This window comes from Oncorhynchus clarkii, chromosome 7, assembly GCF_045791955.1.
Source record: "Oncorhynchus clarkii lewisi isolate Uvic-CL-2024 chromosome 7, UVic_Ocla_1.0, whole genome shotgun sequence".
NCBI classification, from domain to species: Eukaryota; Metazoa; Chordata; class Actinopteri; order Salmoniformes; family Salmonidae; genus Oncorhynchus; species Oncorhynchus clarkii.
Window position 1 is genome coordinate 21,311,077 of NC_092153.1, and position 56,660 is coordinate 21,367,736.

Here is a 56,660-nt window from a genome sequence, read left to right on the forward strand (position 1 = left end):
ACGCTGTTCCTGTCTCTTGCTGACGCTGTTCCTGTCTGTCCGTTATTTATTACTCCCTGTTTCTGATTCATCTCTCCAGCGTCATCATATGTGACACCTATGGTCTGGAACCCCCTTTACTCTGGTACTCCTTTTATAATTTGTGTGGTGAGCACAAATAATTCTCGCTCTACGATAGCCTGGTCTCAAACATACGGTAACAAGTGTGAACCTCACATAGCAGAACAATGAGAGCAAATCCCAACGCTTCTGGAAGATTGCATGTACAGTACACATTGAGCCCATTGCCACAAGTCACAGATATGGTTCTGTATAAGCTTTCTTGAGCCTGGGTAGATTTCCAGTCAGTAATGGTTTTGGACCCCATTAAGATCCAAGGGTTAAGCTGAAGGCCTAACGTCTTAGTGCTAGGGTCAATATTTCTTGACAAATGGTTGGAAGAGTGCTGGAAATGCAAAGGTCAGGGGTCGCAACCTTTTTGACCTCTCAACCAGTGGCCCTTAATACGTTTTACCTCTGGATCGTCAACAGAATGGCCAAACACATGTCAAGGATAATTCAAGGTCAAATGGACCTGACCTGATAATCTACTTTGAAAGAGTACAACTCCAGTCATTTACTGTGTTTAACCAGGCCTATATCTTCTGAGGATCTTCTGGACTTTATTGGACCTTTTAAATAGTGAACAAACTGTGAGCCAAGGGCCAGAAAAGATCTGCAAATATGGCCAAATCAACAGGCCCCTAGTTACTGGTTCAACAAACATGCAAGAAAAGATCTTAAACATGGTCTACTTTGAACTTGACATAACGTTTACTTCGCCTCCGAATTGATTGAAAATCCCATTGAATGCAATTCTTTGGGACAAAGGCACACATCACAGAATTAAGGCCTAACAAAAGGCTTTAGACGATATTTTAACATTGTAAATTGACCTTGTCGACCTGTTCACCTACCCCCACCTCTCTCTCTCTATTCTGTACCTCCCACCCTCTCCCCTTACCCACAAGGTCGTCCCCAATTGGGGTCCAGAGCCAATGGGGACAGACAACCTTTATGTGTTCTTTAACGGTCCACTAAATGGGTTTTGAGGTCAAGCGATTAGTCTCTCAGGTCAACCCTGGCACCTGCATGGTAACACCGATTACACAATAAGGGCAGTCTGCAAGGAGGCTGCATTTGGTAAGCGTAAATGGCTGTAGGAGATGAATTGATAGATTTGAGAAACAATCCTCGTTCTTAAAAGCTCCATTCAGCACTTCGATAAAAGGTTTTTGTTGTAGAACCTTCCGTAAAAGGAGAGAGAGGCTATCAGATTCTTGAGGTCAGCCACCATGGCTGAAGAGAAGTGAAGTTATTTCTAAAGCCTCCCTGTCCATGGTCTCTGTTTCGTCCCTGTGAGAGATGGCGTTTAACAGCCGAGATTACAGTAGAGTGGCGGAGGAAGAATACGCATCCTTTTATTCTCGCTCGTCTCCGCTTCAATTGCATACAACTGCCTCCCCTCTCACCATGCCGAGCCCTTCATGCATGAGCTTGTCCGCTTTTCAATAGCCTTTGTGTTAGTCAGGATTCAAACAAGATAGGTTGCCTGCCTTTGACTCCTCTGCTCTCTCTCTCCTAGGAGAAATATTTCACCTGTCACACAAAGAAGAATGTTTTGGGATCACTTGCTACTGTAAAAATCCACTTTGGGATTTAAATTGAATCGAATGATTTTCAAAAAGTCTCATCCAAAAGGCTGAGGTTGGCTTTCATCAGGCGCTGTGTATTTGCTGACGTGGTGATTTGCATAGTCTTTCAGGGAGCTCAGGGAGAGTGAAATCCTGTTGTAAACCCATCGGCAACTTTAAACAGCGCCACGGTACACACAAAGCTGCCTTGAGAAGTGCATTCGTTTCCCTAATGTGTGGTGGGATTAGAATTGATTCGATTTAAAACCTTATCATCGTTATTTAGAAAGATGATAGCGCGTCAATCATCTAGAAGCAAACATAATCAGTGCGATATCAACCACCCAAACAATAACGGACATTACATCATCACTGTGAGACATCTCTCAACAGGATACAACTCAAGGCATGACCAAGATCTAGTACCTCCTTGACTATGATTGATGAAACTGTATATCTACCGAGTCCATTCCCAAGCCTCCTGTACTGGGGATCCTTTCTCCTCTGCAGTCTTATGGCAGAGGCCTGGGACAGAGGGGACTGTTTGCTCTCTGGGTCCTGGGACCTAATTAATAATGTTTGTTCAGCCCATTGTGAAGAGGGATAGTAAGGTCACTAACTCGAACAGCAAAAGGAGTTTTAAAAGCCTTGGAAATGCATAAATTATGTAAATATGTCTATTGCCTTTAATACGTATTGTTCCCCTCATTCAGAGGAATCTGTGAGAAACGAAGCACCCAGATCTCTATTGACTCCGCCAAAGGGTTTTGGATGAAAACCATGAATGCCACATATAAATGTTCATATAGGCTATATGGTACCGCATATTATATGTTAATTAATGTGTTCATGGACTCAATTCTTGACATTATTCTTTGAGCATAAAACTTAGATGCATGCAGATATCATGTTTATCTCCAACCACTACATACAGCTGTCTATAGTCATTTTGATATTCATGGCTGTTTTGGATTTATGCGTAATGGAGAATAAAGCCAAAGCGGCCATGTTTGTCCCTTCCTTGATCAGTGTTGTATTGTATTGTTCCTGCTGGCTGGTAGTTTGGCAGGCCAGGCAGATATGGCAATAGATTCATGGTTATATGAGTACCAGACTGCTGCAGAGAAGCCAGGGCCCAGGGCCCACCACACTCTGAAGTGAGGCCTCAGCCCCCATACCGTCCCATCCCACTACACACACAACCCCAGTACAAAAGAGCACCAGGCCATCTTGTGGTTCACTACAATCGCTCAAGAGAGAGGATTTTGGATCAGTAAGTACCAAAAACGAAAGAGGGGATTGAAAGGGGGCGAGGGAGCGAGGAGCTGAAGGGTGTCCTGTGAGTTGTGATCTTTGTTCAGTTCCGAGGGGCTTATGTTCCTGGGCTTCTCTCCTAACAATCAGAGAGGGAGCGGTCTTCTACAAGCAGGGCCTCTCTCGTCTCTCTGTCCACTCTAAGTTTCACCTCATTCTGGGAAGAATGGCCGCCATTGTAGATATATCACCTCTTATAGATCCTGTACCAACCTATGAGCTTGTAATGGACTAATCTGGGCCTCCTCTCCCTTGGGAGTGAGGGAATTCCTAGAGGTTTAATTAAATGACTAGTTAATTGATTCCTGTATTGATGTTCTTGTTAGGAGGTGAAAAGCGAATACACAATGACGTGGCAACAGTCAGTTACAGACTTGGCTGGGGATTCCTGGTCTAAAAATGGAACAGAGAGGATGGTTGTCCCAATAGAACAAAGCACTAGGAAAGTAAACAATCAAAATATTTGCATTGATGGTAATTAGCTAAAACCGAATGTCAGTGATTTGGATGTTATTCTAAAAGTAGTTCTAACAAAATTACAGGGAATCATTTTCATTTCAGACCGGTTAGACACTTTCTTGGACAAAGATCACCTTTGTTCCACACCTTTCCCTGAATTGAACCCAAGTGTATTTGTAACTGCTAATGGCTATGCTATGCATGGGGCTACTACAGTAGGTTTAAGTTTCATTGGAAAGTTGTTATTATTTTATTTTTTTACAGAGTGAGGCTAGATCAAGCTTCAAAGCCAGTGTTCAATTACCAAGAAAGCAGAGAAAGTCTTTACAGTGTTTTCTGTTATGACTAACAGCTTTCGTATTGCCATTTTTTTTTTCTTCACCATTTCGGATTAGTTCTGCCTTCTTTATTAAGCACATTCTCAAAGTTGTGTGAAAATCAACACTTCAGGGAATCCATTTTTTCTCAGGGTGCATTTCTTCCCTAATTATATCAGGGCTCTCCAAACCTGTTCCTGAAGAGCTACCCTCCTGTAGGTTTACTCTCCAAAACTGTTCCTGGAGAGCTACCCTCCTGTAGGTTTACTCCCCAAACCTGTTCCTGATGAGCTACCCTCCTGTACGTTTACTCTCCAAACCTGTTCCTGAAGAGCTACCCCCCTGTAGGTTTACTCTCCAAACTTGTTCCTGGAGAGCTACCCTCCTGTAGGTTTACTCTCCAAACCTGTTCCTGGAGAGCTACCCTCCTGTAGGTTTACTCTCCAACCTGTTCTTGGAGAGCTACCCTAATGTAGGTTTACTCTCCAAACCTGTTCCTGGAGAGCTACCCTCCTGTACGTTTACTCTCCAAACCTGTTCCTGGAGAGCTACCCTCCTGTAGGTTTACTCTCCAACCTGTTCCTGGAGAGCTACCCTCCTGTAGGTTTTTTCTACAACCACAGTTGTAACTAACCTGTTCAGCTTATGAACTAGCTAATTATTAGAATCAGGTGCGTTAGATTAGGGTTGTAGTGAAAACCATACAGGGTGGTAGCACTCCAGGAATATGGTTGGAGAGCCCTGGTTTAAATCACAGTCCGGCATGTTTTAACTATCGCCTTTTAGTTTATGATTTTTGATTGGATTTCATAGAAAGGGACCCATCAGTGATGAGGGCCTTCTGCCCAGTGATGCCAATTTAGCAATTTTGTTGCTAGATTTAGCAACTTTTCAGAGTACCCTGACAACTTTTTTTTCAAACAGCACCTAGCAACAAATGTAGCTACTTTTAAAAATGTATTTGGAACTTTTAGCAACTTTTGAAAAGTGACTCAAATGCTAAAATGCACACATTTTCCCTCTAAATGACACAAAAATAATTTTCTCTGTCACACACTCGTGCCTGGCTACAAAAGTGCATTGTCAGCAGCAGGCGCTCAGCTCGTGCACAGGCAGCAGCAGGCCAGCTGCCATTTCAGCAAACTGCAAATCATTGTTGGCTGACTGCAGCAGCAGTAGTATGCGTTCGACGAGACAAACCCAATGAATATAGTTGGTCACAAATGTTTGATCTTGAACAGAACAGACAACATCAATCAACGTGTCTCAATCAAAATTGTACAGCCAGAAGTACAGAAAAGAGTGGGAGTCTGTACCTGAATTTAAAGGCTGGTTGAAGCCAGTAATTGGGGATGATTGACGGGCATACTGTGCGTACTGCAAATCAGATATTCTTGCAAAAATGTATGACATCAAAAAACATTGTGCTACAGCAAAGCATGTAAATACATCAAAACCGTACAAGCCCACAACGCAGTCTACATCACCACAGTTGGTTAAGAAAGTGGAGAACTGCAAAAGTGCAGAAGCTACTATGGCAATGGCCACTGCAGAGCATTGTTCGCTGCTAGCATGCGACCATTTAGGTATGGCTTGCAAAGCTGCCTTTTCAGATTCTGTGTCAGCAACAAACTTCCAAATGCACCGCACCAAGTGCACAGAAATGATTAGGGGAGTACTGGCTCCTTGTTTTCTCAAAAGGGTAACATCAGATGTGGGGGATGAGAAGTTCTGTCTCCTTTTGGATGAGTCCACTGATGTCAGTGTCTCGAAATACCTGGGTGTGGTGATTCGGTATTTCAGTGCTAAAAAAAAGAACCGTTGTGTCCATATTTCTTGGGCTGGTTGAATTGGAGGGAGGCGATGCCAGATCAATAGCAAAGGCGGTAGTTGAGTTTCTTGAGAAGTGTAAGCTTAAAAAAGAGAATGTTCAGGGTATTGGCACTGATAATGCATCCTTGATGACTGGGGTGCACAACGGGGTGCACAAGATTTTAAAGGAAGAATGTGCATTGCCCAATTTGGTACACATCCGCTGTGTGTGCCAGTCTTTACAATTGGCTGTCTGTGCAGCATCCAAATAAACCATGCCTAGGAGTGTTGAGTACTTAAACAGGGAAACCTACAACTGGTTTTCCATTTCCCCAAAATGGCAAGAGGCGTACAAAGCAGTGTATGCCACAATTAATTGTGGCCAGAAACCCCTGCAGATCACCAAAAGTGTGTGCCACATGTTGGCTATCGATTGAGCCTGCGGTAACTCATATATTGAGCAAGTGGGAAGACTGAAACTCCACTTGGAGTTGACCAAGGCCAGTGAGCATGGCTACATGGCGGATGTGCTCCACGCCATGCAATACCAACTATGTCTACCTGACATTCTTGAAATCAATCCTGTCCGACGTACAAGTTGCAGTGAAGTTAAGATGGCGCCGGAGGAGATGGCTGCCGTTTTACGGTTTCCTAACCAATTGTGCTAATTTTTTTCCCCCGCGATATTTGTAAATGATTTTGTACACAATGTTTCTGCAACCGTATTTTACGGCAGAAAAGAGCTTCTGGATATCAGGACAGTAATCACTCACCTCGGATTAGACAAAGATGTTTTCAACAACAAGCAGGACTCACACAATATTCTCCAAACACCCCACAGGGCAGATATCCCAATTATTCGCAGAACGAAAAGCCGGATGCCTCATCCGGACCAGCAGAAGGCGAGTAGGAAAGCTGCCATTACCGTCAATATTACCCGCCAATGTGCAATCATTGGACAATAAACTAGACGAGGTACGATCACGAATATCCTACCAACGGGACATCAAAAACTGTATTATCCTATGTTTCATGGAATTGTGGCTGAATGACGACATGGGTATTCAGCTAGCGGGATATACGCTGCACCGGTAGGATAGAACAACACAATCTGGTGAGACGAGGGGGGGCGGTCTGTGCATATTTGTAAACAACAGCTGGTGCACGAAATCTAAGGAAATCTCTAGATTTTGCTCACCTGAAATAGAGTATATTGTGATAAATTGCAGACCACACTACTTGCCTAGAGAGTTCTCAGCTATACTTTTCGTGGCTGTTTATTTACCACAAACAGCACTAAGACACTAAGACTGCACTCAGTCAGAAATAAGCAAACAGGAAACCGCTCACCCAGAGGCGGTGCTCCTAATGTCCGGAGACTTTAATGCACGGAAACTTAAATCATTTCTACCAAATCTCTATCAACATGTTAAATGTGCATCCAGAGGGAAAACAATTATAGATCACCTGTACTTCACACACAGAGACATGTACAAAACTTTCCCTCGCTCTCCATTTGGTAAATCTGACCACAACTCTATCCTCCTGATTCCTGCGTGCAAGCAAAAATTAAAGCAGGAAGCACCAGTGACTCGGTCTATAAAAAAGTGGTCAGATGAAGCAGATGCTAAACTACAGGACTGTTTTGCTATCACAGACTGGAACATGTTCCGGGATTCTTCTGATAACATTGAGGAATACACGACATCAGTCACTGGCTTTATCAATAAGTGCATTGAGGACGTCGTCCCCACAGTGACTGTACGTACATACCCCAACCAGAAGCCATGGATTACAGGCAACAATCACACTGAGCTAAAGGGTAGAGCTGCCGCTTTCAAGGTGCGGGACTATAACCCGGAAGCTTACAAGAAATCCCGTTATGCCCTGCGACGAACCATCAAACAGGCAAAGCGTCAATACAGGGCTAAGATTGAATTATACTACACCAGCTCCGACACTCGTCGGATGTGGCAGGGCTTACAAACTATTACAGACTACAAAGTGAAGCACAGCCGCGAGCTGCCCAGTGACACGAGCCTATCAGGTGTGCTAAATCACTTCTATGCTCGCTTCGAGGCAAGCAACACTGAGGCATGCATGAGAGCATCAGCTGTTCCGGACGACTGTGTGATCACGCTCTCCTGAGCCGACGTGAGTAAGACCTTTAAACAGGTCAACATACACAAGGCTGTGGAGCCAGACGGATTTCCAAGATGTGTGCTCCGGGCATGTGCTGACCAACTGGCAGGTGTCTTCAATGACATTTTCAAAATGTCCCTGATTGAGTCTGTAATACCAACATGTTTCGAGCAGACCACCATTGTCCCTGTGCCCAAGAACACAAAGGCAACCTGCCTAAATGACTACAGACCCGTAGCATTCACGTCCGTAGCCATGAAGTGCTATGAAAGGCTGGTAATGTCTCAGATCAACACCATTATCCCAGAAACCAACTCCAATTTGCATACCGCCCAAACAGATCCACAGATAATGCAATCTCTATTGCACTCCACACTGCCCTTTCCCACCTGGACAAAAGGAACACCTATGTGAGAATGCTATTAATTGACTACAGCTCAGCGTTCAACACCATAGTACCCTCAAAGTTCATCACTAATCTAAGGACCCTGGGACTAAACACCTCCCTCTGCAACTGGATCCTGGACTTCCTGATGGGCCGCCCCCAGGTGGTGAGGGTAGGTAGCAACACATCTGACATGCTGATCCTCAACACTGGAGCTCCCCAGGGGTGCGTGCTCAGTCCCCTCCTGTACTCCCTGTTCACCCACGACTGCATGGCCAGGCACGACTCCAACACCATCATTAAGTTTGCAGATGACACAACAGTGGTAGGCCTGATCATTGACAAAGACGAGACAGCCTATAGAGAGGAGGTCAGAAACCTGGCCGGATGGTGCCAAAATAACAACCTATCCCTCAACGTAACCAAGACTAAGGAGATGATCTTGGACTACAGTAAAAGGAGCACCGAGCACGCCCCCATTCTCATCGACGGGGCTGTAGTGGAGCAGGTTGAGAGCTTCAAGTTCCTTGGTGTCCACATCAACAACAAACTAGAATGGTCCAAACACACCAAGACAGTCGTGAAGAGGGCACGACAATGCCTATTCCCCATCAGGAAACTAAAAGGATTTGGCATGGGTCCTCAGATCCTCAAATGGTTCTACAGCTGCAACATCGAGAGCATCCTGACCGGTTGCATCACTGCCTGGTACGGCAATTGCTCAGCCTCCGACAGCAAGGCACTTCAGAGGGTATTGCGCATGGCAAAGCTGCCTGCCATCCAGGACCTCTACACCAGGTGGTGCCAGAGGAAGGCCCTAAAAATTGTCAAAGACCCCAGCCACCCCAGTCATAGACTGTTCTCTCTACTACCGCATGGCAAGCGGTACCGGAGTGCCAAGTCTAGGACAAAAAGGCTTCTCAGCAGTTTTTACCCCCAAGCCATAAGACTCCTGAACAGGTAACCAAATGGTTACCCGGACTATTTGCATTGTGTGCCCCCACCAAACCCCTCTTTTACGCTGCTGCTACTCTCTGTTAATCTTATATGCATAGTCACTTTAACTATACGTTCATGTACATACTACCTCAATTGGCCCGACCAACCAGTGCTCCCGCACATTAGCTAACCGGGCTATCTGCATTGTGTCTCTTTTTACGTTACTGTTACTCTCTGTTCATCATATATGCATAGTCACTTTAACCACATCTACATGTACATACTACCTCAATAAGCCTGATTAACCGGCGTCTGTATATAGCCTTGCTACTCTTATTTTCAAACGTATTTTTACTGCTGTTTTATTTATTTACTTACCCCCCCCCCCCCGTAAATAAGCATTTCACTGTAAGGTCTACGCCTGTTTTATTCAGCGCACGTGACAAATAAACTTTGATTTGATTTGAAGTACTTTGAGGGAGAGCAAACAGATCCTGTCAAGCGTTTGGACAATCTGGTACACCGCTTAACATCAATTTGCAACAGAGTAGTCAACCCTATGACAAAAATTGATGTCCTGAAGGATGCCATTGATGGACATCTCAGTCCATCACCATACCTTGGGTACCTTTTTGAGAGCACGGTGTACCAACTCAGTCTTGCGCCAGAGGACAAAAAATTCATTCGGAGACAGTGCATCAACTACATTGTTGCTTTAAGCAAGGAGCTGCAAGCAAGGCTCCCTTGCCACACTCAAATGCGGAGGTTGAACGGCTGTTCAGCCAAATGAGTGTGGTCAAGTCAAAGTTAAGAACTAGAATGTCACTGCACACTCTCAGCTCCATACTCCTGGTGCGGTTTGGACTGAGCATAAACTACCAAGTGAAGTTCTGCAGCAGTTTGGCACCACAGCAGCGTACAGCTTTAAAGCCACTCCATCCTCCTCTGCTGGTTCCAGCTCCGTGACAATGCAGTTGGACAGTGAAGATGAAGCGGATTTCCTTGCCAATCTATGATTCATCGTATTTACAGTACGTTTGCAAGGAGTGGACTTTCTGTAACTGGCGGAGACACACAGCTGATGGTGGCAGTGTGTACTGCAGTGTGTGCGAGAACAGTGGCAATATCTGGAGGAAACCATTGAGCAGCTAGCCAGCCAAGCAGCACAACAACCCGGAGAGAGCTGGAGAGAGATGCCTAGTGCAGACATCATTATTTGAGTTAAGTTGCTTAAATAATAAGATAGCATATATACCTTTTTATTAGCCTGTACCTATAATTGTTGATCAGTTAGGTAGCATGTTAACTAACTACCAATACACTGCTTAAAACTATAATTGTTCAGAATGTGTAGGTGTACTAGTTAAAAAGAAAGTAAATCAAATGTAATTGTTCAATAATGTGTAATTGTTCAATAATTCAATGTGTTGTGTTTAAAAATAAAAATGTGATCATATAAAATGTGTTGTGTTTATATGTCAAATCATATTTTTCGCCGAGATGGCCAGAGTAACGTTATTGTGTGTTCTACGTAATGACGCAGTTTTACGTTATTACGTAATTACGTCATCACGCAATGACATCACAACGCCATTTAGAAACTTTTAGCAACAAATCGACCTGCCTCTAGCAACTTCCCCTGAAAATGAGTTGGCAACACTGCTTCCGCCTCCTTGGGAAACCACAAATGGAATTCAGAACTCAGGGGAATTTGACTCATTCTTTGATAGAAAACATGAGTAACTACAGTATCACTGTTATTTCCCAGCCATTCTTGACTCTTTTTACTTGAATGAAATTGACTCATTATGTAGTAATCTGATGAAAATTGCACCATTAGGGCTGCAAATTTACGGTAACCCTCCCCACCCACCTTGATGACCTTGGCTTTTCCAACCATCAAAAGTAAAACATTTCCTTAAGAGCTCCAACCCCAAGGTCATTTCACTAAGAGCTCCCACCCCAAGGTCATTTCACTAAGAGCTCCCACCCCAAGGTCATTTCACTAAGAGCTCTCACCCCAAGGTCATTTCACTAAGATCTCCCACCCCAAGGTCATTTCACTAAGAGCTCCCACTCCAAGGTCATTTCACTAAGAGCTCCCACTCCAAGGTCATTTCACTAAGACGTCCCACTCCAAGGTCATTTCACTAAGAGCTCCCACTCCAAGGTCATTTCACTAAGACGTCCCACTCCAAGGTCATTTCACTAAGACCTCCCACCCCAAGGTCATTTCACTAAGACCTCCCACCCCAAGGTCATTTCACTAAGACGTCCCACTCCAAGGTCATTTCACTAAAATACTGGATTGGTCATTTTACTTGAGTTTTATTTCACCATTTAAAAAATAAATAATTTGAGGAGTGTATGGAACCCCTCTTTTTGCTGGGACCACCACTTTTAAACTCACAGTGACTTTAATGTGTCAAGTCACGTCGATGTTCGCACACAAAATGTGTAAATGAACAGCTTAGAAAAATCTATTCCTTTTGCCCATAAGGTCAGAAGATCCACTCATTCAGCCACTGAGAAGATAAGCCTGTCAATCGTAAATATGAGGGATGAAACAAATTCTGTTTACGCTCTGCAGTGTACCAAATCAATGGAAAGACAGTGTTTACGCTCTGCAGTGTACCACATCAATGGAAAGACAGTTTTAAAAAAATATGTATTTTTTTTACCTTTATTTAACTAGGCAAGTCAGTTAAGAACAAATTTTTACCTTGTCAGGCTCGGGGGTTTGAACTTGCAACCTTTCGGTTACTAGTCCAACGCTCTCACCACTAGGCTACCCTGCCTGCTGTTTACACTCTGCAGTGTACCAAATCATTGGAAAGACTGGATCAAAGACATTTTTGACTTCCTGCACTAAGCTAAGGCCTGTATTATTGCATGGTCACCTGTGTAATAAAGGTAATGCATCCCAAATGGCACTCTATTCACAATAGTGCACTAGTTTTGACCAGGGCTTATTGGGCTCTGGGCAAAATTAGTGCACTGTATAGGGAATAGGGTGAGGGCCTTCCCTTCCCTTCTTCTGCCCTTCTATGAGCTGAGCTGTGCTGGGCATGCCATGCATGTGAACCCCAATGATCAATATGGTCTTGTTAACACCCCAGGGCTTATAAATGGGGCGGCAAGTTCAAACCCCCGAGCTGACAAGGTACAAATCTGTAATTCTGCCCCTGAACAGGCAGTTAACCCACTGTTCCTAGGCTGTCATTGAAAATAAGAATTTGTTCTTAACTGTTCTTAACTGACTTGCCTAGTTAAATAAAGGTCAAATAAAATAAAAAATAAATGGGAACTGGACCAGAAAGGCAAAAACATTGGGAGGGTGGAGTGGGATGTGATGGGGAGGGGTGTGTGTCGGGGTGGGTTGTTTGGGATGGTTTCGGGGGGCTATGGTATGAACCCACCCAAGGATAATACAAGGATATAAAGGCACTCTGTTCCAAATATAGCACTGTGGGGAGCGCTCATGTTTGTCAGTTTAATTAAAGTAACCAAATGAGACTTTGTAACCTTGTCTACCTATTATAGAAATTATGTATGGAACCAGTTTATAAAAAAAATCTGCAATACAAGGAATAGGAATTGACACAACATCATCTAATGATTTGTACCAGTGCAGACCTTGCTATCAGAAATCCCAGAGAATATCAACCTCCATGGGGTGAATTCCCCCCTCATTTCCAGGCTGGAAATGTGTCAGCCAGACAGCATGTCTTACGTCTGGCAGTATAGCAGTTAACTTGAACAGCTAGCCTAACCCAGAATGTCGATGTGTGTTTAGATACCGCAGCAGATGAGCGTTTTCGGAACGGAATCATTAGCTACCAGGCGTGCAGAATGCATCTGATGTGTCCAGTCACATCCAGTCCCTTTCCTCTCTGCCCATCAGTCCAGTTGTGGTTAGTGGGACAGAGTGGGACTGACACAGATTGACTTGACATGGCAAGAGCCCGTGGCGAGGCTCGCCGCACCACTGACCCCTGGGTAGCTCCCCTTAATCTGAGGGCAGAGGACAGGCACCATGAGGCGATGTGTGTAAAGATCCTTCAGGGCCTGCCTGTCACCTTGCCCAAACCTCTCTCGCAGTGTACACACACACACACACACACACACACACACACACACACACACACACACACACACACACACAGATAGAAATGCACGCATGCACACACACCCTCCACCCCTATTCTTCTGGCACACTGGGGTCCTAGTCGTGTCCCATCACTCTCCACTATAGAGGAATGTTCTAGAACTATTTAACAAATTAATTCAAATTCTATGTTCTCCATTGCCCTGCCCTCCTGCAGTGTGGGATGCAGAAGGGTAATTAATCCTTATATAGCCCCATTCAAGCTTAGAATGGGACAAGAGGTGGACAGCACTGCAGGTTTTCTCATTCACTAGTTGTCAGTGTATGCATGGGCTTGGCTGGTAAGAATCGATTCTCTTTCTGTTGATTTTCCCACCAGAAAAATGTATTACCTTTTGATTAGACCACCTCTACCTGTAAACATCTTAGGGCTGCCCAAACCTCTTCCTGGAGATCTACCGTCCTGTAGGTTTTCAGTCCAACCCTAATTAACACACCTGATTCTACTTATTAGCTGCTTAACCAGCTGAATCAGATATACTAAATTAGATTTGGACTGAAAACCTACAGGACAGTAGATCTCCAGGAAGAGGATTGGGCAGCCCTGCTATAGTGTATAAATGAAACAAATTGCAAATTATCTTTAAAGAATTTGAGAGGTGTAGCTGGGTGGTATCTGTTCATTTATCTTAGTAGGGTCCTTCTTTTGCCTTGATTGGCAGGTCCGTCTCATCCTACTGTCAGAGGGGCCGTAAAGAGAGAGATGTCGGCTGAGACAAGCCCATGCTAAGCTGAGCTGTGCTTTCTGAAACACCTTGTTCATGTGGGATCTTTAGGAAACGTATCGTGATTCATGCAGGACATACACTGTAGCACGTCAATGCCTGATTGGTAAGGGTTTAAGTTTACAATTTGCGTCACCACTGATTCGGTGGGGACTTTTTTAAAGGGATACCCTTTGCATAATACTTTCAGCGTTCACTGTGGTCTTACACCACAGTGAATGTGTACAGTGTTCTGATAGGAATGTACACTCATAGATGAAAGGGTTCTTCAGGTGTCCCCATAGGAGAACCCTTTTTGGTTCCAGGTAGAACCTTTTGTGTTCCATGTAGAACCCTCTGTGGAAAGGATTCTACATTGAACCCAAAAGGGTTCTACCTGGAACCAAACGGGTTTTACCTGGAACCAGAAAAGGTTCTTCAAAGGGTTCTCCTGTGGGGACAGCCAAAGAACCCTTTTAGGTTCTAGATAGCACTTTTTTTCTAAGAGTGTAGGTTACACTATGATTTGTCCTTAATGTGATGACCCTCCCATTGTCTGCATGATCCGGATTGTGCCGCGGGAATAAAGGGTTGAATTTGTTTCTGGTACATTCCCTGTCACATCCTCACAGAGCTCAGATAGTTGAAAGTAATCTCCTTGCACCATTCACAATGAATTGGAATTGATTTCTCCCTGGGGGTCTTAGCAATGACCTCTAAATGATTATCCGGACTTATCTGTTTGAGTTGGGCTTTTATTATGAAAAGTACCCATATCTATGGGGCCAGAACAGAATAGCTTTATAGCTCAATAAAGAAGCCTAGATTTAACATTTAACCCACTTAGTCATAGCGAGAAGTTTTCATGGTTTAACCTGATTCTAAGCTGATGACTATAATAGGAAACTATTTTGGGGAGTAGTGTTGCTGCTTTATTTTGGACTCATGGTGGCCCTCCTGCTTGCCTGTTCAGCCTGAGGTGTCCAATAACCCAATTTGAGTTGACTTCGCTTGTCCAGGGAGAGAGGCGGCCTGGGGCTATGGAATGGGATAATTCAAGGAACACAATGAAGTCAAAGATAGAGCGCACACTCACACACAAGCGTGCGCACATCCATGCACACACACACACACACACGCGCACAAATGCACACACTCACGTGCAATGCTTGAGTGAGCTAATTCGGTTAATTTTAGGGGCTGCATTGCGATCACAACATCTACAGTAGTTGATGATCAATATGGAACATATCTCGACTCCCCTTCGCTCTAACTAGACCTTACCTTCTCTCGTTGAATTTTGTCTATTATCTCAATAAAGTTTTATAATATTCGTTATTATGAAAACTCTTGTCTTTGAATGAATATTTTTTGTGAAGTTTGAATAATTCAACTGAGTAGTGAAGTGTAGTTGAGCATCTGAACTACACTTCACTGTTCAGTTGAATTATTCAACTTGAGCCTTGGCAATGCATGAGTCATTCTTCACTTATGGACAAACCTCTTTGTTGACTATGAATCAGAGAATATGGATGACGTGGATATGAGTTAAACCAGCTAGCTCCCTGCCGACACCTGATTATCAGACCAAATGGTGCGTCGATGGCATTAAACAGGGCAATTGGTGAAAACAGAGGGATGAGAAACGTGTCCATCCCTCGCTCACAGCAGATCGAAACGTTTCTTGGAAATGATCAACCAGTATTTACGAAATGAACGAGAGTGAGAATGTTCAGACGCTTGATGTGTGTATAGTAATTATGTTGTGTCATTTCCCCTCAAACGTCATGAACAATGATATTATTCAGAAAAGTGGCGTGAAAAAAGAAGAAGAGAAATGTCAGTTTTTTTTAACTAGGCAAGTCAGTTAAGAACAAATTCTTATTTACAATGACGGCCTAGGAACAGTAGATTAACTGCCTGTTCAGGGGCAGAACAACAGATTTATACTTTGTCAGCTACGGGATTTGAACTTGCAACCTTTCGGTTACTAGTCCAATGCTCTAACCACTAGGCTACCCTGCCGGTTCCCTTTTACACATGACGTGATTCACTTTATTGATTCATAAACTGGAAGAAAATCCAAGATCCACTTGAATACTACATCACAACTATTCCACGCTCCATCACTAAGTGATTTCGCCCCTATATATTTTTGTCAATATTGATTGATATCTTCATTAATTGCCAGGCGGCGTCGGACCAGGTGCTGCGTGTGTGGAGCTCGGGGATACAGTGTGCTGTGAACGTCATGCCTTATTAAGAGCCGGGCCCGACGGCCTCGGAGCGAGCAGTAAGCCATTGTTGGACTTGGCAACAGCTTATAGCTCCCTGGGGTTTGTGCCATAAAAGGGCTTTCTGTTAGCGGCCCGAATGCTTATTGTAGAAAAATTGTCCCTCAAAATAATTAGCATAGAAGAATGCAAAATGCATAATGTTAGGCAATTGACAGCTGCTTAGCTGAAACAAAGGGCTGTAAAATGGCTTTTGGTGTGAGCAGCACTTCTCATGGAAATGAACCATTGCCTGCCTTTTGGGGGCAAAGGGATATATCTATGTGGTTATGCTAATTGTGTATTCACTCATATATCTGATAAAGTATTAGTGTATTTAGTTCCGTATTCATTTGTATTCAACTGGGATGCATAGGCTAGATTGTCCTCTCTCTCTTTGTCTCTATGTCTCTCTCTCTCCCTCTTTCTCCCTCTCTCTTTCTCTCTTTATATCTCTCTCTCTCCCTCTTTCTCTCTCTATGTCTCTTTATATCTCTCCCCCTCTTTATCTCTCTCTCTCTCTCTCTCTCTCTCTCTCTCTCTCTATATATATATATATATATATATATATATACATATATATATCTTTATATCTCTCTCTCCCTCCTTCTTTCTTTCTCCCTCTATCTCTCTCTCTCCCTCTGTCTTTCTTTTTCTCTCACTCGCTCTCTCTTTATGTCTCTCTCCATCTTGTGTCAAGTGAACGTCATTTAGGGACAAACGTGCAGAAATGTCACACAGAAAACTACTGTTTTATTTAAGAAAAGGTTTCAATCATTTATGATTATTTTAGGATCCACAAGATTCCTGGTGTCTACGCAGCAGGCTGGCAACATCCCAACATAACCTTTGCAGAATAACATCCTCCAAAAGAACTCCCTTGTTGCGATAACTAGAAACAAGTTATCACATTCTTGCCTGAATACTTCTGGAATGGGGTTAGTTGAGTCCTTGGGGTCCTCAAAAGGTTGGGGTTGTGGGATAGAGCACATATTTAAGTAATGTAAAGTGCTAACAGCATGTATTCATAGAGGGAGGATTCCAGAAGGTTGTGTGATTCCAGAATGATGTAGGCTATGGAAAGGAATGACATTATCTCCAACATTCCAGACAGGGACAGTGCCCTGTGCTTAGTATGCTAATTCTCCCTCTAATTCAGCTTTGGGCGCAGAAACAAAAAAGTGAGCAGTGCCATAGGCATCATGCCCATTGGGGGCAAAAGCGGCACGTGCCCCCTCAAATTTGTTATATATATATATATATATATATATATATATATATATATATATATATATATATATAAAATAAAATGTAAAAATATTTGTTGTTGTTTCTGTGTAATATTACTAGCCGGTTAGCAATTTTATGACGTTGGCTTTAGCTAGCCCAGATAGGATCCCAATCTCCCAACCTCATAACTAGGTACCAAGAAGCCATTTCAGGCTATCAATCACGTTAGAGTAGCTAGCTTGTCTAACTAACTATCTTAGGCGTCATCCCTGCTGGCAAGGTTGGTAGACTTTAGAAAAGCAACCAATTACTAAATGTACTGAATAAGACTAACATTCTTTTCAATCTTGTACCCTGATTTTAGCAGAGAAGCATATTTAGTTTCTTTAAAAAAATAACCACCAGTCAGGAGGACACAGACAGCTCAAGAGGTATGCTTAGACATGCAAAAGAATAAACATATTTTTGACATAGAATCAAGCATAATGATTACGGTTCTAGAAAAAGCTGTTTCAGGTGTTTGAAAAATGCAAAATTCTACAACTTCGACCGCCCCAGCCATCCTCATGTACTTTGTGCCCCCTCAGATTTTCATGGATGACGCCTCTGAGCAGTGCTGCTGTGATTGTGAGGAGATCAGGTGTCAGCGGCTGTATAGGGCTAATTACTGGCAGATGATTCATCACAGAGGACATGTGGACTGACTGACTGACGGACAGACTAACTGTCTGACTGGCTGGCTGGTTGACGGACCGAGTAACTGACTGACTGACCAACTGGCTGGCTGGCTGACTTGTTTACTGACTGACTTACTAGCTAACTGACGGACATACGGACGGACTGATTGTCTATCTGTCTGACTGGCTAATTGGCTGACTGATTGGTTGACTGACTAGCTGACTGACTGACTTACTGGTTGGCTGATTGGCTGACTGACTAGCTGACTGACTGGCTGGCTGACTGACTGGCTGACTAGCTGACTGACTGACTGGCAGGCAGGCAGGCAGGCTGACTGGCTAAGGCCAGAGGATGAAACATGGCCGATCTGTCAATATGAGCTATCTTCAAGAAGACGGGGCCCCACCTTTCCTCCCCTCCCCCGGGGGCTGCAGTGCTCTTTCTAGGTTCAGATGTTTTAGTTTGGTTTTCCAGGCATCAACTTGATAGAATGCAGAAGCATGCAGAGAGATCCTGTAAATTACACCTCTGGATTCTATGTGTAATTATGTGGAAGCGTGTACTGTATATAATATGATGCTCCAGACTGTATGCTTCTACATCCTTTAAACATGTATGTAAAGCATAACTACACCCTGGGAAAGTGATTGTGTCATACGAAGTTCATAAAGGATTGGAGAAATGCCTGAGATTTACTGAAATAGATCTCATACGTTACTCCAGACCTTGACGTATGTATGGACGGCATGGACGTATGGACGGCACTGTCACCTCTAATTCCAGTCATGTTGATGGCCTAAATAACCACATTGGAACCAACGCATCATTTGCTGGGGAGACATACTTTATCTCTCTCTTATCTTGAACAAAGTCACATTGAACACTAACTTCCTTCAAATCCCAGTATAGTCTTCAATCATAAAAAAAAAAAATCACTGTTAATATTGAGCCAACAGAATCATTTCCATCGCAATTCTCTTTCTGTGTTCACTTTGGAGATGTCCGTCAGAGGGCTGTAGCGATAGGCAGCAGTGATTTCCCTGCTCTCTGCTTCACAATCTTTAAAAGTTGAACTGGCGCAGCAGCAGCACGCCCATCCCATTGTTCCCAGAGCAGAGTGCCAGGCGCTTGGTATTCCCAGCACAGGCCGACCGCTTCAAACTTCGGCCCGGAGGAGGATAGTCAGTGCATTAGGAATCCAGCCTAGTGCCACTGGTTCTCACACTGAGCTTTCCAACCCAATCTTGGTCTGTGGTGTATGCCGTTCCTCCTCCTTCCCCCTCCCCAGCCCATCCCTATGGACTATCATGTGCATCATCTCTAGAGGAGTAGCGCTTGTTTTAGTTCTTTTGAGTTATGGCTGTGTAACTTATTTACTTCTATTATTTCAACTGTTGTCCCTGTGTATACTGCAAGTCCGCTCCACCGCAACACGAAACCAGAAAGTCCCCTCATTCGGGTGTTGCAACAGGAACTGATTCAGACTTCTCCTAAAACACTTGAATTATGTGCCGCGCTGTGTAATATTTCATCCACTGTCATAGGACAGGAAAATCCTAAAACCATTTGTATTTTGTTTAGCAGTCACCCTAAATCATCAAGGACTTGAGAGAGGCCTCTCACCTGTTTTCTCATGAAACGGTCCCTTTCACATCAGCAGTCCAGCTGGTTTCTGTACTCTCCTGGCTTGATTAGAAGGCATGAGAGAGAGAGAGCGAGAGAGAGAAAGAAAGAAAGAAAGAAAGAGAGAGAGACCCAGACTGATGGTGATTTATTTTCTTAACATGACATCTGTCTAAAGTGTTTTTTTTTTCTTGAAGCCTTTCGTCAGTCACTTCTGTACCCTGACGAACCAACCTCTCTCAGTTGTGCTTCATATGTTACGCTTCATGCTGTTTTGAAGGGGAATAAAGTCCTAACGTTGAATCAAAATACACCGTTCCTCTTGTTTGTTTAATGTTGAAGGGAGGGCCAGTGCCATTCAACGTCGTTCTTTCTCCCCGGGCCACTTCCAGGCTGGGCTGGTGGTAGTGTGATGGACATTATTTGGCTACACTAGCGTTAGTTTGATAGACAGTGTTTGGCTCCACTTGTGGTGCTACCGTAGTAAATGATGGACAGGGTCATAGTGGGGGACAGTGGCTCAGTGTACTGGGTTCTGCCCTCGGAGCACACAGACTGCAGACACTCTGTTCTGGCCCCATGGGGGGTTACAGAGCTCTAACCCCCTTACAAATCTCTCAATTGTGCTCCTCAACACACAAACGACAGACACACACGCACTGACACACACACACACACACATATGCATACACAGGCCCCACATGATTGTTATCAGGCCTCTCTCCCTAATAACACACAACCACCTTAAATCACCATCCATGTATTACATTCACCATACACTCACCATACACTCACCATACACTCACCATACATTCCCTATAGATTTGACTATGGTGATCCCATCTTAATGGGGTATCCATCCAACATCTAATACAAGAAGTGTGATTAGGAGAAGTAGGTGCTGGAAAGAAAAGCCCTGCTTGCGAGCGGAAGAGACGTGTCCACCCTCAGTTTCTAGAGGCTCCTTGCCAATATTTGCTCATGTTCCCTCAACTGAGATCTCAGCCCGGCTGAATTTTGTATGAACACAAGCTGCGAGTGATGTCATTCATTGAGCCGGGGACCCGGGGTTTGAATCCCAGTAATGAATTGTGAATGGGAACAGATTAGTTGCAGGCAGCAACTCCCTAGCTCCCTAGCTCCATAGCTGGCTTCTTGAACGGTTGCCATCTCTCCTGGGGAATGGTGTGTGGAGCCGGCGCTCTTTATTCTACACTTGTTAGCACGTGCACTTACCAGGTCAGTCAGCAGTCAGTCGGGCTGGAAACAAGGAAGGTTAATGAGTCCATGAGATGTTGGCTGAACTGTTTTGGGAGTCAAAACCACCACTGTGAGTGATTAGTTATGCAAATAGATATAGGATAAATCAGCTATCTGTCAGTATCGGGTTAGATTTATTGCGAAAGCAATATGAGCTAAGAACACAGTGGTTCATTGTCTACGTTGTCTTTAAATCTAGTCACCTACAGTATGTGCACTATTTCTTTGATCACAAGAAAGGTACTGTTTTAAGGGCAAGCATTGAGTACATTTCTAAATATTTTCAAAATGGTCTCTTTTCTGTCAAGTGTTCGCTGTAGTTTCTGTACAAATGACGGAAAGTACAAACTGAAAGTCAATAATATACCTGTACATCTTTGATGCTTGATATGGTTCCTACCTGATTTAGACTGAATGTATAAAACATGCTCATTCCATGACATTGTGCCATGTAAATCGCTGTGAAATAACCTTACCATAATCCTAAATATTGTATTTTCAGCTGTTCGAAACTGGTGTACAAAACCGAAATGAAAAGACAAAAAAACACAACTTAAGAACGGAAGCATAGAAATAGCGCACAGAGAACAGATCTATCACTTCTTAGACTTGTTTTCAATGAGAATGACAGATCTATAACATACTTTTCTATATGAATTTGGTCGGGTCTGCGTAAAATGCAGGTTTAAGTCATCGTAGTAAACAACTTAGTGACTCAGCTTAAAGAAATAAGGCGTAGTAAGTCCTCTTTCTTTAGGAACAAAAAGAGTGAGGCTTTAAAGCAAACATTCCAACATGAAATCCACCTAAGACCATAATAGCATTTTGGTATTCCCACACAAGTTTCTTTAAGCCCCGTTAATCATGTGCGTTGTACAATCTTTTTGGCGACTGCGTTCTTAACTGGTGAAGTCACTAATACCAGCCGATTAGTGGATTGCTTGTGAGGCTGTGACCCTAAAATAGCATGGCTGGTCTTCAGCTGACCCATAATAAGCATGCATCAGATTGGCCTATTGGATGAGCTGCTTTACTATCCAGCGTGTGTATGGATTTCTATAGAGTGCATGCAACCTCGATAAACACAGCGCTTCTTTATGTCTTTCACATAAGCATACGACTACCAATAATTAGGAATGTGGAGTTAGTTAATAATCAGGTGGCGACCCTGTGTGTGTGTGTGTGTGTGTGTGTGTGTGTGTGTGTGTGTGTGTGTGTGTGTGTGTGTGTGTGTGTGTGTGTGTGTGTGTGTGTGTGTGTGTGTGTGTGTGTGCGTGCGTGCGTGCGCATGTGTGTGTGCTCCTATTCCCTGTAGCCCCTTACATACATCAGCCAGACAGACTCTGCAAGGCACAGTAATTGCTCCCCCTAAACGTTGAGGCAATCAGCAGCTCAATCAGGCCCCAGCGTTACTGCGTAGTACAATGGGAACTGCACTACTCAACACAGGAGGAGCACTCTAGGGGCCCCCAAATCTCTGGAACTAATGACTGTGAATATGTGGCCCAGAAGTATGTGCCCTAAAGAGATGCAGCTAGCTAAGCAGAAATATGGAAACCTGGGGTCGGATTCACAAAACCTTCTTAAGAAGACATTTCTTCTTAACTGCCATTTTTTCCTTAGCTACGAAGAAAGTTAAGCAAAGTTGCTATTCCTCAATAAAGTTATTGGAAATGTTCTTAAGGTTTTCCCTAAGAAAAAAGTTAAGAAGAAATGGGATTCTTGAAAATAATGCTTTAGGATTTCTTCTTGGAAATGTATTTTTTTTTATTTTATTTTTTAAACTTTAGGACAGCTAAACCCTTGTCTTGAGACGAATGGATACTTTTGTAACCATGAACGTTTTCTTGCACCACAGACCCAGTTGGCTACCAGATTTTTTAAATACAGCAAGAATACAAATGAAACACGCATTATCTAGCTAGCTAGTAATTAACAACATATTACAATATTCTAGAAGTGTTAAATAGCTAGCGCTATCTTGTCAATTTGCAAAGAAGCACTTGGCTGACTTAGCTAATGTTAATGCTAATGTTGTTAATGTTGTTAGCTATGTTGGCTCTAATGTCTTTACACGTTAGCTAGCTAACGTAGCTAACTAACTTACCGGTCGCGCAGTCACTCTACCACCATCATGTCGGACCACTTGTTTTTTTACGGCGTCACTGTCCCTTGCCATACCCCCGACGGCAGAGACAGACTCAGCCACTGTCGCCCATCCTCTCTTTTTGGTCTCTGCAGTGACCCCGCAGTTATCAAGCCTCCTATACAGCAACCTTTTCCTGGCTGCTATGTCCTCCACCATCACTTCAATCTCTTTTCTTGGTTATCCATGTTTGATTTTGATATGGCTCGTCTGACGGCAATAATGTGTGAAAAATAACCAAATAACCAAATCCTATCATCCCTGTCACATAGGCTTATTTATTGGTTTTAAGCATGCCACTAATGTCAATAAGATATTTACTAAGTTCTTAAGAAATATATTTCCGAAGTCCATAAGAAAACGACAAATTCCTAAGAACCTTTTGAGGAATTGCCTTTATCTTATGAACTTCCAATTTTTTTCCATAAGAAACTTCTTATGTTTTTTTTTCGTAAGTAGTGTTTTGTGAATCCGGCCCCTGGAGGCAGGCAGGCAACACCCTATAGAAAAAGAGAAAACCCCCCAGAAATACACTTGTTGGAAATATGAACCCCTAACGCCCCACCTATCTAACTCGGGACTCCAGGAGCATGCTGGAACCTGCCTGGGCAGAAGCCTGTGTGTACAATACATAGAACAGTGCGGATCTGTATCTCCTCTGGGCCCTCTCAGGCAGTCAATGTTCTTCATTCTGCCAACGGAACACTGCAAATGGTTCTGAGGGATTCTAGAGCTTCTAGAGATGCCACACTGATACTGCACGTATGTGTCCTTAAATAACATGGATGTCAGGGTGAAGACGTGTCTGCTGTGACCTAATTTGAGAGAATTATAGGTTTCAGGCTGCTTTTGACACCTCTTTGGCCGATTACTAAATGGCAGTCCTACAAAACCTGACCAGAAGATACTGGAAAGAGCAATTAAGGCCCACTGTTATGTACTCAACATATGTGTGCTGACCTAGATCTCCCTATATACAGTATAAAACAATGGAAACTTACAAAAACAATGTGTTGGTGATCTTCTAGTAAAAATTATAAGTGAATGTAATATATGTATTCATCCTTACTAACCAATGAAATGCAAGTCATCAGTCCAATCCTCTCGCTTCTCTGTGACCTAGAAAAGAGGATCAGCATCTGCCTTCATCAAGGAGAAAAATATCCGCTACTTTACAGAATTTTTATTAATTACTCTCATTATTTAAGGTCGCTGATCTATTGTGAGAGACGTTTCACGGAGCAACGTACTGCACTATCTAAATCTTCATAGGACATCTCGCATGAATATTTATGAGCAAGACAGGCAGACGTCATTCTCATGAGCTCTGAGGAATATGAATATTCTAATGAGGCTGGGGAGGGGGGGCGGGGCTGTCTTCACTCCCAACAAGCAACAAACTTCCTGCATCAATATTCATGAGGCAAAGATGCTGCGATTCTGCTCCGTGTTTCCAACGGCACCCAGGCCGTGTGTGCATACGTGCGTGCGTGCATGCACGTGTGTGTGTGCGCATGTTTGTTTGAGAGGGATCAATTATCCTCAGTGGTCCCACAGTAAAAGAGACACGCCGGTGTCTGTAGCATTTAGCAGAACAACGTTGTGGCTACTCTGCTAGGTCTCAAAAGTAAAAAGGACATGCTACAAGCCTCTGGAATGGACCACGTTTCTCTGCCCATGCTTTTACTAGAACACATTGCACGACTGTCCTAGTTCACCACCATATCACCTGTTAGGATACAGTCTAGATCTGCACTGTCTAGGTCAGTCACTTAGTGTTCTTTCTCTATTCTTCATCCATGTTAATTGAATAATTGATCAAAGCTGCAGAATAGCGGTAAATGTTTGCCTGTTGTCATTCATTCCTCTGCAACGGTGTTTTCTCTCTTTGTAGATGCCCTCTTTGTCAAGGCTGTGGTTCAATAACAATGTGAAGGTCATCTGTTGGTTCATCATCAGCACAGCTCATGTGCTCTGAACAGACTAGTGCACACATCACGTTACCGACCACAGGCCACTGGGATTGTAAGGGGTAATGACCTACAGGTTATTTTCAGAGGTGGAGACATTAGCTAGGCCTTTGAGATCATTATTTTCTTATCGTACCAGCTAGCAACCTTCTCCCAACGTTATCCCACTCACAGCCAAGTGTTTGATACGGGGTGGTTGAGCATCTGACTTATCATCTTATCATCTTGAGACCTGGGCTGGGCTGAAGTGGGCTGAATGTGTGGAGCCTGACTGGAGAGGATAAGTATGCAGGGCACAGATGCTGCGTGGGGATGGATGGCTGCAGGAAAGAAGCTTTGACTAACAACTTGATCATTGTGTGTGAATTCTGTGTGTGTGTGTGTGTGTGTGTGTGTGTGTATGTGTGTGTGTGTGTGTCTCAGGTTTTAATGGATTGCAGTTCTTGTGTTGCTTCAATGAGTCTGTGAAAACACAGTCATTACAGGACTCTTCATCTTGTGTGGCCTGACTGGCCTGTCTGAGTGTCTCTTTAACAGACCGCTCACAAGTTAAACATTTTGTCTGAAAACATCACTGGGCTACGGTGGTCAGACAAAGACAGATCTGCCTAATGAAACTCGAGGAAGAGGGAACCGTTTAGATTTAAGAGCTATGAATCGTTGTGTGTTGATGCGTTGGGTGGAAATATCTAGAGATGTACATATTTTGATAACTGAAGTGGAACATTCCAGTCATTCCCGGTAATAAACTCATGAGAACGAGAGCCAGAAAAGTGGTGACGCCGTTTGAAACGAGACACTTTACTTCTGCCCATAGCTAGTATCACTCTGTCTCTTTGAGATATAGTGTGTCAATGGAGTTTGCTGGTATTTTTGGCCATGTGCAAGATGATACCATAGGAAAACGGAATCTTGTCATGTCATTGTTGCCAAAAGTTATGTGTCAACCAATTCAAGCTTCTGTGAATTGGTCATGCTCCCAGCAGGCTTTGCGGTGCCAATGGGAAAAGATGAGCTTCAACCACTTGACGCTTATGTCAATACATCACAGTCATTGGGAAAAGATGAGTGTCAACCAATTGATGCTTGTGCCAATATGTTGATGAGTGTCACAGGGTGTACGCTAATGTCAATACATCACAGTCAATGGGAAAAGATGAGTGTCAACCAATTGATGCTTTTGTCAATGCATTGATGAGTGTCACAGGGTGTACGCTAATGTCAATACATTTACAGTCAATGGGATAAGATGAGTGCCAACTAATTGACGCTTATGTCAATACATTGCATTCAACAGGAAGTGATGAGTGTCAAAGGGTTGACGTTTACGTCAGTACATTGCAGCGAGAGGAGGGAGGGGAGAGAGAGTCAACAGACAGACAGAGGTGGGAGAGAGGAGGGATTGAGAGGAGAGGACAGGGAGGGAGGGGAAGAGAGATAAGGGATGGGAGAGAGAGTCAACAGACAGACAGAGGTGGGAGAGAGGAGGGATTGAGAGGAGAGGACAGGGAGGGAGGGGAAGAGAGATAAGGGATGCGAGAGGAGGGAGATAGGAGGGAGAAAGAGAGAGAGAGAGGGAGGGAAAGAGAGAAAGGGAGAGGGGGAGAGGTGGAGGGAGTGAAAGAAGGGGACAGAGAGAAGAGGAGGGGGGTAAAGAGGAGGTGGAAATATAGAAACAGAAGGAGGGAGAGAGAAGGGGTAGGGAGGGAGAGAGAGGAGGGAGAGAGAGAGAGAATAGAGAGACGGGGAAAGAGAGAAGAACTGTCTGTCTGTAAGTCTCATCTTTTCCTCTTTTCATCTTTTCCTTTTTTCTTTTTTTTTTATATTTATTTTTTCTTTTTTACCTTTATTTATACAGGTTTTTCTCATTGAGATAACATCTCTTTTCCAAGAGAGACCTGGTCCAATAGCAGCAGGGGAACAACGCTTCAGACAAAACAACTTACATACACTAACACAACATTAAACAAAACTAGAAACACACATACAGTATAAAAAAAAAACATTTTACATTAAAAACATGAAAGTCATGACTAAAAACAGCTGGCCTATAAACAATTACACTCTTCTATGATATATGCATCGATCAAGTGTTTAAATTCCACCAACGAAACTCGATCATCAAATTTCTAAATGTTTAGGAGAGATTTCCAGGACCACGGAGCTGAGTAACTAAAACTATTTCTACCATGACCTGTTCTAATTTTTGGCACTGTTAGAAGCAAATGAGAATGGGACCGTAATCTAAATCTATTTACCGACTTGACTAAAAATTGAATTAAATGGAATGTATTGACATTATCATCAATTGGTAGACAGTGTCAACCAATTTCCCATTAACAGCAATGTATTGATATAAGCATCATTTGGTTGACGCTCATCTTTTCCCATTGCTACCGCAAAACCTGATGGGAGCATGGCCAATTGACATGAGCATCAATTGGTTAACACCACATTTTTTGTTTTGATAAGCATCAATTATGTTTTGAGGCTGATAATGGGCTGACATGTCTTCTTTAATCCTTTTCCCTAACTAGGAATTATGTTTATGCCTTCAGAAAGTATTCATACCCAGATGACTTACACATTTTTTTGTTATGTTACAGCCTGAATTCAACTTGGATAAAATAAAATAAAATTCTCAACCATCTGCTTACAATTCCCATAATGACAAAGTGAAAACATGTTTTTAGAAATGTTTACGAATGTGTAGAAAATTAAATACAGAAATATCTCATTTACACAAGTATTCACACCCCTCAGTCAACACTTTGTCGAAGCACGTTTGGCAGCGATTACAGCTGTGAGTCTTTCTGGGTAAGTCTGTAAGTACTTTCCACACCTGGATTGTACAACATTTGCCCATTATTCTTTTCAAAATTCTTCAAGCTCTATCAAATTGGTTGTTGACCATTGCTAGATAACAATTTTTAGGTCTAGCCATAGATTTTAAAGTAGATTTAAGTCAAAACTGTAACTCAGCCACTCAGGAACATTCACTGTCTTCTTGGTAAGCAACTTCAATGTAGATTTGGCATTGTGTTTCCGGTTATTGTCCTGCTGAAAAGTGGAAAGCACACTGTACCAGGTTTTCCACTAGGATTTTGCCTGTGCTTAGCTCCATTCCATTTCTTTTTCATCCTGAAGAACTCCCTAGTCCTTGGTGATTACAAGCATACCCATAACATGATGCAGCCAACACTATGCTTGAAAATATGGATTGTGGTACTCAGTAATGTGTTGAATTGGATTTGCCCCAAACATAACACTTTGTATTCAGGCCAAAAAGCTAATTACTTTGCCACATGTTTTGCAGTATTACTTTAGTGCCTTGTTGCAAACAGGATGCAGTACATGTTTTGGAACATTTTAATTCCGTAAAAGGTTCCTTATTTTCACTCTGTCAATTAGGTTAGTATTGTGGAGTAACTACAATGTTGTTGATCCATCCTCAGTTTTCTCCTATCACAGCCATTAAACTCTGTAACTGTTTTAAAGTCACTATGGGCCTCATGGTGAAATCCCTGAGTGGTTTCCTTCCTCTTAGGCAACTGAGTTAGGAAGGATGCCTGTGTCTTTGTAGTGACTGGCTGTATTGATACACCATCCAAAATGTAATAATAACTTCACTATGCTCAAAGGGATTTTCAATGTCTGCTTTTTTATTTTTACCCATCTACCAATAGGTGCCCTTCTTTGCGGAGAATTGCCAACATCCCTGGTCTCTGTGGTTGATTCTGTGTTTGAAATTCACTGCTCGACTGAGGGACCTTACAGATAATTGTATGTGTGGGGTACAGAGATGAGGTAGTCATTCAAAAATCATGTTCAACTCTATTATTGCACACGGAGAGAGCAACGCATGTGACTTTTTATGGACATTTTTACTCCTGAACTTATTCAGGCTTGCCATAACAATGGAGTTGAATACTAATTGACTCAAGACACTTCAGCTTTTCATTTTGTATTAATTAACTGAATTATGGGGTATTGTGTGTAGGCCAGTGACCAAACATCTCAATTGAATTCATTTTAAACTGAAGGCAGTGTATGCCGGTATTCACATGGAATGGTGTTTTTCATTTTTACATTCCTATCAAAGAAGGGGATTATCAGGCCCATTTTCTATGAAGGAGAAAGACAGAAAAAAGAAGAGAGCCACAAGGGCAGGAGGAAGGCCAGAGCCCATAATCATAGTGCATAATCGACGGGCACCTGTGTTCACTTTAAAGTTGTCTACGAGAGTGTTATCTCTCTCATAATAATAGTATTGAATCCTCTTTTGTTCCTGTGTTCTGTGAAATTATAGACATGTTTTATGTTACCGCATTCCATTGAGGTGCACTCATAGAGCGTACATGGTTCATTCATACATACACTCAGGGATTTTCAACACCGCAGGCATCTCACTGACGTTTACAAGAATGTGCCTGTTGTTGTGTATAGATCAATCAAATGTTTTGCTGAGAACTTGTTGTGAACTTTGACTGTCTGGTCGAGAACAACATTGACTTGTCCTGTCACCCTCTCAAGGCCACACCCAGCCATCTCAATGAGGTTGGAGTGAGGAGGGGTTAGGTTGAAGAGAGGAGGGTGAGTTTGGAGTTGGGAGGAATGAGAAGGGGTAGAGGAGGGATGAGGTTGGAGTTGGGTCAGGTCACTAGGGGTCGATGACAACATGTTATGGCTCTTCAGATGTTTCTTTGTTGTCTCTTGTTTTAGCTATAAATCCCCTTGAGAGGGGAGCTGAGTCAATTCCATGAAACCGAAGAGCATTCCTACTGTACAGAAGAGGCCATGTGTGACATATTTGTGGATATTGGGGTAGTTTATCGTACTGAAGGGCAGAAGGATATTGTGGTATGCAAGGTTTTTCTGAGTGAAAATCACATGTTTGTCTCTAGTAGGTACATTTTTCAATTTGGCATTTTGACAGTCAAAAAACAATAAACCAAGCAGTTCGATCTAACAGTGAGGGAGACATTCACACCTTTATTCAGGACAGCCTTTCCAGGATTGATGGGCAAGCACATGTAAAAAGACGATCTGTAGGTTGTGACTGGCGTATGGTTTGATGGGTTCAGCTCAATGAAAACCTGCAGCTACTTGTTCAATCACAGCTGAACCTATAACCAACTTGCGGAGTGATAAGTCTTGTATATAGCCCACAGATCAATTGCATAAGTTATGGCTAATAACTTCTAACTAATATATCTTCAAAAGTTATTGGCAAATGGAACGCCTGACTTATACAATAAGTGTCTCAAGAGAAGGTTTAACTGACTGGCATGAGCTGGTGAGTACGCTGTCATAGAAAGTTATGCTCGTATGAATTTATGATCTAAAAATGAGATTAGCGAATCACCCATACCATAAATCAATGTACCTGTAGCAGCATATGCTTGGCTTTAGCTGTATTCATGCCATGTGATTCTGATCAGATCATGCTGTCAGTTAGTGTCAAAATACAGAGCTGGCCTATCTCAGCCTGCCTATCTCAGCCTGCCTATCTCAGCCTGCCTATCTCAGCCTCCCTATCTCAGCCTGCCTATCTCAGCCTGCCTATCTCAGCCTGCCTATCTCAGCCTCCCTATCTCAGCCTGCCTATCTCAGCCTGCCTAGCTCAGCCTGTCTAGCTCAGCCTGCCTAGCTCAGCCTGCCTAGCTCAGCCTGCCTATCTCAGCCTGCCTAGCCCAGCCTGCCTATCTCAGCCTGCCTAGCTCAGCCTGCCTAGCCCAGCCTGCCTAGCTCAGCCTGCCTATCTCAGCCTGCCTATCTCAGCCTCCCTATCTCAGCCTGCCTAGCTCAGCCTGCCTAGCCCAGCCTGCCTATCTCAGCCTGCCTAGCTCAGCCTGCCTATCTCAGCCTGCCTAGCCCAGCCTGCCTATCTCAGCCTGCCTAGCTCAGCCTGCCTATCTCAGCCTGCCTATCTCAGCCTGCCTATCTCAGCCTGCCTATCTCAGCCTGCCTGTCCTCACTTCGCTACACTATGTTCAATTTCGCTAAAAGCATGTGGCTGTTCAGTCAGTCAGTCAATCAGTGTTGTGCAGCAAACTAGCGTAGCCTGAAGCTCTGTTGTGTCATTAACATTCCTGTAGCTGAGGAGAGGTGGCTCCTTTAATGTTTTGAATGTTCTGCTACATGATAAAACAGCTCGGCCTGTCACCTGGGACCTGAGCGGCACACTCCATACCCCCTCCTTGTCCCGTCCTTGTTGAACTGTTCCTGGAACTACACCTCTCAACACTCAACTCTAACAACTAGTTTGTGCTGCCAGTAATTTAGAAAACATCTCTCTTTTTCACTCCTTCTCTCTGCCTGTCTATCTTTCTCTCTCTATCTCTGTCCATCCTCCCCTCTCTCTCTCTCTCTCTCTCTCTGTCGTTCTCTGTCTCTGTCTCTCTCTCTGTAATTTAGGAAACATCTCTCTTTTTGTTATTTCTCACTCCTCTCTCTCGCCTTCTCTTTCTCTTTCTCTCTCTCTTTCTCTTTCTCTCTCTCTTTCTCTTTCTCTTTCTCTTTCTCTTTCTCTTTCTCTTTCTCTTTCTCTTTCTTTCTCTTTCTTTCTCATTCTCTTTCTGTCCTTCCTTCCTTCCTCCCTTCCTCCTTCCTTCCTTCCTCCCTTCCTTCCTTCCTTCCTTCCTTCCTTCCTTCCTTCCTTCCTTCCTTCCTTCCTTCCTTCCTTCCTTCCTTCCTTCCTTCCTTCCTTCCTTCCTTCCTTCCTTCCTTCCTTCCTTCCTTCCTTCCTTACTTCCTTCCTTACTTCCTTCCTTCCTTCCTTCCTTCCCTCTCTCTCTCTCTCTCTCCACCCCCTCTCTCACAACACCAGATTATAACACTGACTCATCCCTTCACTGCCAGATTGATAGACGGTCTGTTTTTATCTGAAACATGTTAATTCACCCGGCTGACAAAAACACTTAATTCCCTTGGCAGACAGTGCTAGATACATTTAAAGTGATTATCTTGCTGATGGACGTGAGAGACACAGCATCGTGTTCTCAAGAGGCCCGGGCTGTCATGTGTGGTCTCCTGGCATTGGTGTGTGTGTGTGTGCGCGAGCGCATGTGTTTGTGCATGTGCAGTCCTGCCCTGTCTGTCTCTCTCACTGATTCTGACGTGTGAGGTATTTTGTTCACCCTCAGGTTAACACTGAGTGGCGTTCTTTAAAAACACTACTGCAAAACAAACGGGAGCCTATAGGTAACCAGATCTGATGCTATCAGCTAATGTTGTTGATTGCTTCTGTTTACCAATCACTGAGAGTGTGACCTAGGGCCAACCACTTGAGCCCTGGAGCTCTGCCCAGATTCACTCTGCACTAATTATTGTGTGTGTGTGTGTGTGTGTGTGTGTGTGTGTGTGTGTGTGTGTGTGTGTGTGTGTGTGTGTGTGTGTGTGTTCGAGTTTGAGTGGTCACACGTTTAACGACTAGATTAGAGTTGGCCACTCCTGCCATATCTTACATATTGAAGTAGCCCCCAGAAAGACTCAAGAGAGTTCCAACCTAATTCAGAATAAGACATTTTATTTTTCAACAATTACAAAGAACAAAATATTTTAAAATCATATTTATATCTTACATCAGCTGTACAGAGATGACGTGTTTTTTCTAAATGATTCTGGAACAAGAACTGAACTAGAAAACCGAAGAGTATTTAAGTCGATGAAAAAATATTTGTCAATACAAAATAGAAAAGAAGACGTTGAACTGAAAATGGAATCCATAATATTGTATCCTGATGGAGTGTTTAGGCCTCTTAACTGGTCACAAAGTATTTTACAAAATAATACCATGGCCTCTTATAATAGCAAAAAAAAATCTTGGCCTCTTTGGTTCCATGATTAGGTATAATACATTTGAACAGAACTCAATTTGCTTTCTATAAAAATAACTTTTTTTCCCAATGGCAGTTTCTTTATTTTGTAACTAATCACGCAACTTTTCAGTGCAAATATTGTAACTATCATTCACTTTGAAGAAGAAGCGAAGGATTACATTTCAAGTACTGGTAATAGTTAATAACTGCAACAAAAATTTCCGTTTGTCTGGTGTCTGTGGGTCAATACTATACATTGCATAGCTCATGCGGCACTTATATTTAAAAGGATTGTGAGCAAGGGTCGGTGTACCACATTGTACTCTTGAAAGGCATTTCAATCTGCAAGTGCTATTTAATGTGCATTAGGAAGTGCTATGCTGCACCAGGACTTTAAACCAAACAACATGGCAACTCTTTCGCTTTTGATTTCCCGACTGAAATGAGAGTGGAAACTGGTTGTGCTACAGCTGCTTGAAGAAATTAAACTCTTCCCGTTAAAAGTGTGAACAAAAGAAAGGAAGGATTCAGAAGGAAGTAACAGAAGGTCAGTGTTTCTTCCCTATTGTCACTGTTTCACGTCACCGCCTAAACTCCCAGGTTTTGATGACAGCTTCAGCATTGGAATTGGAAATGATCAATGTATGGAAATGATCAATGTATGGAAATGATCAATGTATGGAAATGATCAATGTATGGAAATGATCAATGTATGGAAATTATCAATGTATGGAAATGATCAATGTATGGAAATGATCAATGTATGGAAATGATCAATGTATTTTTATGTTCCACTCACTCTTCTGACACGGAAGCCATTTTGATTTCCGGATGCTGGCCCGTAAAATGAAAACGGTTTTATATAAAAATGGTATCTTGTGACACATCAACAAGATGTATTTCTTGTTAGAAGTGCTGAAGTTGTATAAGAGGTGAGTTGTCAGTGCTTTCACTCTACGTTTTGCAGTCATACTTTCTTGAAAGAGGCGGGGTTGGGAATCGTCTATCAGCAAGTGCACCTCCTTCATAATCTCAGGCTCTTTCCCACCTTCGTCAGAGTATCGAAAATAGAACTCTCCATTTTCAGAATAGAAATGGCAATCTTGGAAATATATATAATGCGATAAGTACCAGCTAGTTCCAATCCCTCTGATAATGACACCTACATGAATTGGGATCGAATCATATGTTCACATGTTGGCAAAAGAAAAAAGGCTTCGACCAGAGAATATTATTAACAGACATAAATATATATACAAGTGTTTGTTCAGGCATAAGTGAGAATGAGTGTGTAGGATATGCGTAAATGAATTAAGTTGTGTGTGCATGTGCGTATGCCTTATGTCCATAAATATCACTTTGATTTCTATAATTCATTTTGGAATATCTTTTTCTTGTTTACAAATGTTCATAAAAGTCCACTTGAAGCACATGCAGTCTCAACTCAAGCGCATCCACACTCCTCCACGATCATATTGGGTACGTCTCTCTTGACGATGTTGTATTCATCGTCGAAGTAGAGCATTGACATGGTGCTGAGCTTGGTGGGGATGCAACAGGAGTTCATGGAGCCGGGGCTCATGCCTCTCATCCGATACTGATTGACCACTGCAGTGTGGAAGGACGACGCCGACCCTGGCACTCCCGCCATGTACGCTGGACAGTTGCCCTCGCAGTAGTTCCCAAAGTACCCCGACGGTGCGATGATCCAGTCGTTCCAGCCGATGAGGCGGAAGTCTATATAGAACTGCTGTCTGCAGCACAGGCTACTGCTCCCGTCACACTCCAGCCCCCTCTTCCTGATGCGGTGCTTGTTGTCCGCTTGCCGGGCCTGTACGACTAGAAACGGCCTGTGGGACTCGTCGTTCTGGTTCACGAGGATCGGGAAGACCGCCAGGTCCTCGCAGCCCTCACAGCGCACGTCCAGGTTCTGCCGCCGGCCGCCCTTCTCGAACACCATCTGGATAGCGTTGGTCAGGGGGAAGGTGTGCCAACCGCTCCTCTTCAGCTCGACACGCTTTTCCACCAGGTTCCACTTGCTGCCCAGGCCAGGCTCCTGGTAGTACACCTTGACTGTGACCTTCCTCCGCTGGCCCTTGTCCAGGGTGTTAGGAAGCAGCCTTAAGTACAGCCACAGGGTGGCCTGGGTCACATACAGGTGCTGGTTTCCCTCGTTAGAGATCAGGAAGAACAGGCTGGATTTCGATGATACCAGCTCATCTGGGAAAGACAGGAACAGAACAGGAAAAGTCTGTTAAAAGGCAGTTTAAACCTATAAAGGTTAGTATGGCAATGCTAAAAGAGGAGACAAACGCACAGATTCATTGGCTATATGGTGTAAATAAACATCTTTCAAAAACCTTACTGCTATTGGACAAAGCGTCAAGAAGATACTACCACACTGGGTGGTTCCAAGCTTGGATTGTTGGATGAATAGCTGGACAAGAACTGGACACATTGGGAACAGTTCAACAGTTTGGGATTAAATTGAGATAGACGGTTACTATGGCCTCCCTGGTTATAGCCTGTCTTAATGTCATCTTTATCTGGCCTGGGATGTAAACAGAGTTTGGACTGGCACTAAAGGGATTTGGTGGATGGGTGTACACTGGGAAACAGCTCTAACAGAGACACTCAGCCTCTTCTTGGTCCAGGGCCCGTATTCAGAAAGCGTCTCAGGGTGCTGATCCAGGATCAGTTTTGTATTTTAGATCATCATGAATAAGAGGGGGGACCTGTTCCTAGATCAGCACACCTACTCTGAGACGCTTTATGAATACAGGCCCTGGTCTTGTCACATAGGCCTACATGAGGTCTGCAACGACAGCGCAGCATCAGCAGGTCTGGAATCAGTTCCAGCTGGCCCTTGCCTATAGGGAGCCTTGACAGTGACAATGACAGTACAAATCTGTGATCAGGCCCACTTGAAGTTGCCCCTGGCCCTGAGTCGGGGTGGGTATGGAGAAGAGGGCTTATCAGAGCCAAGTACAAAGGCTCAAAGGCTTTGCTGTGAATACTGCAGAAAAACGAGAGCTTACTGAGCCTAACTGCTTACACAATGCACAGTAATGTGATGTAAAGGAAGCAAATGCATGGTAAAGCCAGGCACAGTGAGTGAAGAGGAGCACAGCTTCACTGTGGATTTATGATGAAGGAAAAAAGGAATTTACATGAAACTAGCTGGCCTTCCCAACAACCCAACTATCACCACAGAAACCTTTTTCTGGCTGCACAGTGTGTGCCAATGTTTCGTCGTTTTTTGGCTTGTGCCATATTGTTTTCATGTGTGGGTAGGTTCAGGTTCGGGTTAGGGTAGGGTCAGGGTCCAAAGTCAATTTCAAATCTAACGTGCACTTGTCACATGACATGACCAAAGCAACTCCTACTCTTCCACACTCTTCAGTAGCCAAGGCAGTAACCGAAATAGATGGTTTCTCCCCAGTCCTCCAGTGAGAGTGAAAACGTCTAACCTGAGAGACCGTCAGCAGCACTCTACATGGATCCTCTGTGACTGTCAGGTGGAGGAAAGTGGGAAAACGCACACATGTCAAGGGTCACCTCTCCAGCCTGAACACTGAGCTGTGCTGCCTGCCTATCTGCTTGCCGCCCCAAAGCGAGGGGACCCGACCTGGGCGGGCCTGTGCCCCATCCTCAGGCATCAGCTATAATGGAGGCTGCTCTGGCCTGCCCAGCCAGTCTCCATCTGCACTGCCTCACACAACACAAGACAGGTCATCTCCTTGTTATTACTAAACTCAAAGACTTAGTCAACAGACAGCTATAGACCACACTCTGACTGTACTAGCACCAGGCCATGGGTGGCAGCACAGCTGTCAAGACATGACCATCAATAAGCAAAAAAGTAAGACCTAGTGTCTCCCGATTGAAATGGAGGTTCTATTTATCTTCTGTTTACCAATGGATGACGTTGATATCTTACTGTATCGGTTATTTCTTCTTTCAACGGGGGAGGCGGGAAGAGGGGGGCTTTGTGAAACAAACCTAAGGGGTCCATTTTTCACTCTGTGAGTAAAGAGGGAAATTGTCTCAGATGGAACAGGATACTCAAGAACAGAATACTCCCCAAAAAGACACATCCAATCAGAAAGGGGTTTGTCAGGTGATCTTATGAGAGCGCCAATGCAGTATACAGCATTCTTTCTTTATCCTTCTCAGGGACAGAAACAGAGTTGCAGAGAAAGCGTCTTCAGATGCTATCACTATAGCTGACATTGTGGCATCTTTGTCGGGCGACTGCTGTAGTAACCGTACGCAACAACGGCAAATACAAGGTCTAACAGGCAAGCATGACGAAGTCAATGAGTACTGTGCAGGCAGGAACCAAGTCCCACTCTAGGACTATATAAGGGAGATGGTCCCTCACACCATGCATTCTAATACGGAACAGTCAGTGGCAGTGAGTTCACCATTCCAGTTCACTCTACATTCAGCATGCATGGTCCTGACACAAAGCACTGACCTTATGTAGATGTACAGCCATTCTAAAGCAGCCCTGATTTCAGGTCAGCTTGTCAGGGTTATTCAGCTGTTCCCATAGGAGAACCCTTTTTGGCTCCAGGTAGAAGAACCATTTTGGGTTCCATATGGAACCCTCTGTGAAAAGGATTCGACAAGGAACCCAAAAGGATTCTACCTGGAACCAAAAGGGTTCCACCTAGAACCAAAAAGGGTTCTCCTATGAGGACAGCCGAATAACCCTTTTAGGTTCTAGAAAGCACAATGATTTCTAAGTGTATTTGAGAAGCACCAAACAGGGTTGGCTTTGATCAGCTAACCAAATCACTGACACTAATTGTGTTGGAGAGATGCGCAGACGGTTAGAGAAACTCTGGGGTGACTTAAACTGCTATAAGAATAAGAGGCAATGAAAAGTTTGATTTGAATACACGTGGGCCCAAGCAGGTGGCATCATTGATCAATTCCAGTCCCCCCTTCAGCATCTCTAAGCAAATTGTTCTGTGAGCTCTTCTCAGTGCCACGACCAGCTGGCAGCAGCTACCACCCTGGGTAATACTGCCAACTGGCAAGGAGGGCAAAGAGGCACAAGGAAGGCAACCCAACTGAATCTACACAAGTATACAGTACAAAGTTACAGAGCTTTTGTGAGTAATGTGAAAATATTATGGGGCTTTTCAAATCTTTTTGGAATTGTCCATATCATTCCTTTGAACGTGAATGTGATATTATACCTACCCTTAATCTATTCTATGCAAACCATGGATTGTATGTGTTGTTTTGAAGATGAGTGCTATGAGGCTGTTATAGTGACATTATTTATGAGTCTCTGGGGTGTGAACCTAAGCCTGAGGACACACTTTTTCTATGCTCACACTCTAACAAATGCTTGGTTGTTTGGTTGACCTAACTGCTGGGTTGCAGGTGTTGGGTCACGTTCTTTTCTTTAGAAAACCGCTGGGTTATTGACTCTGGGTTATTTACGCTGAGTTATTTACGCTGGGTTATTTACGCTGGGTTATTGACGCTGGGTTATTGACGCTGGGTTATTGACGCTGGGTTATTGACGCTGGGTTATTGACGCTGGGTTATTTACGCTGGGTTATTGACGCTGGGTTATTGACGCTGGGTTATTGACGCTGGGTTATTGACGCTGGGTTATTGACGCTGGGTTATTTACGCTGGGTTATTGACGCTGGGTTATTGACGCTGGGTTATTGACGCTGGGTTATTGACGCTGGGTTATTGACGCTGGGTTATTTACGCTGGGTTATTGACGCTGGGTTATTGACGCTGGGTTATTGACGCTGGGTTATTGACGCTGGGTTATTGACGCTGGGATATTGAGATGTAACCCAGAGGATCAGAAGACTGGAGGCATCATTTAGTAAGGGGCGTGGCATTCAGATAGTTATTTTTAGCCACCTGAGTAAATGTCATTCCTGCTCATCTGTTCTGTTGAATAGCTATCACATGCTATGGTTAAACGTGCAGTTCTTTGTAGCTTTAATGATGCGTATAGAAGTGTACAGTATATAAGCATCATTCCCTAATATAAGCATCATTCCCTAAGTTCCCTAAAAGCCTCTATAAATCCCATTGTTGGGACACAATAAGGTGGTATAACTTACTGTAATATGTCATAAATTAAAACGTTCTTCGCAGTATGATGAACATGACGAACAGTAGTGTTGGATCTGTGACATCCACTTGTATAGATAATATCTTCGCTAACGCTGCAGAGCTTTGCTCCAGAGCAATATCAGTTCCCATTGGCTGTAGTGACCATAACATTGTGGCAATAACAGGGGAAGCCAAATTACCAAAGGCCGAGCCTAAAGTTATCATGGTCAAGTCATAATGACAAAGTTGTTGTGAAGATGGAGTGAGGTATGTCTGTTATAAAAACATGTTCCTCATTTTCGAAACAAAGATCAACTGTACTAGTTGTTCGGGCTCTTGTCCCATCTTGATTACTGTCAGGTAATATGGTCAGTTGCAGCGAAGAAAGACCTAGAAAAGCTGCAGCTGGCTCAAAACAAAGCAGAACGCCTTGCCCTTAACTGCACACACAGAACTAACATCAACAACATGCATGACAGTCTTTCATGGTTGGGGGTTGAGGAGAAATTGATTACTTCTCTTGTAGTCTTTTTAAGAAACATTTGTGTGTTGAAAATGCCTAACCACTTGTATAATCTATTTGCATACACTTCAAACAGACATACCGCACCAGACATGCCACTATGGGTCTCTTCACTGTACCCAAACCAAAAACAGATTGAATGTGTAGCTCAGGTATGTATAGAGCAATGTCGTCATGGAATGCTCTTCCATCAGAGGTTACTCAGGCAAAAGAAAGTCTAGCTTCAAAAGACAGATTTAAAAAACATATCGTGTCACAACGCCTCTCCTATTTCTAAATATCTAATTTAACTGTACAGAATATAAGAATATTGATATGTACAGTTGAAGTTGGAAGTTTACATACACTTAGGATGGTGTCATTAAAACTCGTTTTTCAACCACTCCACAAATTTCTTGTTAACAAACTATAGTTTTGGCAAGTTGGTTAGGACATCTACTTTGTGCAAGACACAAGTCATTTTTCCAACAATTGTTTACAGACAGATTATTTCACTTCTAATTCACTGTATCACAATTCCAGTGGGTCAGAAGTTTACATACACTAAGTTGACTGTGCCTTTAAACAACTTGGAATATTCAAGAAAAGGATGTCATGGCTTTAGAAGTTTCTGATAGGCTAATTGACATCATTTGAGTCAATTGGAGGTGTGCCTGTGGATGTATTTCAAGGCTAATCTTCAAACTCAGTGCCTCTTTGCTTGACATCATGGGAAAATCAAAAGAAATCAGCCAAGACCCCAGAAAAAAAATTCTAGACCTCCACAAGTCTGGTTTCCAAACGCCTGAAGTTACCACATTCATCTGTACAAACAATAGTATGCAAGTATAAACACCATGGGACCATGCAGCCGTCATACCGCACAGGAAGGAGATGCATTCTGTTTCCTGGAGATGAACATACTTTGGTGCGAAGAGTGAAAATCAATCCCAGAACAACAGCGAAGGACCTTGTGAAGATGTTGGAGAAAACAGGTACAAAAGTACATTTATTCACAGTAAAACGAGTCCGATATCGACATAACCTGAAAAGCTACTTAGCAAGGAAGAAGTCACTGCTCCAAAACCGCCATAAAAAAGCCAGACTACAGTTTGCAACTGTACATGGGGACAAATAACTTTTTGGAGAAATGTCCTCTGGTCTGATGAAACAAAAATAGAACTGTTTGGTCATAATAACCATCGTTATGTTTGGAGGAAAAAGGGGTATGCTTGCAAGACGAAGTACACCATCCCAATCGTGAAGCACGGGGGTGGCAGCATCATGTTGTGGGGGTGCTTTGCTGCAGGAGGGACTGGTGCCCGTCACAAAATAGATGGTATTGTGACGAAGGAATATGATGTGGATATATTGAAGCAACATCTCAAGACATCAGTCAGGAGTTAAAGCTTGGTCGCAAATGGACAATGAACCCAAGCATACTTCCAAAGTTGTGGTAAAATGGCTTAAGGACAACAAAGTCGCGGTATTGGAGTGGCCATCACAAAGCCCTGACCTCAAACCTATATAAAATGTGTGGGCAGAACTGAAAAAGTGTGTGCGAGCAAGGAGGCCTACAAACCTGACTCAGTTACACCAGCTCTGTCAGGAGGAATGGGCCAAAATTCTCCCAACTTATTGTGGGAAGCTTGTGGAAGGCTACATGAAACGTTTGACCCAAGTTAAACAATTTAAAGGCAATGCTACCAAATACTAATTGAGTATATGTAAACTTCTGACCCACTGGGAATGTGATGAAAGAAATAAAAGCTGAAACAAATCCTTATCTCTACTATTATTCTGACATTTCACATTCTTAAAATAAAGTGGTGACCCTAACTGGCTTAAGACAGGTAATTTTTACTAGGATTAAATGTCAGGAATTGTGAAAAACTGAGTTTAAATGTTTTTGGCTAAGGTGTATGTAAACCTTCAACTTCAGCTGTACATGTGAATAGTGTGTAAATAGTGTTTTTGTTGCATCTTGATGCCTTTCCTATATATAAAACTATTTTTGTTTTGAATTTATTGTAATATTTTATGTTGTTCTTGTCTATTACTGTTCTGTACTTTGTCATTTATTTGTAGGTTTCTATGTGGACCACAGGAGGTTGGTGGCACCATAATTGGGGAGGATGGGCTTGCGGTAATGGCTGGAGCGGCATAGGTAGGATGATATCAAATATAACAAACACATGCTTTCCAAAAAATGGCAACTGTTAATTTGACAAAACCCTTTTAGAGATGACCATAGGGGATCCTAATAAACTAAACTCATGGGTGGCCAATAAGATTTAGCTGAAAGCCATGCCCATAGTAAGACACGCCTCCTGAACATAACCTAAGGATTACATTCAAAAGGGCCCAGCTAGCAGCTGGGTACACCCAGTATGAGAGTAACAAAACCCCAACTGATGGTTAAATTAACCCATGTTTGGGTAATCCCAACAAACCAACATGTTGGATTATTCACCCAACTCAACTGGCTGGGTCAAAATAACCAAACATGTGTTCTGTCCACAAGTTAACCAGCGCTGGGTTACCAAATAACCCAAAGTGTTTGCAGAACAGCTTGGGGGAAATAATAATTTAAAACATCTATAAATGATAAACACAAGCAACATTTGGATTTGTTTCGTTTTATATTTCAAGCTATTTGACTGAATTTTCCTGTATGCATGGAACCCGCATCAGTTGATTTCTGGTTTCATGCTCCCTACCCTTTAAATACAAATACACAATATTCCAAAAGTAGGCTACTACTGTGCCTACTGTAAGGAATTTGTGACTGTGTTGTTTTCAAATCACAGACCCTTTCTGCTTTTAGCGGGGCCGGGGATGATGCGAGACATCACCTTGATCAACTGTGTGGTCCAAACTTTACGCGCACCAGACCCTTTGCGTAAAAGTGGTTTTATTTGTAGTTTTTTTTTGCCTAGTACAATAGAGTAAACGGTAGCTTGCCTGTAATATACAATAATTACACACCTGTCTCTGCGAAACTGATTATCTCCGAGCTTTCCTCCAGCACGTCATTGGCATTGCTGGTCGCGTGTCCATCCAGATTCGGGATTTCTACTCTGCCATCCTCGCGGACTTTACCCGCGTGGAGCTTCCGAAGCGCAGTCACCATCGCCGCCTTCGGGATAGGATGGGTGATGTTGGGTCTTACCCTCATCTGTAACCTGCTCAAGATATGCCTTTTCACCGCCTCCAGAAAGTCAATGTCCACCCGTCCCGATTCCTCGGGCTGACCGATGCCACACGAAGTGCAAGTTTCCTGAGCTACGGTTTGCGTCTCCGTTCCCGGCAAAGGTCTCAAGGATCCCGGCGCCGCTTCTTTGCAGCGGACAGTCAACACACAAGCCACAAATAATGCCACTTTGATTATACAGTTAATCATTTTCTTTATGAAGAAAAAAAAGTCGTGATATTTAAAGTGCAATAAGCCTATAATTCGTTTTCTACTATAAAAAGGTATGCACAATATTGCTGTCAAATGTAGGCTATTCACTTGGCGTTTTTAAGAAAATACGATTTCGAATGAAAATAAATATAAAGTTGTAGAATCCCGTTAGTCCGTATACATTTGCAAGGAGTCCATGCAATAATAAATATTTCACTCAATTCAGGCGCGTTTTGATGGAATTAAATATTCCTTTCACCGTAACTTGAAATATTCCCCTTATTTCGTGTCTGTGTTCATTCCCGATGTCTGTCACTCAGTTGACTTCACTTCAGGGGCACATTGGGAGTCAAGTCCGTTCTGCTTGTCTCAATGCCTTTGCTTCACCCTTTCAAGGTAACACAATTTAAAAACCAGTAGGCTACCATTATCCGTCAATTGAGTTTCAGTTCAATGCCTGACGTATCATGCCATGGTTTAATTGAACTGCAATCCGCAATAACCATCATTTAGAAACGAATAGAAGAGGACAAACTAAACGAATAGAAAACCACCCATTGGTTGATAAACTCAAATCAGGATATTCCATAGATGGAAAAAGCTGAAGGGTCGGTCAAATAATAACTTATCGCATATTGTAGCATCCAGTTTGTCATTTGCTTTGGACTTATTCCTTCAGTTTTTGTTCCTGTGCATCCTTATTAAAATGCATCTTAATTGGATTTGTATTCCCGATATGAAATTGCCCTGGTATACTTGAGCATAAAGAGGTCTGATGATCGGACGAACCTTTCTCTTGCTAGGTCGATTTAGGAGCCCTCCATAGACTGAAAGTTTTTATACAGGGAGTTGAAACCACGTGGGACGTCCCACCAACTAAACAGACTCCTAGTATTTGGTAGGAGATTATGCCTAGGCTTAAGGTGAACTATCCTCCTTAGCTCTCATGTCCAGAGAAAATGCTTATGTCCTATGGAAAACGAATTAGGAGAGATAAAAAATATGACTTAAGAATTCGAGTAACCAATTGTTTACCAGACTGACTAATGACTTGTGCATAATGCATTGATTTGCGCACAAGATATAGAATCATTAGCATAGGCTATCTTTCCAGTGGAAACGATCTACAATCGTCAATAAACTTCCATTTTAAAATAAATTAACATTTAATATGTTCCTTATAAAGCCTGTAGGTCTAATAGTCTAGACAAGGCCATGTTTTAATATAAAACATTTCCATCAACACATGCTATCCAAATGCTCTTTTTTTGTGGCTTTTTCATGAATTAAACAAACAGAAAACGTGTCTCCTATAGATGCTCCTAATTGAAAAAATTAAAAATGAATGGTACCGACAGATTTTTGACAGGCCTTTCTTGTTGTGGCTCAAGCAAAACAGCATGGCGACCATAAGCATCTCCTAAACAATACTGATTGTATTGGAAACAACACCAAGGTCATAAAGATTTAAGCGCCAAAGGTGACACTACCAAAGGCACCACTTTCATTATTTGAAGTGACACAAAAACATTGACCAATTCAAGTCAGAGCTCTGTTTTGTCGTCACTCAAATATGAGTGAATTATATGCCTAAATACATATATCACATAATACATTTGACCTAACATTGGCAACACTGCAATTTGTGAATGCCCAACATATTTTAACGCAATTTTTTTTAGGTGCGCTCTCCCAATACTACAACAAACAGATCAAGTTGAAAGTTGTTAAATGCTGCCACCTTTCTTCTAAATATTGCAACTACACATTGCATGAACCGCACACATTTTTTTGCAATCTGCATCCAGGCAATACACCGATAGACCTGAGCCATATAGCTTATATAGGCATATCTATCCAACAGTTTAAAAATAAAACATGAATTTACAGCATAAATCATGAAATATGCTGGATAATATTGAGGGAAAACAATGCACATACAATGACTGTGTAGGCTAGTATAGATAAATTAAAACGTTTGCACTGTTTCTAATTGTCATAGGCCTACAGGCCTACAGACCTATAGCTGTGCAATTCCGGTCCTGGAGGGCAGAAACACGTTTGGATTCTATTTCTAACTGTAGTTACTTGGAATTAACCATGGGGCCTCATTTATAAACGTTGTGTAGGCCTACATACAAAATACATAGGATACCCATAAACATTCGTGCGCCATAAAAACAACTGAACTTGACCTGCGAAAAATGCAATTTCAGAATGTGGGAGGGACGTCCCCCCTGTCTCCAGTGAAAGTTGCACCCGTGCCCATAGGCCTATTAGGCTTACAACGTCCCGTCTCTAATTTAATTGGACCCACTTTATAGTAGTAATTCGATTTCAAGTACCCAATTTTGCTCCATGCGATCCGATTCGGAGCGCAGCTTAAGGGTAGAACCGGCGGTTCACCTTTACCATTTACATTTTTTTTAGGCTAGGCTACTGTGTATCTACTGTGTATAACCTACTGTAATTTCAAATGCCTCAAGTAAACAACATTTAATCTATGAACATAATACATATTTTCATGCAGAATAATTTCCTCCCCACCTTTCCTGACCATGATAGGTTCATGTTACAGAAGAACTTTTAACCTTACAACAAATTACCATGCGCATCTCTCATTTAATTGGGCCTATAAATTAGGCTATTATTTCAAGTATTTTGCTCTGTGCATCCAAAAGGGAGCGCGGTTTATAATATAGCCTACAGTAGAATTTAAGAGATGAACAGACAGTTGATATTTTGCTTTAAAGAGTGTAGGATACCACCGTAAATTGGCCTACTAGGTTTTACATTTTGTTGAGCATACTAGACAACGTTTCAGAATTTGTGGGCAGTGCAGCATATTTAAGTTTGGGGAAAAGTAAATGCAAAACATTATCGAATTCAAACGATCTGTTTACAGGTCCACAACAATTTGCAATTGTTTTTTTTCTTTCAGAAATGGTCAGATACAGCAAATGTTACTGTAAAAGTTTTAAACATTCTGCCAACACCTCCAGAGACATTTGATCACATTTGCAATTGCCATTTCCTTAAGAAACTGCCCTGGCCTGATTGCAATACAAATAAATAGTAGCCTAATGGAGTTTTTTTGTCACGCCCTGACCTTAGAGCTTTTTATGTCTCTATTTTGGTTTGGTCAGGGTGTGATTTGGGTGGGCATTCTATGTTCTTTATTTCTAGGTTTTGTGTTTCTATGTTTTGGCCGGGTATGGTTCTCAATCAGGGACAGCTGTCTATTGTTGTCTCTGATTGGGAATTATACTTAGGCAGCCTGTTTTGCAGCCTTAGGTTGTGGGATGTTTTTTGTTGTTGTTGTTGTTGTTAGCGCTGTGTAGCCATCAGAACGTGACGTTCTTTTGTTTAGTGGTCAGCTGTAATAAAAGTATGAACACCTACCACGCTGCATCTTGGTCCACTTCTTCCGACGAGCGTTCCACTTTTTGTAGGCACTAACTCCGCCATGGTTTGTTAGACAAAATTAGGAAAATGAATGGTGTTTTTGGAGGGTTTTTGGATAAACCCCGAAAACAAGGTCTGTGGCAGACACAGGTTTATGAGATTTTATATGTTTTGTGAGTTTAAAATAATTGATGTTATAGAAAAAGCACATAAAGGCTTCATAATTCATAAAGGTCATGTTAACTGCTATTATCTCATAGAACAAAACGTATAAGATCTCCTAAGCCTGTGTTAAGGATCGGACCCTTTTTTTCTCTCCAATTTTAACCTAAAATGACATACACAAATCTAACTGCCTGTAGCTCAGGGCCTGAAGCAAGGATATGCATATTCTTGATACCATTTGAAAGGAAACACCTTGAAGTTTGTGGAAATTTGAAAGTAATGTAGGAGAATATAACACATTAGATCTGGTTAAAGATATTACAAAGCAAAAACATTTTTTGTTGTTGTTGTAATTTTTCATATTTGAAATGCAAGAGAAAGCCCACTGTATTATTGCAGTTTAGGTGCAATTTAGATTTTGGCCACTAGATGGGAGCAGTGTACGTGAAACGTTTTAGACTGATCAAATTAACCACTGCATTGCTGTTCAAAATATTGTATCAAGTCTGCCCAGATGTGCCTAATTGTTTTATTGATACATTTTCAAGTTCATAACTGTGCACTCTCTTCAAACAATAGCATGGTATTCTTTCACTGTAAAAGCTACTGTAAATTGGACAGTGCAGTTAGATTAACAAGAATGTAAGCATGTACGGGCCATTTAAGAAAATGGTGAACTCAGCCAGTGATGCCTGTTTGAGGATGAAGCCCGGAAAGACCTGCCTCCCAGGTCTCCTCTTCAGACACCGCTCAGGCCCCTGTGCCCACAGTTATCCAGGCCACCTCTCCAACTTCCTTCTAAGCCACCCCTCCAACTGCCTTCCAGACCACCTCTCCAACTGCCTTCCAGGCCACCTCTCCAGCTGCCTCCCAGGCCATTTCTTCAGCTGCCTTCCAGGCAACCTTTCCAACTGCCTTCCAGGCCACCTTTCCAACTTCCTTCCAGGCCACCTTTCCAGTTGCCTCACAGGCCACCTCTCCAACTGCCTTCCAGGACACCTCTCCAACTGCCTTCCAGGCCACCTCTCCAGTCACTTCACAGGGCACCTCCCCACATGTATCAGGCTGTGGTTGGGAAACACCTGATTACTCTTCTAATTTCAACCCAGTTGATGTACGCCCCTTCCTAAAAGCAGGGTTCAGGAAAATTACAACAAGGAGTAAGAAGAGGAGAAAACTGTGATTTGACAGATACACCCGTCACGCAGGCACTGGAAGAAGAGCATAAAAAGTCAAGCACTCAGAAGGCAAAAATAAAAATTGCCCTGACGAAAACAATAGCTGGAAAGAAGCAAGCCAAGATAAACCACACTGAACAACAACAAAAAAACAACCCTGCCTAAGAAAAAAGGCAAAACAAAGCAGATTGAACCAGAATATTCCAGAAGGAAAACGTGTGTGCATGGAGCACTTTAACAATTCCAAGGAGGTCTGGGTGCAGTGCTGGGAATGCAAATTATGGGCCCACCCCAAGACAAATATACAACTGTCACAAATGTGACTCTGATTAAGTGAGCATGTCCAACAGTCACACACACCACAAACGTTCAGGTATAGGTGTTTCGTTTAGCCTAGTTGTTGTTTGGTTGAGAAATACCATTTAGTGGAGGGTAAAATAATACACATTTTATTTAAGGTTATTATAATTTCTGCCCAATAAAATGTTAAACATGGCAATGTTGCTCTCACACGTTTCATTCTGTTACAATTCACCCCAAGCACTGTTACTAACCCTGCCCATGAGGTAAATTGTAACACTTCACTCCTTGTATTTAAGACAACACCATGCATTTGCAATTTGATTTACATATATAATAACCACACCAATTTGTGTGGACAGCTGTAGGTTGTTTGTATCAAGTTTCGAATACACCACCATAAACAATCTCTGAGAAACTGACGAAAAGTGTTAAAACCACCCTATCTCCCCTACTCAATACATCCAAAGCATGCAGCAAACGAGGGCATTATTGTCACCATAATAGGTTAATAATGGGCGTTTTTCAGGCGGAGTTTTAATGCTAGTTTGGTTTATAAAGGCAAAAATGCATATGTATGGTGTGCGCCAACTTTCTAAACATTAATATTTTTTACATGCACAGTCTTTAAAAAAATGGCGCATTCCTTTCGAACGGTCATCCAACTCGGAATTCCAACTCGGGAACTCGGGCCTCTTTCTAGAGCTTCGACATTCCGAAGTGAAGATCACTGACATCATGGTTTATTTTTAACGCGGCATCAACGTCGCCATGACATCGCCTACAAGTGTGATCGGAGAGAAGCAGTCCTAGCCCATCTTGTTCATATTGTACGGTCTTTGGTGGCACAATTCCATATGACGTCACATCCTGTTCATATAATCGTTATCACACGACGTCCGGGAGTGGTCAAAATATCCGCATTTGCGGCTGGTAAGTGGAACTTGCCCTCTACTTTAGCTTTCCCATGGTGTATACCGGATAACAGCAAAGAAAGACACCAAACACATTACGAGGTGAGACGTTTGCTATCTCTATGCACTTTTGTAGAAGTATGTACAAGTGGAAATCGATATCAGAAGCGGATTTTTATTTATATTTTATTTTGGTCCAACATACCACTGTTTGCGCAACGTCTGTCGATTGACATATTCTCATCCAATATTCGGTTGACCACATCTAATTTGTATCTATCCAATCGAGAGCTGCTCCTTGAGAGAAAGTTGCAGGTAGAAAGTAGCAGAAGTCTCAAATCAATTTATTTTGATCTATTTTGATTTTGGCAGGGGTGTAGTCGGGTAGGCTGTTGGGAGTGTTTATCTGACTGGATAAAAAAAAAAGTTTGGCCCCTGGATTTTGGGGCAGAAGTTAGGGCACTTAAAAGGGACATATGTTTAGCTGCTTTGTTTTAAAAATAGCCAAAAGTTATGGGGAAGTTATGGTCTTATAGTTGGGAACAGTGTTTTATTATGATTTTAGTTCCTGTTTTGGAACTGACATTAAGGCCTATTACGTTGTGGGAATGTTTCCTCGGGTCTTGTTTCAATACATTGTTAATTTAATAAAAAAATCATATTTGGATCCTCATTAGCTTTTGCAGAAGCAGCAGCTACACTTGACATGATGCCAACATTCAGTTGGTGACACTTACAAGAGGATCTCTCACATTTTCTTTTTTTGCTTTCTCCTCTTGTTGTATGCCTGATTTATAAATCCATTGCATGATCTACTGATATCATTCCTTCAGATTATTTTAACTATGGTCCTTGCTATCTGGGGTCCTTGGGACGTCTCTACTCCATACAAATGTTAAATGGGGGGGTTCAGCAAACAGACATGTTTCAACAGATGTCAAACATAGATAGGTACACGGTAAGGGTTTAAGAATATACACTTTTTTACGTATCGACTGCATAGCGAATCAGAGGTTCATTTAAAAAAAGAACTGCTGTGAAGGTGTGTACTGAAAGTACAGTAGGCTAGGTAGTAGTAGGCTACAACATGCCTGTGTTATCATTGTAACCTACATAATTTTGCCCTTGAAGGCTGCCACACCACTGCTGCCGTCATGAATTAAATTATAGGGGTCAGTCGAATAGGAGTTTTCGACAGCCTATGTTTCAGCCAGCTGCCATTTTGAAATTGGCTGTTTTGTCAACCTTTTAGGTCCATGTGGATCTGTTTTGACATTAGATGTACATACGTATACAAAACTCTGCCTTCTTTCTCTGAACACTTTTCTGCAACTTTTTTTAATGTTTGAATGTTTAGTTTTGTAGGCTAATTTACATGTTTGTGTCCAACTGTAGGAAGTTCTGGTGTTGGTGGAGGCAGTTTCCATTAGTGTAGTAGCAGTGGACAGTGTCCAAATCCAAAGATGGCTACTGGAAAGAGTAAGAACCAGAGCTCTCTGGTGCTGCACAAGGTGATCATGGTGGGAAGTGGAGGTGTTGGGAAGTCAGCCCTCACTCTGCAGTTCATGTATGACGAGGTAAGAGCGATAAGTCTGATCGTTACCAGACTGTACATTGCTCCCTTTGTAGCATGTGGTGGACACTGAGGCTAAAGAGAGACTTGGGCAAGCTGCCACTCAAACCTCCAATACTGCTTTTCCATTGAAAAGAGTTTACGATTCTGTAAATAAAATAATTCCTTCCCACCTCCTAGTTTGTGGAGGATTACGAGCCCACCAAGGCAGACAGCTACAGGAAGAAGGTGGTGCTGGATGGAGAGGAGGTCCAGATCGACATCCTGGACACAGCTGGACAGGAGGACTATGCTGCCATCAGAGATAACTACTTCAGGAGCGGAGAGGGCTTCCTGCTAGTCTTCTCCATCACCGAACACGAGTCGTTCACTGCCACCTCAGAGTTCAGGTACGTCTACGCTGATAGGTACGCCCACCAAAACTCACGGACCAGGCAAGGAGGGCATTAATCAGAGAGGCAACAAAGAGACCAAAGATAACCCTGAAGGAGCTGCAAAGCTCCACAGCGGAGATTGGAGTATCTGTCCATAGGACCACTTTAAGCTGTACATTCCACAGAGCTGGGCTTTACTGAAGAGTGGACAGAAAAAAAGCCATTGCTTAAAGAAAAGAATAAGCAAACACCATTTGGTGTTTGCCGAAAGGCATGTGGGAGACTCCCCAAACATATGGAAGAAGGTACTCTGGTCAGATGAGACTACAATTGAGCTTTTTGGCCATAAAGGAAAATGTTAAGTCTGGCGCAAATCTAACACCTCTAATCACCCCGAGAACACCAGCCCCACAGTGATGCATGGTGGTGGCAGCATCATGCTCTGGGGATGTTTTTCACCTGCAGGGACTGGGAAACTGGTCAGAATTGAAGGAATGATGTATGGTGCTAAATACAGGGGAATTCTTGAGGGAAACCTGTTTCAGTCTTCCAGAGATTTGAGACTGGGATGGAGGTTCACCTTCCAGCAGGACAATGACCCTAAGCATACTGCTAAAGCAACACTTGCATGGTTTAAGGGGAGACATTTAAATGTCTTGGAATAGCGTAGTCAAGGCCCAGACCTCAATCAAATCAAATTTATTTATATAGCCCTTCGTACATCAGCTGATATCTCAAAGTGCTGTACAGAAACCCAGCCTAAAACCCCAAACAGCAAGCAATGCAGGTGCAGAAGCACGGTGGCTAGGAAAAACTCCCTAGAAAGGCCAAAACCTAGGAAGAAACCTAGAGAGGAACCAGGCTATGTGGGATGGCCAGTCCTCTTCTGGCTGTGCCGGGTGGAGATTATAACAGAACATGGCCAAGATGTTCAAATGTTCATAAATGACCAGCATGGTCCAATAATAATACGGCAGAACAGTTGAAACTGGAGCAGCAGCACGGCCAGGTGGACTGGGGACAGCAAGGAGTCATCATGTCAGGTAGTCCTGAGGCATGGTCCTAGGGCTTAGGTCCTCCGAGAGAGAGAAGGAGAGAGAGAATTAGAGAGAGCACACTTAAATTCACACAGGACACCGAATAGAACAGGAGAAGTACTCCAGATATAACAAACTGACCCCAGCCCCCCGACACATAAACTACTGCAGTATAAATACTGGAGGCTGAGACAGGAGGGGTCAGGAGAATCTGAGAATCTGTGTTATGACTTCAAGATAGCTGTACACCAGCGGAACCCATCCAACTTGAAGCAGCTGGAGCAGTTTTGCCTTGAAGAATGGGCAAAAATCCCAGTGGCTAGATGTGCCAAGCTTATAGAGACATACCCCAAGAGACTTGCAGCTGTATTTGCTGCAGAAGGTGGCTCTACAAAGTATTGACTTTGGGTGGGGGTGGGGACTAGTTATGCACACTGAAGTTGTCCGTTTTTTCCTCGTCTTTGTTTCACAATAAAAAACATATTTTGCATCTTCAAAGTGGTTGGCATGTTGTGTAAATCAAATGATACAAACAACCCAAAAAGCCATTTTAATTCCAGGTTGTAAGGCAACAAAATAGGAAAAATGCAAAGGGGGGAATACTTTCGCAAGCCACTGTACATGTAATTCCATGGTAAAGGAATTAGGCTTTTACTTTTTTTTTTCACTTAACATATGCCAAACAAAAACCATTTCAAAGTTTAAGAAACCATACAACTTTATGCACAAGGACTCTCTGCTTTCACCCGCATAATGAAAAATGTACAAAAATGAATCTCCCTCCGGTTTTTATGCGACCACGTTTGGCAAAAACAGTTGAATATCTGCTCCTAATTAAGATTCAAAGATGTTTGCAGAAAGAAAGTGGTGTCAGCTATGACGTGGCATCTTGCGTTGGAAAAAAAAAATATTTTGGTAATAGAACGTAAGTGAAGTGGATTTACACCCGGTAATGGAATGACATCATGGGTCCTTGATCTGTACTACACAGAAATGCATAATTATGGATATGTCATTCTCCTTGTTTTACAAGTATGGACATCACAGTACAGTAGGGTGCAACTTAATACAGGAAGGTAGAGTATAGTTGCAGTAAAGTACAATATACTGTACTGTACTGTACTTTTCTTTACTGTAAAATGTATTTAACCTTTTAACTAAAGCTAATGTGACCCATGTTATTGTTCTGCTACTGTACACTCTACTCGCTGTACTGTGCTATCCAAACTTATGAAACGTATGTCTATGATGGGTTCAGATTTGGTCCCTCTGTGGACGGGAACGTACAGTACTCATATTCATATGTAGTATTCATACCCCCTGATGAACTGGGTCTTCACCAGGACTAATGTGTTGTGTCTTCCTAGGGAGCAGATTATGCGGGTGAAAGCAGAGAACGATACCATCCCTCTGTTGGTGGTGGGGAACAAGTCGGATCTGGAGGACCGCAGGCAGGTGTCGTTGGACGAGGTCCGGGCCAAGGCAGAGGAGTGGGGGGTGCAGTACGTGGAGACCTCAGCCAAGACACGAGCCAACGTTGACAAGGTATGTAACCAAACTTAAACGTACTGTCCACTTTGCTACAGTAGGACTAGGAACAATATACCTTCGTGTAATTTCTTACTTAGGATTTATACTTTTTAGATGGGGGGGATTATGTTATCAAAATATGTTTCCGGGAAAAAGAGATCAGAAACTGCAAGCATGATTAGAAACAACCTTTTACAGTAAATCAACTTCCATTGTCAATGTAACTATAGTGTTGAACTAACAGCTGTCCATCCTTTTCAGGTGTTCTTTGATCTTATGAGGGAGGTGCGAAAAAAGAAAATGTCAGAGAGCAAGGATAAGGGTGGAAAAGAAGGCAAGATCAAGAAGGCTTTCAAATGTTGTCTGCTTTGATCTAGACCCGACCTTTCAGTCAGACACACAGAGCCAGACCAGACTAGAGCCTCCGCAGCACAGTGGCATTAGACAGGGACATGTTCATTAGGACATACTGTAGCAAAATGTTTCAAAACCTTTCTTATTGGACAATATATTACGTCTCCCTTTGGAGCATTTTCTTCAGTTTCTTGCCTACTGAACACAAATCAGATCTACAGATTCTTCCCACTGAACTGAGCCTTCTGCCATTTTAACACACATCAAATCCATACACAGTACCTCTCACATTGTGGCAGTCAGAGGGGTGGCCTAACCTATGTTAGTTATGCAAACCATCCTTTGTGCCACTGTTGGGGACGGGTCCAGCGGGGACTGTTTAGATGAAGTGCCTCAACATTGATCGTGAATATATAGGTTATGATCACAGACAATCACTCACTCGCACACTACTTAAATATGGCCTTGGTTTGATGCTCACTTGTAGGAGTAGGTAGCCTCATCACCAAGAGAAATTGGCTATGCTGTTTGATGTCTTACTGTTTGCACTGCAATCCATTTTATATTCCTACTACCACTACTACACCACTTTTTAAAATGTATTTATGGTCCACCGCATGAAAATCAGTCAGATAATTAAGTCACCTTATTCATAATCCAACATATTGTCCACATGTACAATTCAACATGTACTATATCCACATCGTGTATATAATACCGGTCAAAAGTTTGGACACACCTACTCATTCAAGGTTTTTATTTTATTTGACTATTTTCTACATTGTAGAATAATAGTGAAGACATCAAAACTATGAAATGACACACATGGAATCATCTAGTGCTGAGCACTTGTTGGCTGCTTTTCCTTCATTCTGCGGTCCAACTTTTCCCAAACCATCTCAACTGGGTTGAGGTCGGGGGATTGTGGAGGCCAGGTCATCTGATGCAGCTCTCCCATCACGCTCCTTCTTGGTCAAATATCCTTTACACAGCCTGGAGGTGTGTTTTGGGTCATTGTCCTGTTGAAAAACAAATGATAGTCTCACTAAGCGGAAACCAGATGGGATGGCGTATTGCTGCAGAATGCTGTAGTAGCCATGCTGGTTAAGTGTGTCTTGAATTCTAAATAAATCACAGTGTCACCATCACACCACCTCCTCCATGCTTCACAGTGGGAACCACATGTGGAGATCATCCGTTCACCTAATCTGCATCTCACAAAGACACGGCGGTTGGAACCAAAAATCTCAAATCTCAAAAATCTCAAATTTGGACTCATTTCCACCGGTCTAATGTCCATTGCTCATGTTTCTTGGCCTAAGCAAGTCTATTCTTATTATTGGTGTCCTTTAGTAGTGGTTTCTTTGCAGCAATTCGACCATGAACAGTTGATGTTGAGATGTGTCTGTTACTTGAACTCTGTGAAGCATTTATTTGGGCTGCAATCTGAGTCTGGTAACTCTAATGAACTTATCCTCTGCAGCAGAGGTAACTCTGGGTCTTCCTTTCCTGTGGCGGTCCTCATGAGAGCCAGTTTCATCATAGCGCTTGGTCTTTTCAACTGCTCTTGAATACATTTTCTGTATTGACTGACCTTAAAGTCTTAAAGTAATGATGGACTGTTGTTTCTCTTTCCTTATTTGAGCTGTTCTTGCCATAATATGGTCTTTTAGCCCTAGTTGGTATATTCTGCACACCACCCCTACCTTGTCACAACACATCTGATTGGCTCCAAAAAAATTGAGGAAAGAAATTCCACAAATTAACTTTTAACAAGGCACACCTGTTAATTGAAATGCATTCCAGGTGACTACCTCATGCAGCTGGTTGAGAGAAAGTGTGCAAATCTGTCATCAAGGCATGGGGTGGCCACTTAATCTCATGAAATATTTTTGATTGAAAAAAACATGTTTTGGTCACTACATGATTCCATATATGTTATTTCATAGTTTGTCTTCACTATTATTCTACAATGTAGTAAAAATAAAGAAAAGCCGTAAAATGAGTAGGTGTGTCCAAACTTTTGACTTTTGACTTTTGCACTTTTTCTCCACAAAAATGTCAATGTTTCAGTGTTGCCTTTCTAATTCTACACTTGAAACTGAAGCATTAAACTAAATTACTGTTTGTGTGCACACTTATTATGGGTTATATACAAACAGTTTTTGTGTTACCAAATAAAGTTCTCTTTTGTAATGAATTTGTAGTGTGGCTCAGTTTTTAAAAGAAGCCCCTGTACATCCTAAATTGAAATGCAATTGACCCCAACCCTGGGTCTGTCACCTCCTGAGTATCATTTGCCAGTTATTTAAGGTCAAAGGTGCTGTTCAAAATGTGGATGAAGAGTGCAGTAAAGAATTGCATCCTTGTTGGATGTGCTGGACTTTTTGTTGCTGGTGTGGTTTGACTAGTGCCTTTGATGTGTTTGAGGGCAGCAGAGCACCAAAAGGTTTTATGTTTGAGTGTCATAAAACACCATTCCGGTGCTGTACAACTTGACTTTGAATGACTGGACGACAGAGGCCTTATGTGGCCTTCAGTCTGTTAACACTCTGTTGCAAAGCAGCAGGACTGGGACATATTCATTAGTGCACATTGTAGCAAACCATTTTTGCGGCATAAAACTAAACCAAACTAAAGTGTACCTTATTGGACAAGTCCAGGTAGTTCCTCCCTGTTTTAGCCTGCTTTCTTCCGTTTGGTGCTTAATGAATAAAATCCAGGTCATCCTTAGATCCAGTAGCACGCAGATGGCATGTCCCATTGACGGCTGGCTAACCTCTTCCCAGGCCCCAAGTACATCCTATCTCACTTACACTCTACAACACCTATGGCCTGAGAAACCTCAACTAGTTCTGAAGACCCTTCTAGCTTGGCAAGAGAGCCCTCTACTGGCTCAAGTCATTCAGT

The 56,660-nt window shown here is 42.7% G+C and overlaps 2 protein-coding genes across 2 annotated transcripts; one reads left to right on the forward strand and one right to left on the reverse strand.

The window, feature by feature from the left end:
• Positions 1-33,713: 33,713 nt before the first annotated feature.
• On the reverse strand, positions 33,714-42,917 carry LOC139414159 (inhibin beta B chain-like). Its single transcript, XM_071162040.1, has 2 exons — positions 42,503-42,917; positions 33,714-35,133 (listed from the first exon to the last, which is right to left on the reverse strand). The coding sequence occupies exons 1-2, from the start codon at positions 42,915-42,917 to the stop codon at positions 34,358-34,360; spliced, it is 1,191 nt and encodes a 396-aa protein (XP_071018141.1). The 3' UTR covers positions 33,714-34,357.
• A 5,935-nt stretch (positions 42,918-48,852) lies between these two features.
• Positions 48,853-55,950, forward strand: LOC139413049 (ras-related protein ralB-B-like). Its single transcript, XM_071160064.1, has 5 exons — positions 48,853-48,984; positions 50,278-50,459; positions 50,636-50,844; positions 53,234-53,411; positions 53,658-55,950. The coding sequence occupies exons 2-5, from the start codon at positions 50,346-50,348 to the stop codon at positions 53,766-53,768; spliced, it is 612 nt and encodes a 203-aa protein (XP_071016165.1). The 5' UTR covers positions 48,853-48,984; positions 50,278-50,345; the 3' UTR covers positions 53,769-55,950.
• The last annotated feature ends 710 nt before the right edge of the window (positions 55,951-56,660 follow it).

Excerpts from the sequence above, each read along its gene's own strand:
- LOC139414159 (XM_071162040.1), bottom strand. The coding sequence starts at position 42,917 with ATGATTAACTGTATAATCAAAGTGGCATTATTTGTGGCTTGTGTGTTG. Across the intron at positions 35,134-42,502 it reads AATCAGTTTCGCAGAGACAG|ATGAGCTGGTATCATCGAAA; the intron begins GTGTGTAATTAT and ends TGTCTTTCCCAG.
- LOC139413049 (XM_071160064.1), top strand. The coding sequence starts at position 50,346 with ATGGCTACTGGAAAGAGTAAGAACCAGAGCTCTCTGGTGCTGCACAAG. Across the intron at positions 50,845-53,233 it reads ACTGCCACCTCAGAGTTCAG|GGAGCAGATTATGCGGGTGA; the intron begins GTACGTCTACGC and ends GTGTCTTCCTAG. Across the intron at positions 53,412-53,657 it reads CACGAGCCAACGTTGACAAG|GTGTTCTTTGATCTTATGAG; the intron begins GTATGTAACCAA and ends CATCCTTTTCAG.